General features: G+C 44.5%; 2 protein-coding genes across 2 annotated transcripts; both read left to right on the forward strand.

The window, feature by feature from the left end:
- The first annotated feature begins 5595 nt into the window (after positions 1 to 5595).
- LOC115131629 (protein capicua homolog) lies at positions 5596 to 37785 on the forward strand. The gene is given in 22 exon segments (XM_065020493.1): positions 5596 to 5774; positions 9384 to 11774; positions 11777 to 12869; positions 12872 to 13405; positions 17944 to 18075; positions 18592 to 18760; positions 19964 to 20063; positions 20534 to 20716; positions 22380 to 22512; positions 23001 to 23176; positions 23482 to 23620; positions 24187 to 24269; positions 24546 to 25449; positions 25778 to 25917; positions 26085 to 26245; positions 27615 to 28150; positions 29364 to 29587; positions 29767 to 29912; positions 33038 to 33189; positions 34387 to 34530; positions 34866 to 34991; positions 35192 to 37785. Coding segments are annotated over 21 exon segments (7668 nt in total). The 5' UTR covers positions 5596 to 5774; positions 9384 to 9668; the 3' UTR covers positions 35479 to 37785.
- A 1084-nt stretch (positions 37786 to 38869) lies between these two features.
- LOC115131630 (glycogen synthase kinase-3 beta-like) lies at positions 38870 to 59891 on the forward strand. Its single transcript, XM_029663481.2, has 10 exons — positions 38870 to 39281; positions 50937 to 51124; positions 51617 to 51700; positions 51901 to 52011; positions 52244 to 52374; positions 55144 to 55348; positions 55541 to 55636; positions 55748 to 55934; positions 56236 to 56307; positions 56786 to 59891. The coding sequence occupies exons 1-10, from the start codon at positions 39107 to 39109 to the stop codon at positions 56848 to 56850; spliced, it is 1314 nt and encodes a 437-aa protein (XP_029519341.1). The 5' UTR covers positions 38870 to 39106; the 3' UTR covers positions 56851 to 59891.
- Positions 59892 to 72089: the final 12198 nt, after the last annotated feature.

Genomic DNA, 72089 nt, shown 5'->3' on the forward strand with positions numbered 1-72089 from the left:
GAGTAGACCGTTTCTGTTCTGCTACCTTTTACAACTTGGTGAAAGAGTGCAACAGGAACACACTGAACCATGTTCAACTCTCCCGTGCTGGTCCAGCCAGTCTTCCAGAAGCTCTTCCTTCACACAGCCTGTCAGCCAGCTCTGTGGTGTCAGCGCAGTCCTAAATACAGTCGGATAAACACTCCAAACAGCCTACCCGACCTATCGGCAGCATCTGCATGGTCCTAAGGCACACCGTTGTCCTGTTTTGTATCACATTACAATGCTAAAACTGGGGAAGACAAAAATGCAATTTCAGAATGTGCTCGTCCCCAGTGAGAGTTGCGCCCCTTGCGTAGCCGTCTTTCCTCTGACTGTCACCTCATTAGAGCAGGGGGGGGGGGGGAGGGGGTGTGCTTCCCACAAAGGTTGATTGACAGGGCACTTTAAGCCACCCGCTGGGAGAGATGTTGCCTGGCCCTGGGGCGAGGGCTGAGGTCCAAGTCTTGAGAAGAGATGGAGGCTGGGCCCCAAAGAACAAGGCTAATTATCCTTCACTGTGTGTGTTGCCGTAGTACCGACTCTTTTATGCTCTCACTAACTCAACACAGACAGAGAATGTTGTGTGTCAGCTAGTGGGGATAGCAAATACATTAATGTTCTTTGTGATTTGATTTATTTGACAGAACTTCTCTGTCATTGAGGGAACTACAATGAACAAAAATATAAATGCAACCTATAAAGTGTTGGTCCCATGTTTCATGAACTGAAAAAACAAGAACCCAGAAATTTTCCATACGCACAAAAATATTATTTCTCAAAATGATTATGCACAAATTGGTTAACATCCCTGTTAGTGAGCATTTCTCATTTTCCAAGATAATACACCTGACAGATGTAGCATATCAAGAAGCTGATTAAACAGCATGATCATTACATAGGTGCACCTTGTGCTGGGATGATAAAAGGCCACTCTAAAATCTGCAGTTTTGTCACACAATGCGACAGATGTCTCAAGTTTTGAGGGAGCATGCAGACTGCAGGAATGTCCACCAGAACTGTTGCCAGAGAATTGAATGTTTCTTTCTCTACCATGATCTACCAATGTTGTTTTAGATAATTTGGCAGTACGTCCTACTGGCCTCAGAACCGCAGACCACGTGTAACCATGACAGCCCAGGACCTCCACATCTGGCTTCTTCACCTGCGGGATCGTCTGAGACCAGCCACCCGTGCAGGTGATGAAACTGGGTTTGCACAACCAAAGAATATTTCCAAAAACTGTCAGAAACCGTCTCAGGGAAAGCTCAACTCATCATGCTCACCAGGGTCCTGACCTGACTGCAGTTCGGCAACGAAATCGACTTTAGTGGGCAAATGCTCACCTTCGATGGCCACTGGAGAAGTGTGCTCTTCCCAGATGAATCCTGGTTTCAACTGTACTGGGCAGATGGCGTTGTGTGGGTTAGCGGTTTGCTGATGTCAATGTTGTGAACAGAGTTCCCCATGGTGGCGGTGGGGTTATGGTATGGGCAGGCATAAGCTACGGACCATGAACACAATTGCATGCGCAGAGATAGCATGACGAGATCCTGAAGCCCATTGTCGTGTCATTCATCCGCCGCCATCACCTCATGTTTCAGCATGATAATGCAAGGCCCCATGTCGCAAGGATCTGTACACATTTCCTGGAAGCTGAAAATGTCCCAATTCCTCCATGGCCTTCATACTCACCAGACATGTCAACCATTGAGGAAGTTTGGGATGCTCTGGATTTACGTGTTATACAGCGTGTTCCAGTTCCCGCCGATATCCAGCAACTTCGCACAGTCATTGAAGAGGAGGGACAACATCCCACAGACAACAATCAACAAATCAAATGTATTTATATAGCCCTTCTTACATCAGCTGATATCTCAAAGTGCTGTACAGAAAACCAGCCTAAAACCCCAAACAGCAAGCAATGCAGGTGTAGAAGCACAGTGGCTAGGAAGAAACCTAGAAAGGAACCAGGCTGATCAACTCTATGCGAAGGAGATGTCTCGCTTCATGAAGCAAACAATGGTCACACCAGATACTGACTGGTTTTCTGATCCACGCCCCTACCTATTTTGTTAAGGTATCTGTGACCAACGGATGCATATCTGTGTTCGCAGTCATGTGAAATCCATAGATTAGGGCCTAATTAATTTATTTCAATTGACTGATCTCTTTATATGAACTGTAACTCAGTATAATCTCTGAGATTGTTGCATGTTGCATTAACATTTTTGTTCAGTTTAGTTTTATTTCAGAACATTTATAAAACAAAACTACATAATGTATTGATAAGTAGTAGAAACAAATAGTTATTCATAGGTTATTACAGTGCAATTAACATTTTGTAGTAAATATGCGACTTCATGTGCTGTAAAATAACGTTCTACCAATAGAACCTTGGGCATTGTCTGCTTCATGCAGGTTTATAGGCTTCAGATGGTATCCATCTATAGAACTCCAGCCTATTGCATTATGGGTTACATAGTTGTCACGATCGTTGGAAGCATACTCGGACCAACGTGCAGCGTGATCTGGGTCCCACATCTTTTATTAGAAATAAGTGAACCACACAACAAAACAATGAAGACTAAACGAAACGTGACGACAATGGAGTGCTAACATGCAACTACACATAAACAATATCCCACCAAAACACAGGTGGAAAAACGCTACCTAAATATGATCCCCAATTAGAGACAACGATTACCAGCTGCCTCTAATTGGGAATCATACAAAATCACCAACATAGAAAACAAAACTAGAACCCCACATAGAAATAATAAACTAGACTAACCCCCCAGTCAGCCCTGACCTACTCCACCATAGAAAATAACGACTCTCTATGGTCAGGATGTGACAATAGTGTACATTTGTCCTTGCCTTTGTTTACATTGGTTTACATCACATATTGTTCTCTGCTAGTTTCGAAGCTACCTCCATTATAATCATTTTCTGAACATAAGTGGCTGGTTACATGGACCCAAGGTAAGCCAACTCTTGGAGTACAAAGTATGTTCAATGTACTGTTTCCAGTTAAAGTAATTTTAATCCAGGGTCCCTGTAACCAATTAAAGACAGACTGCATCAGGCCCCTTTTGTAAACAGGAACTCAGCAGAAACTCAAAGCCCAAGAGTTACTTTGTGTGCGTGTTTGTGCGAGAACATGCTTGTGTGTGTGTGTGTTTAGGGAAAGAGATTGGCCTGGACAGCATATGAGCCAGATCTCTGTAATTGGGATTCATTACCAATGTGTCATGAATGGGTGAGCTGCTTTTCTAGCCTGGTAAGACTCACCATTTGAACTCTGCTCACAGTAACAGTGTTGCATGTTAGTGCATGTTTACTGTATGGTATCTCTCTTCCGTGTCCATGCAGATAACCTCAGTGAGGCAGGGTCACAGTGGGATTCAACTTTCCCACAAAGCCATGCGTTTATGTAATGTGGATATAGGATTTCTGCTATCCTACATGAACTATTTGTCATGTTCCTAAAAGGGCTAAGAGATAAGAACAGGATTGCAGAATGAGGTGTAATGGGTTATGATGCAGTTATAATGCATTGTAAGACTTGTCATGAGCACCTATAGCCCTGTTGTAATGTCTTATAATCATCCCATAATGATTTTGACTAAATACTAGCCATTTTTAATTAGTTTAAATGTTGACAGAGATATGAAATAATATACTCCTTATTGTAAAGACATTAAAAATAGTTTATACCGAGTTAAAAACCATAAGGTCACAGGAAGGCCAAAAAGAGCATGAAGGACATCAACCACCCGAGCCACGACCTGTTCACCCCTCTATCATACAGAAGGCGACAGTACAGGTGCATCAAAGCTGGGACCAAGAGACTGAAAAACAGCTTCTATCTCAAAGGCCATCAAACTAGCCATTACTAGCCGGCTACCACCCAGTTACTCAACCCTGCACCTTAGTGGCTGCTGCCCTATGTACATAGACATGGAATCACTGGTCACTTTAATAATGTTGACATACTGCTTTAGTCATTTCATATGTATATACTGTATTCTACTGTATTTTAGTTCATGCCAATCTGACATTGCTCATCCTAATATTTATATATTCCTTAATTCCAATGACTAAATATGTGTATGTGACTAATACAATTGTATTTTATTTTATTATTCCTGCAGGCTTTAAATAAAATGTTACCGGATTACTCAACAAGCCCTTCCAAAAATGAGAAATTCTGTATGGTGTTTGCATCTCTCAAACTTTCTATGTCTATAATCATTGGTTTACGAAATAATTTCTCGAAGTTCCTTCTCTCATATTCTGTTGTCTTACATTTCTGATGATATGCGTCGATGGGGTAATGAATGCAGAGACTGCAGTGCTTTACCCATCAGGGTGTGGAACAGGCTTGCAAATCCGTGTGTCTGCATGCATGCATGCGTGTCTGTGTTTACTTCCACACGCAAAGGTTCCGTAACGCCCTAGCATGTTATAACTACATGGTACATGCGTGACAAACACACTGCAATGCCACAGAAAGCAGAACTATAGTGTTGACCAAGACCAGTCCGCTCACCATTTGTACATGCAGGCTGACGATGCACAGTGTGGTGCACTGCTACAAACCAATCCATACAAACAGGATACATGTCAACATTGTGAAATGTTTAACTGAGGATTGCCTATAGAGGAATATATATGGGTAATTCCCTTTAGGAACAGTAATCCTTAGGTTTAGTCAAATTTACTCTGGACCCTTCCTGTTTGGCTCAGCTGATGGCAACAAGCATGATGACCTCATCACAGTACTTGGTCATTGGCCTAGAGACCCTCTATCATTTGGCCAATCGTAGATTGATTTGGTGACGTTAGCTTTAAAGTCTATCAGGTTTGATAGGGAGGCGGGACAAAGCGCGGGCTGACGTCAACGATAAGTCTATATAGCGCAGTGGTTGGCTAGACTGGCTAATATACAGGACAAGAAAGAAATATTAAAAGTATACAACAGAAAAATAACAATAGATACAAATACTTATATTCGAAATAAATAACAGAAATGGACATTCATAATGTCTAGGTTTTCTATGTTACTTGCTTAAGCGCATCGATCAGCGCAAATAAACAGCTCTAAACTTTTTCTATCCCATGAACTTTATTTGCCTCCTCTTTTATACTCGCCATGTACATGTTAATCTACAGGTTAAATATAATTTTGTAACAGATGTCCTTACATTACCACAACTGCAAAAGCGAGCGTTAAAGAACATCAAATCCTAAATGACCATTTTTATAGGAGCATTACCGCCGCTGTCAGTGCCGCTGCATGTGTCTGTGGATTGGTGAGGCGTTATTTTTCTTCCATTCGACCGCCTACTCCCTGTCAGCAGACCTCCCCTAAAAGAGCTATTGGATGCCGCAGCCCTGTCCTAAACAGCTGTTTGGTGTTTTCCAACAGCACGATTCGACTAAACACGGTGTCAATCAAATTTAGACACTGCCATGTAGCTCATTGGATCCATGAAATCTACTGGCTACTGTACTCAAATGTGTCCTCTGATTGGCTACATGGACTAGTTGTCAAGGGTTTGGGCTTCATTCACCATTTTGCGACTGTAGTGTAGAATGTACCGAGCAGTAGTTTTACCTCCTTTAAGTTGCTTTACAGACGAAAGATAATATGACAGTCCGTTAATTGTCAACCCTGGATTTCCGACTTTTGGCCAACTATCAATTTTGTTACTGACTCGATAAATATCTGCATTGAAAATAATATTGTGGTGAGTAAAACCTACAAATCTTTCTTCTGCAGCACTGCAGTAGCCTGTTTTGCTTTATCGAGATGCTACGTTGTAGACGTTGTCTATAGTAAGCACCCTTTGTAACTACTAATGAAATATAATTTTCCTAGCTTGTAATACACTGCGGAGAGAAGCAAAGAGAGGATTGGATGCCACACTTCATTGAAAAGGGAGCGGTACGGGTGGATTGTCAGCCTAAAACTTTTCTCCCAGAAAATATTCAACGCCATAACTGTCGTTATAAGAGTGAGACTTCCTAGAAGTGTTTTTCTTCCGTTGCGATTGAAGGCAAAACCTTGAAGTCATCTGAATCACCAACATAGAGTTTTTAGCATTATTATCCCTCCATAGGCTACTATTCGTCATACAAAATGTATATTTCCATCTGTCCTTCGTCTGGGCTTGTGGGCCTCGTTTCTACGTTGTGTCCACAAATGTTACTTTTTATTGTAACTTAATTTACAATGTTGCAGTTTGCACTCGTCGGGAAATGTGTTACTAAGTTGCATCCAGTATCGTCAACATTTCACAGCAATTGTCACACGAATGAATTTACCACATAATTACTTTGGTTTCTGTCGCGCGATGTAATTACATATTGTTTGATTTAAGGACGCCTACTTACTGTCTGTTTGTAACACCCCGTTATACTTTGTTCCACAACACCATATATCGGAATAATGGGCCTTTACGTTTTTAATATCACGTGTAAATGTTGCAAGAAGAATATTTTTTTCTAAGCGGCCTTGTGTTGTTTGGCCTGCGTCACTGGACTTCCTGGCCCTGTTGTGTAGTAAACTGATAGTAATCGCAAAGCACTACGACCAATAAGAGTGCTTCACACATACACAGCACGGTACTATTCAGCAAAACTAACAGTGACCACATTCTTGCAATCGTTTGCATTTTACAGTACTTCAGTTTAGGGTTGTAGTTAAAAAATATAAAAAAGATATCTACATTCGGCCTAAGTCTACTTTAAGTACGTGACATGTGTACATTAGCCGGTAGTTGCACTATAGGTCCATATTCTCCACCAGTTATCATAGTTTTATAGTTATATATTTATGCATCGAAGCTGTCGAGGTGTAAATGGTTAAATTAACGTTGCTTTCTCGTCATTTCAATGAAATGATGTTGAACCAACGTGGAATAGCGGTTGAATTGACGTCTGTGCCCAAGGGGATGTTATGCTAACATGGATTTTCATAATGCTCTAATAGGACATTACAACAAGTTCTCCAATGGTGACAAATGGCAATGCTTGGGTTATACAGCGTTGATATGGCAACATTTATTGAACATTGAATCAACACGAGATTGAACATGAATGCAATATTGACAAATGGATAAGGCTCATACACTTAGAATGGAAATGCCATTGTGCCTTCTCTCGAAGTTATCATTATGACACACCCACATACTTGCTGGTGTGCATAATGCACTTTTGAATAAACAATGTGCACCCTTCCAACAAATTATTTTACGATGACAGTTCTTTGAATGCAATCTCAAGTCTCCTGAATATAATTTGCATAACACAGATACTGGGTTGTAACTGTGTGTATTATCAAACAGCAGTTTACATGTTGTGTGGTCACAACAACACAGGTCTGTAGTTTCTTATTACAAGTAGATGCCCTGGAGTTCTGTAGAGCTCCAAATGGCTGAACGTACATGACATTGTAACAACCTAATATTCAATAAATGTCATCATTTCTCCCAGCCATGTTGTATATGTCTCAAACATACCATGACATGTAGCATTCAATCCCATGTGATTAAAGAAAAACTGCTACTCTGCTAAATAATTTGGTCTAGACTTTGATGTTTTGTATTTGGTCGTGCACTATAAGATGATTAGGCTTTTTGTTGAATCACTTTGTGGTGTTGTCTGAAACTGAGGCCGATGGGAACTGTGTACTGGAAGAAACAACCCATGATGTAAGAAAGATAGGCCTACAACACTTGACGCTGCCTGTTTCAATGGAAAACCCAAACCAAAACTGTTGGTTTTCAGATAGTTTCTTTCATCCACATAGGTCAGCATTCCACAACATGGATGTTTTCCCTGGCAGTGGAAAATGCCTCTAAATGAGTGGTTGGTATGAAATCTAAGGAGAAAGAGAGGGCTAAAGAGACAGGGTAATAAAGTAGCAGGAAGTTAGGTAATGGTCCATGACAGGAAGTGTGGATTGTAGGGGCGGATTGGTTCGGCTATGAAATAGATAAAGGTCACCACCGAGAACGAGTGAGAGAGAGGGGAAAAGAACGCTTGAGTAAGAAAGAGAGAATGAGAGAAATGCGAGTGAACAAGAAGGAATTCCCCCACCTCCACTGCCTTAGCCAAGAAACCAGCGCGTGTGTGTGGGGGTGCAGACTCATTTGGAAGTGCTCGTCCAGACGCACTTCCAAATGTGCCTGCCGCTATTCTGCTATGCTATATTGTTATATTACTTTACACATTATATAAGATTGCTTCATTATGGTTTAATGTGTATTCACACAGTGTTAGGTGTATAATAATATATAATATAAGCTACATTATGTAATGTACGCATTGTACACTGAGTATACAAAACATTAGGAACACCTTCTTAATTTTGAGTTGCAACCCACTTTTGCCATCAGAACCGCCTCAATTCGTCTGGGCATGGACTCGACAAAGTGTCAAAAGCGTTCCACCGGGATGCTGGCCCATGTTGACTCCAATACTTCCCACAGTTGGCTGGATGTCCTTTGGGCGGTGGACCATTCTTGATACACAAGGGAAACCCAGCAGCGTTGCAGTTCATTACACACTCAAACCGGTGCGCCTGGCATCTACTACCATACCCTGTTCAAAGGCACTTATATTTTTTGTCTTGCCTGTTCACCCTCTGAATGGCACACATTAGACATCATTGTTTAAATTGTCTCAAGGCTTTTACAATCCTTCTTTAACCTAGTCTCCTCCCCTTAATATACTCAGATGATTTATTTATTTATTTTATTCAACCTTTATTTAATTAGACAAGTCAGTGAAGAACAAATTCTTATTTTACAATGATGGCCTACCGAGGTCAAACCCTCCCCTAACCCGGACAACGCTGGGCCAATTGTGCGCCGCTCTATGGGACTCCCAATCATGACCGGTTGTGATACAGCCCGGGATTTAACCAGGGTCTGTAGTGATGCCTCTAGCACTGAGATGCAGTGCCTTAGACCGCTGCGCCACTCGGGAGATCTGATTGAAGTGGATTTAACAAGTGACCAATAAGGGATCATAGCTTTCACCTGGATTCACCTGGTCAGTCTATGTAATGGAAATAGCAGGTTTTCCTAATGTTTGTAATAAAATAGTAATACCCATTACTTATTGTGTTGGGTGATATATCATTCAATAATGAATGTATTACCAAGGACAAAAAATACATGGTTTTATGGAATAGGCCTATATTTGAAATGATTTTTAAAAATTTGTCCTTTTTACTTTGACAGCAACTTCACCCCACCTCAGCCATTTTCTGGTGAATGGGCTTTTTATAATGTCACAATGCATTTATCACATGAATAATCCAGTCCTCTTTATGTTCTGCTGTGTTTCAGGATCTGGAATAAGGTGGAAAGAGCTGGAGACAGAAAGAGGAAAGGGCGGGATGAGAAAGAGAAGAGCTGGAAGAGCAGGGAAATAGAGGGAGGAGAGCAAGAGGGGCTGGAAGAGCAGGGAAATAGAGGGAGGAGAGCAAGAGGGGCTGGAAGAGCAGGGAAATAGAGGGAGGAGAGCAAGAGGGGCTGGAAGAGCAGGGAAATAGAGGGAGGCGAGAGGAACTGAGAATCTGGTCTCTGGAAAAGTAAGCCACTGTAAATCGTAAAGCAAACGCCAATGCAGAGATGAAGCCGATTAAAAAGCAAGGAAGGCGCTCGCCCCCGTCGACCCGGGCCAAAGGTGGGAAGAGACGGGGGGCGGTGGACAGTGGGGAGAAAAGAGAGTCGGACGAGAACAGAGACCAATCCCCTAAAAGTCAGACCCCACCCCAAACCTCATCTCACTCAGAGTCTTCTCAGGAAGAGTCGATGACACTTACGGCTAGGGCCACGCCAGAGAGGGAGGTCCACAGAGAGGGGCCCCAGCTCCCAGAGACAGCGGCCGCAGCAGCAGGGTCCCTCCCTGGGAAGTCAGAGGACTCCCGCCCGGGGAGTGTCAAGTCGCTGAGCGCCCACAGCACAGACAGCAGCAGCAGCGCCGCCAGTGCTGCCAACAGCCCCAACCCCTCGTCCAACCGCAAGACAGCCACCTTCAAGGCCCGCGTCCCCAAGAAGAAGTACACCTCTGAGCACTGTGCTGCTGCAGCTGCTGCCGCCAGCAACCACGGATACCATGGCAACCCCGGCACGCCCCCACTGAACAGCAGTAGTGCTCACTGTGGTAGTAACACCGGTAGTCAGTCGTCGGGCTTATCTTCGGGGCCCGGGTCGACGGCGAGTGAGGGCGGTTTGCTTACTGACATCAACAGTCAGACCAGGAGACCAGTGGAGGACTACATTACCACTATAGCTCCACCACAGGACAGGGACAACACACCTGGACCCCCTCCCACAGGGGACAGAGACAGGAGAGGCCTAGAGGGAGGCAGAGAAATCTCCCCCAGCCCTGTCCGCTGCTCCTCTACAGACACAGCCAGCGAACACGACCCTGACATGAGCGATCTACGCCGCCCCAACTTTCCCCACACCAACCCCAACACCGAAGCACACACACTGGACCTGGTGCAACGTAGCACCCCACGCACTCCGACCCCACAGAGCCTGTCGGACGCGCTAGCCGACGCCCTGGCAAAAGGTCTAAAGAACCAGCGGGTGCTAGCCAGGCAGGCTAGGAGGAGAACTGGAAAGTGGGAAGAGGAGAACGGAAGGGGAGTGGGGAGGGAGAGCATGGACTCGGTGTTCCGAGCGGGTGTGGTGCGGCGGGTGAGCGGCGAGCACGGCAGCCTGGAGGTGCAGCTGAACGGCGAGAAGGAGCTGTACCGCTACCCGTTTCGCGAGGGCCCCCAGGGGCCCGTGGACATCATCATGGACGCCCCGCCGCCCGGCTCCCAGGCCGTGCCCATCGGCACCCCTGTGTGCGTGCCCTTCGGAGGCAACGAGGACGGCGGCACCACAGAGGCCCAGTGCCAGTGGTACCGAGAGGGCCTGGTCACCCAGGTGGACTCCCACCCGGCTGTGTCCTACCCCTATAGAGTGTTGTTAGAGGACAGAGCGCCCCCAGGGGATGAGGAGGGGGATGGCAGGGTGGGCACTCCGACCGCTGTGTGGGTGTCCCGTCAGAGCCTCCGCCTGCTGGTGCCCCCCTGGGACCTGGACCTGGGACCCTCCGGAGGGGGGCGAGAGGAGGGCGATGCTGCCACCGAGAGGGGGAGAGTGAGGGAGAGAGAGAGAGAGGACAGGGACGAAATAGAAGTTGAGCCAGAGTTGTGTTTCCTTAGCCACGGGATGGGGCTCAGCGCAGCTGTGGCTGGGTCTGTGTTGGGGAGGCTTTCATACCCTGGAACGGCCCCCGCCTCCTCGTCTTCCTCCACTGTCAGCTCCCCCGTCACCCCTGCCTCGGTGCTGAGTCTGGTGCCCGGAAGAGACTGGGAGCGAGAGAAGGACCTGGTGGAGAGAGAGCGGGAGCTCCAGAGGAAACAAGAGAGAGATAACCGAGAGAGGGCCAAGCAGCATCACCACTTCATGCCCCTGACCCCAGAGGAGGACATAGAGGTGTCCCACTTCAGCATGGTGCCCATGGGGGCGGCGGAAGGTGCGGCCAAGGCCCTGGCGGTGTCCCAACACAGGCACATACTCTCCAAGCCACCCCCGGGCTACCTCAGCCCCCACTTGTCTGTGGTCCGGGGCCTCGGAGGCACCCCGCTGGTGGGCCCCCACTTGGCCCTCAACCCCCACCCCCCTGCCTCCCCCACAGTGCTAATGGGCCTGGAGTCAGGAGCCCTGTCAGCGGGGTGGCCATCATCGCCACCCCTCAGCTCCCTCTGCCCTCCTCGTCCTCCCGCGGCTCCCTGGATAAGCCACCCTCGTCAAACACCAACTCCCACGGTGCATCTGGAGGGGGTGGAGGCTCGGGTTCGGCGTCCTCGTCGCGCTCCCGCACCCCTCTCACGGTGGCCCAGCAGAAGTACAAGAAGGGCGACGTGGTGTGTACCCCCACGGGCATCCGCAAGAAGTTCAACGGCAAGCAGTGGAGGAGGCTGTGCTCCAGAGAGGGCTGCTCTAAGGAGTCCCAGAGAAGAGGCTACTGCTCGCGTCATCTCTCCATGAGAACTAAAGAGATGGAGGCCAGCGGAGGGGGCAGAGACCGTGGCGGGGCCAGCAGTACGGGCACCCTAACCCCGTCAGACCTGAGGCTGGGCGGCGGCCGGACCAGTTCGGAGTTCGACTGGGACAACACGTCGCGAGACAGCAGCGAAGCGAGCAGTAGGGGAGGGGATTCACGCCCCCGCATGGTCCTGCCCTCGTTCCTGCCCCAGGACCTATCACACTTCGACTTTGATGAGTGCGAGGCGGCCACCATGCTGGTGTCTCTGGGCAGCTCCCGCTCGGGCACGCCCTCCTTCTCTCCCATCTCCAACCAATCGCCCTTCTCGCCCACGCCGTCGCCCTCGCCATCCCCGCTCCTCAGCTTCCGCCCGGCCACCTTCAGCCCCATCACGGCCCCGCCTTCTCTCACCCCTCGCCGCCACCGCCATCTGAGCGGGACTAAGATGAGCACGCCGGGCTCGGAGCGCGAGCATCACCTGTCGGGCATCGTACCCACCTTCCACACCAACCTCACCTTCACCGTGCCCATGAGCCCCAGCAAGCGGAAACTGGATGCCCTTCCTCCGCCACTGCCCCTCCCCGACCAGCAACTAGGGGAGACTATAGGGCTCCGGCCAGCCGCCTTCAGGGTGCTTTCCCCTCAGAGCCAGCCCACCACCCCCTCCTCGCTCTCCTTCCCCCGGCCCCGGAGCGCCACTAGCCGACCCCCATCCTCTGCTGCCTCCACCCCTCCGCCCATGCTGGTGTCCCCCACCCCTCCCTCCCCACTGCCCCAGGACCCCAGCCCCGCCGCATCGTGCCCCTGCGAGACTCCCCCGTCATCGTGAGGAACCCCGACGTCCCCCTGGCCAAGTTTACCGAGGGACCCTTAGGGAGGAGGGGAGGAGGGGGCTGCTCCTCAAGAGACCACAGCCAGCCCTTGCATCTTGCCACCGGCCTCCAAGCACCCGTGCCCATCAACGGTGCCGTCACCAATGGAGCGGTCCTCATGCGAAACCCCGCCTCCACCCTGGTCCTTTTAACCTCCTCCCAGTCCTTGACCCCAGCCGTCACGGGATGCCCTGTCCACTCCAGCCCAGCCCCCAGTGGTGGCTCCGCCTCAATGTCCTCTACTGGCTCCGCCCTCTCTAGCTCTGGATCAGGCGGTAGGGAGTGGGAGAGGAAGTCTGGAGGGCATCAGGACGCCATTGGAGGGACACTGCCCCAGCCGGTAGCCTGCCACCCCTCGCCCACTGCCCTGCTGCCCCTCATCCTACCAGCCGAGTCCCCTCAACCTGCACCCCGCAAGGACATCATCATGGGACGGCCCGGGACAGGTAACACCACAATCATTATAGAGGTATATAGGAGTTAATATAAAGGGGTTTATAAACTGGGTGGTTCGTGCCCCGAATGCTGATTGGCTGACAGCTGTGGTATATCAGACCGTATACCACAGGTATGACAAAATATTTATTTCTACCTCTCTGATTACGTTGGTAACCTGTTTGTTTATATGTGGTATATGGCCAATATACCACGGCTAATGGCTGCATCCAGGCACTTTCGTTGTGCGAAAGAACAGCCCTTATCCGCGTTATATTAGCCATATAACACACCCCCTCGTGCCTTTTTGCTTAAGTATAGGATTTAGTATATAGGGGTTAGTATTAGAGGTCGACCGATTATGATTTTTCAACGCTGATACCGATTTATTGGAGGACCAAAAAAAGCCTATACCGATTAATCAGACAATTTATATATATATATACAATTTATACAATATACAATATACAGTGGGGCAAAAAAGTATTTAGTCAGCCACCAATTGTGCAAGTTCTCCCACTTAAAAAGATGAGAGAGGCCTGTAATTTTCATCATAGGTACACTTCAACTATGACAGACAAAATTAGAAAAAAAATCCAGAAAATTACATTGTAGGATTTTTAATGAATTTATTTGCAAATTATGATGGAAAATAAGTATTTGGTCAATAACAAAAGTTTATCTCAATACTTTGTTATATACCCTTTGTTGGCAATGACAGAGGTCAAACGTTTTCTGTAAGTCTTCACAAGGTTTTCACACACTGTTTCTGGTATTTTGGCCCATTCCTCAATGCAGATCTCCTCTAGAGCAGTGATGTTTTGGGGCTGTTGCTGGGCAACACGTACTTTCAACTCCCTCCAAAGATTTTCTATTGTGTTGACAAGTGATTATGTGAAGATTGATTGTTTTTTATAAGATAAGTTTAATGCTAGCTAGCAACTTTAGTATATAGAGGTGTATAGGGGTTAGTATATAGGGATTAGTATATAGGGGTCTATATGGGTTAGTATATAGAGGTGTATAGGGATTAGTATATAGAGGTTTATAGGGGTTAGTATATAGAGGTGTATAGGGGTTAGTATATAGAGGTGTATAGAGGTTAGTATATAGAGGTGTATAGGGGTTAGTATATAGAGGTGTATAGGGGTTAGTATATAGAGGTGTATAGGGGTTAGTATATAGAGGTGTATAGGGGTTAGTATATAGAGGTGTATAGGGGTTAGTATATAGAGGTGTATAGGGGTTAGTATATAGAGGTGTATAGGGGTTATTATATAGAGGTGTATAGGGGTTAGTATATAGAGGTGTATAGGGGTTAGTATATAGAGGTGTATAGGGGTTAGTATATAGAGGTGTATAGGGGTTAGTATATAGAGGTGTATAGGGTTAGTATATAGAGGTGTATAGGGGTTAGTATATAGAGGTGTATAGGGGTTAGTATATAGAGGTGTATAGGGGTTATTATATAGAGGTGTATAGGGGTTATTATATAGAGGTGTATAGGGGTTATTATATAGAGGTGTATAGGGGTTAGGGGTATATAGACATCATAGTAACATACATCAGTGATAAGGGAAATGGGGAGAGTTATTATTGGAGGGATGGTAGAAACAATTCACCACAGGTTGAATGTGACCACTCAGAATGGCTGTGTAATTACTGGCGTTTACCTTGCCGTCTACGGGGTTGTGTGGATCTAAACCATGCCAGGAAAATGCACCCCCACATCGTAACAGAGCCGCCAAGAACTCTCATTTACTCAAGTGTTTCCTTTATTTTGGCAGTTACCAATGTGTGAAAATGAGTGACTTCAGTGACAAGAAATGTACATTTGTACTTTTGCAACATGGCCGCAAGAATGCTCTGTCAGGCATTACGTAGTAGGCAGCTAAATATAATGTTGGCCTGTTATGTCTTTCAGAATGTGTGTGGTGTGTGGTTTGGTGTAGGGTGGGGTGGGAAGGGGGGATGTCAACGAGTGGGTGATACAGGGTGTTGGTCTGCGAGCAGTTTCAGTTAAACTCTTAAAAGGAACGTGTCTAGACATGCAAGGCTGCTGACAAATGCACACACACACACAGTCACCCAGTCTCTCACACACACACACACACACACACACACACACACACAGTCACACAGTCACACACACACTGCTCAATATAGCAGACAACACACAACCTCGGGCAAAGCACCAAGGGCAAGTCCAGTGTTTCTTTTTATCCCACTGAACTGAAAGAAGTAATCAAATTGCAGTGTTGTCATGGATACTTTGTCTCTCTATGGAATTAGTGCAGTTAAACTTAGAACTCTCTCTGCTTGTTGGATCGTGCTTCTCTCTGCTTTTCAATCAGTTATTCTCTATGGGGGCGAATCCTAACTTCCACTTCAAATGTTCACTTAGTCCCATTGAAGTCAATGGGAGATTAAGTGAACATGTAGATTAAATGGAAATTAGGATTCGCCCCTATGCTTCCGCTCCTAACTTTCGTCTAGAATATAAAACCCCATAGACACCAGTTAGTATTTTCAATGTAATACTCTCTCATTGAACAGACCCCAGAGTTCAGAGCTAACCCGTCTAGACCAGTAGTCTCAACGTGTGTGTATGAAATGACATGCTTTCCCCCGTGACCCTCCCGCGTGTCATGAGATTATCTGAGGAGGGCTTGCAAGTTAAAACCACTTCAAACACTTCTGAGAAGAAACCCCTCTCTCTTGTAAACACAACTCATTCATCCTTCCTCGTGCACAGTATTCTCACCTGACCGACATCGAGTCAAATGGAATGTTATTTGTCACGTGCTTCATAAACAACAGGTGTGGATTTAACAGTGAAATGTTTACTTACGGGTCCTTCCCAACAATGCAGAGGGAAAGAAAAGTAAAACACGTAGTAATGAGTAGTAATAAATATTCAAGGAGCAAACGATAACTTGGCTTTATACACAGGGTTTTATTTATTTTTTATTTAACCTTTATTTAACTAGGCAACTCAGTTAAGAACAAATTCGTATTTACAATGACGGCCTACCTGAGACGACAACATAGCAAAGCAGCTACACATGACAGCATAGCATGGTAGCAACACAACATAACAACCACATGGTAGCAACACAACATGGTAGCAGCATAAAAGGTGGTACAAACGTTATTGGGCACAGACAACAGCACAAAGGGAAAGAAGGTAGAGACAACAATACATCACGCGAATCAGCCACAACTGTCAGTGAGAGTGTCCATGACTGAGCCATTGAATGAAGAGATGGAGATAAAACTGTCCTGTTTGAGTGTTTGTTGCAGCCCGTTCCAGTCGCTAGCTGCAGCGAACTGAAAAGAGGAGCGACCCAGAGATGTCTGTGCTTTGTAGACATTTAACTAGGTACCAGTACCTAGTCGATGTGTAGGGGTACGATGTCATTGATGTAGATACTGTAGGTACATAGAACTAGGAATAAAGTGACCGATAATAATAGCAGCAACAGCATATGTGATGAGTCAGAAAAGTTGGTCCAAAAATGTATGTCAATGCAAAGAGTGCAGGTAGCTATTTGGTTAACTTTTTAACCAACTACTGTATTTAGCAGCCTTATGGCTTGGGGGTAGAATTCTTCGGGGTCCTGTTGGTTCCAGACTTGGTGCATTGGTACCGCTTGCCATGCAGTAGCAGAGAGAACAGTCTATGACTTGGGTGGCTGGAGTCTTTGATCATTTTCAGGGCCTTCCTCTGACACCGCCTGGTATAGAGGTCCTTGATGACAGAGAGCTCGGCCCCAGTGATGTACTGGGACGTACGCACTACCCTCTGTAGCATCTTGTGGTCGGATGCCAAGCAGTTGCCATACCAAGCGGTGATGCAACCAGTCAAGATGCTCTCAATGTAGATCTTTTTGAGGATCTGAGGGCCCATTCCAAATCTTTTCAGCGTCCTGAGGGGGAAGAGGCGTTGTCGTGCCCTATTCAGGACTGTGTTGGTGTGTGTGGACCATGATAGATCCTTAGTGGTGTGGACACTCAGGGGTCACTTGAAAATGTCAGGGGAACAATCTCAATGTGACTCAAAAATCGTAAAAGAAGTTGCAATGTGTGAAACCCCATATACTGTAAGTACAGTATATGTTGTTCTTGACCAACTAGGTTGTCATTGTAAAATATAATTTGTTCTCTATGTACTTGGAGAAATATCTTAATCAATTGAAGCATATTATATACTAACCAAGACCTATGTTCCTTTTCAAATAAGACCCTGTATATTAGTATTCCATTTGACTGCATGACTGTTAACCAGTGTGGATTCCGACATGGTGGGTCACTTCCCAATGGGGCTGAGATGGACATGACTAAAGACTGGGCTCTAACAGGAAATATTTTGTTTTTCTTAAGGGTCACAAGAGAATTCAAATGGCGGGGAATTCAGTGTGGACATGCCGTCATGGCACAAAGACAATTTGGGAACCACTGCAGTTAACCCTCACTATTTGAGTTTTTTATTTAAAATCACCAACTATTCATATTATTTTCCTTCCGAATCCGCCCTTTCCTCCCACAGTATGGACCAATGTGGAGCCCCGGTCAGTGCCAGTGTTTCCTTGGCATTCATTGGTCCCTTTCCTGGAGCCCAGCCAATCGAGTGCGGCTGCCCAGCCGACTGATGGCCAACAGCTTGTCAATCAGAGCAACGGTGAGGATTTGATCAACACTTATGTGTTGAAATAAATAGGCCTATTCTGACCAGGTTGCATACACAACTCATATGTGTTGTACTTACTTATATTGTAATGATATTTATGGGGAAAAGTGTACAGTATACCGCATTGCATCTTTCACTATTTGCTGCATCACTTCATAAATAAATAACTGTTGAATAACTGAACTAAAATAAATAACTCACAGTACAAATACAAAAAACTTTAATGTTGGTGACCTGCCTGTTTTTTGCAATTACATTGATATTTAATTACATGGATTACATTGAGTTTATTATTTAGTCCAAGAATCATAATTTCTCTCTGAAACCATTTTATCTACTTAATGTAAGGGATAATCAACAAGGAGCTATGTGTTCTCTGGGAATAATGCATGGTGCGGAAGGTAGGTGCCACGACACAGAGCAGAGTGATAATTACCAACCAGTCATAGATGAGGGATGAAAACCAACCAGGATCCACCAACTAACTCCCCTCTCTCTCTTGGTCAGAGCCTCGTTGTGGGGTGGCCCTAGTGAGTGACGGACGGATGGGCCCACCAGATGCAGGACCAGGGTCTCCATCCCGCCCACCGCCCTCCTCCAATGACAACAACCCCCAAGCTGAAAGAGCAGAAAGAGGCGGAGCCGACAGCGAGACGGAGAGCGATGCAGATGACCCGTACGTTTTTTCTAGGTTATTTAATGGTCGTTCAAAAGTGTGTCATCTGTTGTATTGCAGGTGACACACTACAAGTGGGATGTAAAAGGAAATAATGTTGTCTATAATATTTGAAAGCCCCCCTAGGGCTTTCTAGAATAGTCTTTCACAAAGGCTTGCGTTGCCTTAGGAACCAGGAAAGACCGGTTCTCTTTCAATTGCTCTAGCTTCATTGATTGTTGAATACATTTAGTTTGATGGAGAGACCTACATAGAGCAAATGTTATAGCTGTGTTTGTATACAGTAAGAATGTACCACTTTAAACCCCCAAATGGGCTTAGAAATTAAGTGATGAAGAAGGATAAAGCTTTTTGCCCCACTCAACAATTCAAATCAAATCAAATTGTATTTGTCACATACACATGGTTAGCAGATGTTAATGCTAGTGTATCGAAATGCTTGTGCTTCTAGTTCCGACAATGCAGTAATAACCAACGAGTAATCTAACCTAACAATTCCACAACTACTACCTTATACACACAAGTGTAAAGGGATAAAGAATATGTACATAAAGATATATGAATGAGTGATGGTACAGAGCGGCATAGGCAAGATGCAGTAGATGGTATCGAGTACAGTATATACATATGAGATGAGTCATGTAGGGTATGTAAACATTATATTACGTGGCATTGTGGCCATATTCACATTAAGTTTCTGATTGGCAGGCCATATTCACATTAAGTTTCTGATTGGCAGGCCATATTCACATTAAGTTTCTGATTGGCAGGCCATATTCACATTATGTTTCTGATTGGCAGGCCATATTCACATTAAGTTTCTGATTGGCAGGCCATATTCACATTAAGTTTCTGATTGGCAGGCCATATTCACATTAAGTTTCTGATTGGCAGGCCATATTCACATTATGTTTCTGATTGGCAGGCCATATTCACATTAAGTTTCTGATTGGCAGGCCATATTCACATTAAGTTTCTGATTGGCAGGCCATATTCACATGACGTTTCTGATTGGCAGGCCATATTCAAATTTGTTTCTGATTGGCAGGCCATATTCACATTGAGTTTCTGATTGGTAGACCATATTCACATTACATTTCTGATTGGCAGGCCATATTCACATTAAGTATCTGATTGGCAGGCCATATTCCCATTGAGTTTCTGATTGGCAGACCATATTCACATTACATTTCTGATTGGCAGGTTCTTTCCGGGTGTAGCAAATGATCCTGCCCCGTCTACAGGCACTATGAAGAGGCGGACTCAGTCCCTCAGTGCTCTTCCAAAAGATGGAGACAGAAAGGTGAGCTCTCTGCTTGACTGTCTCTGGTTTTTATTTTATTAGCTCTGTCTCTCAGTCCAATATCTCTCACTCACATACAGTATGTGTCCCTCTCTCTGTGTGCCATTAGCTCAAACTTGAAATTGCCGTTATCTACAGATCAAGGATCAGATTACATGACCCCCAATGTCAATCTTACCATTAGGGGGATAAAGAATATCTGACCCTGTATCAGTGGTTAGGGTCAAATTCGAACTACTCCTTGTGGCTCATTGCTTCCATGTACCCTCTTACCTCTCTCTCTATAGATATTACAAAAGCAATGCAATTCATTTGTTAGTCGTCCTGCAAACGATTATTGCGATGCAAACAATTATCGCAAACACTGATCAAGGACGAGGCTGCTGGTATGGTTACTGATCCTTCCTTATTATTATTTTCTCTCTCTCTCTCTCTCTCTCTCTCTCTCTCTCTCTCTCTCTCTGTCTTAGAGGGAAAAGGACCACATTCGGCGGCCAATGAACGCGTTCATGATCTTTAGCAAGCGTCACCGGGCGCTCGTGCACCAGAGGCACCCCAACCAGGACAACCGCACGGTCAGCAAGATCCTGGGCGAGTGGTGGTACGCCCTGGGGCCACAAGAGAAGCAGAAGTACCACGACCTCGCCTTCCAGGTACATACCAATGATGTACAGTGCATTCAGAAAGTATTCAGACCCCTTGACTTTTTCCACATTTTGTTACGTTACAGCCTTATTCTAAATTTTAAAAATCCTCATCAATCTACACACAATACCCCATAATGACGAAGCAAAATCAGGTTTTTAGAAACTTTTACAAATGTATTAAAAATAAAAACAGATATATCACATGTACATATTCAGACCCTTTACTCAGTACTTTGTTGAAGCACCTCTGGAAGCAATTACAGCCTTGAGTCTTCTTGGGTATGACGCTACAAGCTTGGCACACCTGTATTTGGGGAGTTTCTCCCATTCCTCTCTGCAGATCCTCTCAAGCTCTGTCAGGTTGGATGGGGAGTGTCACTGCACAGCTATTTTCAGGTCTCTCCAGAGATGTTAGATCTGGTTCAAGTCCAGTCTCTGGCTGGGCCACTCAAGGACATTCAGAGACTTGTCCTGAAGCCACTCCTGCATTGTCTTGGCTGTGTGCTTAATGGAAGCCACTGTGTTCCTGGGGACCTTCAATGCTGCTGAAATGTTTTGGTACCCTTCCCCAGTCTGTGCTTCGACACAATCCTGTCTCGGATCTCTACGGACAATTCCTTCGACCTCATGGTTAGTTTTTTCCTCTGACATGCGCTGTCAACTGTGGGACCTTATATAGACAGGTGTGTGCCTTTCCAAATCATGTCCAATCAATTGAATTTACCACAGATGGACTCCAATCAAGTTGTAGAAACATCAAGGATGATCAATGGAAACAGGATGCACCTGAGCTCAAATTTCGAGTCTCATAGCAAAGGGTCGGGATTCTTATAAGGTATTTCTGTTTTTAATTTTTTATAAGTTTGCAAACATTTCTATAAACCTGTTTTCGCTTTGCCATTATGGGGTATTGCTGAGGATTTTTATTTATTTAATCTATTTTAGAATAAGGCTGTAACATAACAAAATGTGGAAAAAGTCAAGGGGTCTGAATACTTTCCAAGGCACTGTATATAAACCCTTTATGACTGACAGGGGGCGCTGTATTGAAGCCACTGCGCAGTCATCTTGGTTTCTCCTCCAGTGTAAAAAGGATTTTGGAAGCTATAGAAATGCATTTATTAATGTCTACATTCATTTTTTGCATGTTTATTATATTACAGACACCCTAATGCTTACTTTTAAATTATATTATGTTAGCTAAATATAACATTTTTACATTTTTTTATTATTTTTTGAATTGTCATTTTTTAAAAGAGAGTTCTAATGTTACTGTCCCCACCACAGCAAAAAATATACTTATATAAATGTAGTTTTGTTCTTGAAACTGTATAATTCCATTCATTCCTATGGAGGACTGCTCCTACTGGGGGAGTGCCAATATGGCCGACCGGTGGCTTCAAAGCCTCTCAATGGCCAATACATAGCATCAGCAATCCAGGGTTTATGCACATCATTGGTACATAGACCATACGGCACAAACTGATCTGGGAATAATGATTATGTTAATATCAAAAGATTATGCTGTTTATTGTGCCTTTCAATACACCCAAGGACTGAACCGGGGAATAGGATATTCGGTTTTCTTTATGTCCTTCCTTCTATCCTTTTCATGTTATGACTCCTTTTGACTGACTCCATTCTCCCTCCCTCCATTCCTCCCTCCCAGGTGAAGGAGGCTCACTTCAGGGCCCACCCAGACTGGAAGTGGTGCAACAAGGACAGGAGGAAGTCTATCTCTGAGGGCCGAGGGACCCCGGGGGCCAAAGAGGCACGCGAGAGGAGCATGTCGGAGAGCGCAGGTCAGTGTGTGTGTGTGTGTGTGTGTGTGTGTCTTTTCACCATAGGTATGTGCGCATTTGTGTATGTTTATTTATCATCTTAAGGTCTTACACTTTACTTACAGGAACATGTGCATAGTAGTGAGAGAAGACTGTAATGAAAAGTGTTACCTACTTATTGGTATGTGTCTGTGCTCCACTCCTCTGAGGGTGCGTGTGGGTGGGTTTGTTTTTCCCTGTGCTTGTACAAGCTATTTTGAATCATCTTGGTTGTGTGTAATTGTGTGATTGTGTGCTTGTATGAGTGCGTTTACTCTTTTTAAATGTCTTGCGTGCATTGTACGCTATTGGCCTGTTTCCCGGACACTGGACGAAATGCCAAGCTCAATTGAGAATCTCCATTGAAAGTGCTTTTTAGTCCAGCACTACGTTTAATGTGTGTCCGGAAAACCAGCCTTGTTTAATGTGTATGTGGTTTTACTAAGACTCTTTCTCCCCCTCCTCCATAGAGCCCGAGTCAGTGTCTCAGGGCATGGAGTTGAAGGGTACGGCAGGCCCGGGCTGGCCTGGGGGTTCTGAGCATCATGTGGGGGACTACAGTGGCCAGCTCCCTCGCACCCGTGCCTTCTCCTATAGTGCAGTACACAGCCTGGAGAGGAGGGAGCGGGCCAGAGATGTGGAGAAGGTACAGGACTGATATAGTTAGTGGCATCCCGTTTTCTTCTGTTCGACCTGTTTTGTGCGCCATTTTCCACTGCTTATCCTTTTTGTTTAGTCTTTTCTTCATCTTTTTTTCCATCTTTCTTCTCTCTCTGTTTTAGTAGTAGTTCTACACTAACAGACTGCATTACAGTATATCTCAAAGCACTTAGCATAGTAAGAATGGAACTCACCCACTTTTACTACCAATGTATGGCGCCCACACCCAGGTGATGCATGGCGGCCAATGGGGCCGTGGAGCTAACTTCTGGCTCTGCATTTCTCACCCAGTTGTGCCTAGAAGAGACCGGCTCGTTCCACAGCCACCCCCCTACTCTCTCCCTGGCACAGTGTGGGGCCAGCGAGGACGTGACCAGCGACGAGGAGCGCATGGTTATCTGTGAGGAAGAGGGGGACGATGATGTCATGGGTGAGGTCACAGTCATATTTAGGGGGTGTTAGTAAATTGGCTCTGGAGTGCCATAGTGAGTAGATAGCTAGAGTGAATTTACAAATGCACCCTTAGTGTGGCTACCATAGAATTAGGGATTAGAATTTTAAAAATAAATGTAGGAAATTCATCACCTACATGTATGCCTCTACTGCCATTCATTCCAATTAGACTGGTTTGGATTTCTCCCTGACCAAAATGGCTGCCATTATCATCCCTTTCTGGAACTTTGAGGGTTAATGACATAGCTCCTCTAGTAATTTAATAGGATCTCTATGACATCCACTGTCGCATTCATAGAAATAGAATAGATTCCCTGTTTCTACGGTTTTAATACTGTTCCTGTTCTATGGCACCTCAATGTCTTGCACATGTAGTCTGTAGATGTTTTACAACAGGAACAATCTCACAGATAACTAATTTCCCCCTAGCTGGGATGTAGGTTGTCTGTCTCATATTTGTCCATTTTTAATGGCACGCACCCTCTTGTTTCATTACTGTCTTGTCACATCTGATTGGACCTATTGCTTCCTCTTTATGTCCAGAGGACTCGTGCCCTGAAGGATCCATAGACCTCAAGTGTAAAGAGAGAGTGACTGACAGTGACGAGGATGAGCCGGATGGACAGGTACTCTACACGTTTAGCCGTATAGCCTCTTTAGCCTTTTGGACTGTAGGTGCAATTAACTAGGTACAATTTAGATTTCATGGGTAATGGAGCTGCCAAATGAAGTAGCATTGTCCTACTGAACAGATATCTAGTAGATTCGATTCCTACTGTTTCTTCTCACCCATGCTAAGGTGGTGTGAGTCTGATCAAGTTTAAATTCTACATTGGTGCAGTAAGAGAGTTAATTCAGGAGGAACCTTAGTTAACATTTCTCTTTGATCTCTCCCCCTCCAGCAAGCCTTCCAGCCAGTGGTCCGTTCCTCTCTCCCCTCCTCCACCAACCCCTCCCACGCTGACTCCCACTCCGACTCTACCAAGGGGGACACAAGGGGGAGCGCCGGAGAGAGCTCTGAGAGGAAGAGAAAACGAGGGATGGAGGGAGGAGAAGAGGGAAGTGGAGAATCAAAAAGAGGAAGGGGTGGAGGGGGGCACGTTCCTTCTAATTCCATCCCTGGATCGGCGCCCATCACCTCGACCCCTGCTCTGGGTTATGGACTCACCCAGGTGCTCGGTGCAGTCCGGATGGCCCCCACCGTGGTGACCAACATGGTATGCCCCATTACCAGCATGCCCATCCCCATCGCCAGCAAGCCAATGGAAGGCTCCATTGCCCTCAGTGCCCTGCCTGGGGAGAAGAAAGCCATGCTTCTGATTGGAGGACTGGGAGCAGGAGGCGGGCCTTTCACAGCAGGGGGTGGGTACTTGTCCTCGTCCTCTTCAAATCCCGTGAGTGTGGGGCCGGGGGGGCTGCAGGTCACCAGTCTAGTGCTGGACGGTGCTTTCCCCAACCAGTCTATACAGCTTATAGCCCCGCCTCAGCCTCTCTTAAGCTCCACCCACAGCACCCTACCTTTCCCCCTCCCCCTGCTGCAGCCCCAGTTCCTTCCTGCCGGTTCTCTCACCCCCCCTGGCGGTGCCAACCCTGGCCTCACCCAGGTGCAGTATATCCTGCCCACCCTGTCATCTGTCAGCGCCAACCCCAAGACCCCCTCCCCCCAGCTAACCCAGCAGCCAACCGGCGTACGCACGCTGCCCTCCACTCCGCCCACACATGTCTCCCTGGCCAATGGAATACATTCGGGGGCAGGAGTGGAAATAAGATATGCCACAGTGGGAGGGGTCAGCCCTGGAGAAAGAGGTGAGAGAGAGGAGAGATTGGTCGACAGGGATGGAAAAGGGGAGGATACTTTGTTATATACAAGGGGATATGTTTACGACCATCCAAAATTCACAAGTCTTAAGTTTTATTTTTTGGGGGGAAGTTAGTTGAATGCTCCTTCAAGCCCCAAATAAGTGCAACCCTCTGTTTAGTCTAGCACTTTAATGTTACCTGTCAGTGAGAGATTCATCACCTTATGGTTGTCACCTTATGGTTGTCATCATCATGTCAACACAGTGTTACCTAAACCAACATATCTCGCTCTCCCTCTCTTGCTCTCTCTCTCTTTCTCTCTCTCTCTCACCAGTCCAAGCCCAGTCTCCAGTCTTGCAGAGCAAGATGTTGGTTCCCATGGCAACAGTGAGAACTGGCTCTACTCCTCCTCAGCCCAGCTGCCTGGTGGCTCCTCCCCTTCCTGTGCAAAATGGTGCTCTACCAGGAAGCAAGGTAGCGATTATTACACACAAGCATTACATACAATATAACAGCAACTCTCCGAATAAATGTGTTGTTACTGCGGGAATAATGACACACAACCCATGCTCCAAGCAGCTGATGCATGGGGACCACTAGCCTCTTGGCTGACCTGTTGATGTGTGTGTTATCCTGCACAGATTATCCAGATCGCCCCCATGCCGATGGTCCAGACAAATGTCCACTCTGCTGGAGCAGTGCTTCCTGGGAGTCCCTTCCCTGTATCCATGGCAACAGCCACTGTGATGACTTCGGGCATCACACCCCCTCAGACCGTGTTGCTAACCTCGCCTCCAACAAGGTACTCACTTTAACCTACGAGAAACGTCTGATTATGCAGTATATTATACTGAACAAAAATATACATAAGCGCAAAGTAAAGTGTTGGTCCCATGTTTCATGAGCTGAAATAAAAGATTCAATACATTTTCCATATGCACAAAAAGCTTATTTTTCTCACATTTTGTGCACAAATTTGTTAACATCCCTGTTAGTGAGCATTTCTCCTTTGCCAAGATAATCGATCCAGCTGACAGGTGTGGCAAATCAAGAAGCTGATTAAACAGCATGATCATTACGCAGGTGCACCTTGTGCCGGGGACAATAAAAGGCCACTCTAAAATGTGCAGTTTTGTCATACAACACAATGCCACAGATGTCTCAAGTTTTGAGGGAGCGTGCAGTCGGCATGCTGACTTCAGGAATGTTCACCAGAGCTGTTTCCATAGATTTTAATGTTCCTTTCTCTACCATAACCTGACTCCAACGTCGTTTTAGAGAATTTAGCAGTATGTCCGACCGGCCTCACAACCGCAGACCACATGTATGGCGTCGTGTGGGTGAGTGGTTTGCTGATGTCAACATTGTGAATAGAGTTCCCCATGGTGGCAGTAGGGTTTTGTTATGGACAGGCATAAGCTACGGACAACGAACACAATTTCATTTTATAGATGGCAATTTGAATGCACAGCGATACAGTGACGAGATCCTGAGGCCCATTGTTGTGCCATTCATCCGCCGCCATCACCTCATATTTCAGCATGATAATGCACGGTCCCATTTCGCAAGGATCTGGGCACAATTCCTGGAAGCTGAAAATGTCCCAATTCTTCCATGGCCTGCATACTGAGAAGACAGCTCACCCATTGCTCTGGATCCACGTAAAACACAGCGTGTTCCAGTTCCCTCCAGTATCCAGCAACTTCTCACAGCCATTGAAGAGGAGTGGCACAACATTCCACAGGCCACAGTCAACAGCATGATCAACTCTATGCAAAGGAGATGTGTTGCACAGCATGAGGCAAATGGTGGTCACACCAGATACTGACTGGTTTTCTGATCCACGCCCCTACCTTTTTTTTAAGGTATTTGTGACCAACAGATGCATATCTGTATTCCCAGTCATGTGAAATCCATAGATTAATGAATTTACTTCAATTGACTGATTTCTTCAAATGAACTGTAACTCAGTCAAATCTTTGAAATTGTTGCATGTAGCGTTTTATTTTTGTTCAGTGTATATGTCCCACTATTACTTTCACGTGGTTTTAATGACAAGAGAACCTCTGCAGACTTTTAGTTTATTGTGTCTGTGCCTTTGTCAATTGACCTTCATCAGAACAATGTGTACATAGCTGACCCTTCTGCTTTTTGGCTCTCCTTTACTCTAGGATCACTTATGTCCAATCAGGCACCGGAGGGGTCTCCACGGCAACAGGCCAGGCCCCTCCCTCTTCAGGCCCCGCCTACCTGCCATCGTCCCTGACTACCCTGGGCTTCACCGCCATCGCCCCGGCTGGCCAAGCCCTTGTGCACCCTCTCGTAGCGGGCCAACCACCCTGGCTAGCCCCAGCCCTTTCCCCTGGAGCCCCGGGGACTGGACGTCAACTCCTCACCGCCATTTACCCGGACCAGAACGTCACCCTGGCACCAGATGGGGTTTCCATGACCTCTGTGCCCCCCAATTTGGCTCAAGAAGTGTCCGGCCAATCATCACGCTCAGCTGTCGGCGTCCAGGGTTCAAAGGACGTGACCCTGTCACATGAAGAGGGAATGCCACACCTGACTGCAGAGATGGAGCACAAGCCACAGGTGGAGGGCCAGGCCCAAAGGAAGACCAAGACACATATAAAGAAAGAGAGCATAAAGAAAGAAAAGATGACAGAGGATGTCGAGGCACATAGCAAACCCGGTGCTAACTCAATGGGTACGTCAACACTGTAGTCCGCCTGCCCTCACCCTCACTCTCACTCTGTACCCTTTCCCCTCCTCCTCTCTTACCTCCATCTCTCCTCTCCTCACTTCTCTGCTTAATGCCTCTTCTGCTATAGTTGCCTCTTTTATAACTAGCTATGCTACTATATAGACTATATATACAAAAGTATGTGGACACCGCTTCAAAATAGTGGATTTGGCCTTTTCACATTTCTGCCGTTAGAGCTGTCCCTGTCATCTGTAAGTGCTGTTATTGTGAAGTGGAAATGTCTAGGAGCAACAACGGTTCAACCGCGAAGTGATAGGCCACACAAGCCCACAGAACGCACACACTCACTACTGAGTTCCAAACTGCCTCTTGATGCAACGTAAGAACAAGAACTGTTTGTCGGGACCTTCATGAAGTGGGTTTCCATGGTTGAGCAGCCGCACACAAGCATAAGATCACCATGCGCAATGCTATGCGTCAGCTTGAGTGGTGTAAAGCTCGCTGCCATTGGACTCTGGAGCAGTGGAAATGCGTTCTCTGGTGTGATGAATCACCCTTCACCATCGGGCAGTCCGACAGACGAATCTTGGTTTGGCGGATGTCAGGAGAACGCTACTTGCCCCAATGCATAGTGCAAACTGTAAAGTTTGGCAGAAGAGGAATAATGGTCTGGAATAATGGTTTTTCATGTTTCAGGCTCCTTAGTTCCAGTGAAGGGAGATCTTAATACTACAGTATACAATGACATTCTAGACGATTCTTTGCTTCCAATTTTGTGGCAACAGTTTGGGAAAGGCCCTTTCCTGTTTCAGCATGATAATTCCCAGTGTACAAAGCAAGGTCCACACAGAAATGGTTTGTCGAGATCAGTGTGGAAGAACTTGACTGGCCTGCACAGAGCCCTGACCTCAACCCCATCAAACACATTTGGAATGAATTGGGACGCCCACTGCGAGCCAGGCCTAATTGCCCAACATCAGTGCCCGACCACACTAATGCTCTTGTGGCTGAATGAAAGCAAGTCCCCACAGCAATGTTCCAACATCTAGTGGAAAGTCTTCCCAGAAGAGTGGAGGCTGTTATAGCAGCAAAGTGGGAACCAACTCCATATTACTGTTCATTATTTTGGAATGAGATGTTCAACTAGCTGGTGCTTTTGGTCATGTAGTGTATTTTTACTAGGAATCATGAGCCACTGTCGTGTCTTTCCCTGCAGTGAGTGAAGAAAATGGTGGTCGAGCCAGCCACGTGAAAGAAGAGAACACGGACGATGCCAGAGATTATGCCAAAGAGAAACAGACAGACGTGGATGGAGAGAGGGAGAGGTGGATAAAGATGGAATGTGGGACACCTGAACCAGAGAGGTCCAGGGAGACATATGATTGGCCCCATGAGGGCCACAACAAAGGGGACAGTGGCAACGAGGGCCACAGCAAAGGGGTAAGAGACAACTCTATAGATATTACAAAAGCAATGCAATTCATTTGTTAGTCGTCCTGCAAACGATTATTGCGATGCAAACAATTATCGCAAACACTGATCAAGGACGAGGCTGCTGGTATGGTTACTGATCCTTCCTTATTATTATTTTCTCTCTCTCTCTCTCTCTCTCTCTCCAGGCTGGACCGAGGGAACCTCCCCACCGTCCCACAGGACAGGACACTCCTCCGCCTGCCCCACAGACTGACAGGGACGCACCCCCCTCAGCCAAGAAGACCAAATTCCGCCCTCCGCCACTCAGAAAGCCCTCCGACTCCATTGACAAGTGAGTGGCAGGGATTGGGGGAGGGAGCAATGGGAGGAAATGAAAACGTTACCATAGTTGACAGTAAACGTGTTTTGACAGTTGACAGTTATGACCAATTGGAGAAGATTATGTAGCCAGGGAATCAGTTGGTTGGAGCTTGTTGCTTACATCAGTAACGTTGAGGGTTCGATCCAGACCCGGCGCCAGGATAAAGTGACTAAGGGGGCAGTTGTAATCGGCGAGAGGGCTACATTTCTGGGGGGGGGGGGTTCTTGCATTGGAATTGTATTGAATTCTGCTTATATCACACTACACCACAATAAACATAACGTTCACATGCAGAGGCTCCGAGATCATTGAGTGCTTTAGAAGTGACAGGTTGGAAATCAAACCTCTCTCTGCTGCGCTGTATCAGCGTAAAATAGGGGCTTTCTAGCAGTCGTAAGGACAAATATTCAGGAGGCAGGCAGGTAGAGGTGCAAATGAGTGTTGGATTTATTTACACAGTGCGGGTGTTTTGAAAGATGACGGTGGTATTTACAAATATATATATATATATATATATATATATATATACAAAAATAATCTCATCAGGCAAAACCTGTCTTAACCAATAAAGCATTGGTGGGGTCTACCAGGCTCAAATACAACCTCCCCTTGAGTTACCATAACGTGAACTAACTAGAACATTCCCAAATGGCCACTTAAATACATTTGGTCAGTCCTATTCTCGGCACGCAGGCCAGGTATGTCCACCACAGGTCAAGTTGTAGAAACATTTTAAGGATGATCAATGGAAACAGGATGCACCTGAGCTCAATTTCAAGTCTCATTGCAAAGGGTCTGAATAATTATGTAAATACGGTATATCTGTTTAAAAATGTTAAATACATTTGCAAACATTACTAGAAACCTGTTTTCGCTTCATCATTATGGGGGTATTGTGTGTAGATTGATGAGGACAGAACGTCATTGAATCCATTTTTAGAATAAGGCTGTAACGTAAAAGGTCAATAGTCTGAATACTTTCAGAATGGGCTGTATGCACGCTAAAGCGCGCACGTTCACACGACATTAAACATGACGGAGAAACCGGACTCATGCTCTCCAAAACAAAGACAATGAAGAAATTGACAGTAAACTGGTAAATGCAATTAAATAAACCAAAAGTTCTTTATCACAAGTGTTGTGTAGTTTGTGAGCTCTCCAAACAACGTTTCCTTTTGGAGAATGAGAATGGTATGAATATATATTATATTGAATGAATTATCAGCATTTCCGTAACCAAACATTCTAAATTAATGGGGGAATATGTAGACATTAATAATAACTTCACTGATAAATATACACTGAGTGTACAAAACATTAAGAACACCTGCTCTTTCTGTGACATAGACTGACCAGGTAAATCCAGGTGAAAGCTATGATCCCTTATTGATGTCACTTGTTAAATCCACGTGAATCAGTGTAGATGAAGGGGAGGAGACAGGTTAAAGAAAGATTTTTAAGCCTTGAGACAATTGAGACATGGATTGTGTATGTGTGCCATTCAGAGGGTGAACGGGCAAGACAAAAAAGTCCTTTGAGCGGGGTATTTAAGTGCCTTTGAACAGGGTATTTAAGTGTCGTTGAACGGGGTATTTAAGTGTCGTTGAACGGGGTATTTAAGTGTCGTTGAACAGGGTATTTAAGTGTCGTTGAAGGGGTATTTAAGTGTCGTTGAACGGGGTATTTAAGTGTCGTTGAACGGGGTATTTAGGTGTCGTTGAACGGGGTATTTAAGTGTCGTTGAACGGGGTATTTAAGTGTCGTCGAACGGGGTATTTAAGTGTCGTTGAATGGGGTATTTAAGTGTCGTTGAACGGGGTATTTAAGTGTCGTTGAACAGGGTATTTAAGTGTTGTTGAACGGGGTATTTAAGTGTCGTTGAACGGGGTATTTAAGTGCCTTTGAACAGGGTATTTAAGTGTCGTTGAACGGGTATTTAAGTGTCGTTGAACGGGGTATTTAAGTGCCTTTGAGCGGGGTATTTAAGTGTTGTTGTCCAATTTGTAAGTCGCTCTGGATAAGAGCGTCTGCTAAATGACTTAAATGTAATGTAATGTCGTTGAACGGGGTATTTAAGTGCCTTTGAGCGGGGTATTTAAGTGTCGTTGAACGGGGTAGTAGGTGCCTGGCGCAACCCTACTGGGTTTTTCACTCTCAACTGTCTCCCGTGTGTATCAATGGTCCACCACCCAGAGGACATCCAGCCAACTTGACACAACTATAGGAAGCATTGGAGTCAACACGGGCCAGCATCCCTGTGGAACGCTTTCGACACCTTGTAGAGTCCATGCCCTGACGAATTGAGGCTGTCCTGAGGGCAGAAGGAGTGGTGCAGCTCAATATCAGGAAGGTCTTCCTAAAATGTTGTACACTCTTGTGTATATTTCACAGGGCATTGCTAAACATTGACAAACAGTTGACACAATAAAACAAATAGTGTGGCAGAATTGGCGCGAGTCAGTGTGCAATAGTGGAGAGGGACGTGGCTGTAGCACCTCTTCGTAACACACCCCTCTCCTTAATCTGGTCTCAACATATTTGATGATGCTGGAGACACCTTCCTCATTCATAAGCAGTAACCTCATAAACATTGTCAGGACGTAACAGTGGTCATTCTCCCTGCAACTGAAATCATTACCGTTCAGTATTTCTATCCACCCACATTAAAGGCACACACTACCCAAACTAATGGACATGTGACCCCCCCCCTTAGGAACAGCAGAGGAGCCAGGAGACATTTCAGCATTTAATATGGCACCCGACCGGTAAACTTGACCCCGTCTTGTATAAATCAAAATCAAATATTACAGGCGTATCACTTTATTCACTTAGCCTACCAGAGATGAGAAGCGTTTTTTTCACGCTTTTTATGGAAACCCAGAGGAGTCACACCTGACTGCCTCAGTGGCTTTACATAGCCCCCCTACACACACCGCGGCGCGCTCTGTCCATTGTGCTGATACCTTTCAGAAAAACTGAGGAGGCACACCTTTGAAGTGAGGGGGCTAAGCCCTTTTTAGCTCCCTCGTGGAGTCGGGTACGGTTCGATCCCAAAATGGGTCTTATAAAATCTAACTATATTTCAACTCTACCAGGGTCCTGTCGGGGTCCTATTTCGAGGAGCGCTTTGCCGAGCTGCCAGAGTTCAGACCAGAAGAGGTGCTGCCCTCTCCCACCCTCCAGAGTCTGGCCACTTCCCCCCGAGCCATACTGGGCAGCTACCGGAAGAAGAGGAGGAACTCCACAGGTGAGAGAGAGACAGAGAGATAGCATTAAAAATGAAAAATGTGTTTACAAATGTAGCCTGTCCTCTATACAAATTGAATCTCTAACATTATTAATATGATATACTTTATTGTCCCCAAGTGGAAATTTGACTTGGACAATAGAGTGCAGCCTTTTCCACATTCATACAGAAATACATAGAATCAATTGAGAATAACACCCCGTCATACACCGCCCTCCCCACCCACACAAAAGGTTAATAAGCTCATGTCAGGCAAGGCTGTGACTAGATGGCAGTTCCACCTAGTCACAGAAACCCATAGACTTCCAGTCATTGCGCTAACGCCAGTTAGCATTGGCTCACGAAACTACCTCCAACTTCCTTCATACTGGACACCAGAGGCATAAAAATGGCATCCACGAGTTCATCTGACTCTAGGGAAGTAGATAAAGGGCCTCTGCGCCAAAATTCCCGAATTATCCCTTTAAGGCCTACAGGCCAGGTCCAGTCCGTCATTGCCATCTCCCACGTCTGCCTCGGGGACAAGTGAATATGTATATCTGTTCAGCCTGCATATAGGCACCATATAACGCCTCGTAGATGGCATCAGCTGGAACTCTGTTCAGTGAATGTGTGGGGTCCGATATGACCTTTCTGGCCTGTCTGATTATGGTCTCCTGGAAAATGTCCTGAAGAGAGGAGGGAAGTGTCATACCAATAATCTTCCCTGCTGTCTTGGTCAGTCTCAAGATTTGGGCTTGGAGGTTTAAGTTTAAGCCATATCTTGAAACAAGCATGACTAGGGAGAGATACATATTCAAAAGAAAATGTATTAAGAATCTAGCACAGCCACTAAAATGAATTTGAACGGATTTCTTTCCTCCATCAAAACCAGAAATACATTATAATATTATTCTTAAAAACGCCTTCTCTTCATTCTATATCTGCCTCCTCTTTCTTCACTCACTCACCACCACCTCCTTTTCCTCTGTATCTTCTTCCTCCTCCTCCCCTTCTTCTGTATCATCCTCTTCTCTTCCTCTCCCCTTTTCTTCCTCTCCTCTTTTGTTCCTCCTCCTCTTCTCTTCCTCTCCCCTTCTCTTCCTCCGCCCCTTCATCTTCTCTTCCTCCTCCTCCTCTCTTCCTCTTCTTCTCTTCCTCTCCCCTTTTCTTCCTCTCTTCTCTTCCTCCTCTACTTCTCTTCCTCCTCCCCTTCAGACCTGGACTCGTCTGCAGAGGACCCCAGCTCTCCCAGGAGGAAGACTGCAGCTCGGAGCCGTCTCTCCAGTTGCAGCTCGGAGCCCAACACACCCAAGAGCGACGTCAAGTGTGAGGGGGACATCTTCACCTTTGACAGAGCTGGTAAATAGTGTGGAGTGTACGACAGTCTGTCATAGGTTATGGCTTGTGTCCTAAATGGCACCCTATTCCCTACATAGTGCACTACTTTTGGTAGACCCCAATAGCTTTTTCCTTAGTTACTCCCTTCCTCCTTGCATTCTTTTCTCAAACATTACTTTCAAATTTTTCGTTACCTCCTCTTTTCTCCATTCTTCCATTCTCTCACTTCTCTCAATCACCCTTCTCTCCTCTCACTCCCTCTTCATGTTACTCACTCCTCTCATCTCTCTCTCTCATCCCTCACTTCTCTCAATCACCATATTTTCCCCTCTCTTCTCTCATGTATCCCTCTCTAGTTGCTGAGTCTGAGGATGTCTTGGGGGAGATGGACAGAGTGCCGTACTCCTCTCTCCGGAGGACTCTGGACCAGCGCAGGGCTCTTGTCATGCAGCTCTTCCAGGAACACGGGTTCTTCCCTTCAGGTAGCCACCCGGCACCATCTGCTTCTCTCATTGACTGATGTAGCAGAATTGTTTACGCTCATTGGTCACTTTGTATACTGGCTTTGCGGTTGAGCAAGACCAGATTACAACCAACTAGTCTCTGATACAACCACGCGAATGCTGCACTGCAATTCTTTCCTTCAGAGGGCTCATCTGCTTTCCCTCCTCTCCTCCTCTAGCCCAGGCCACTGCAGCCTTCCAGGCGCGCTACTCAGACACCTTTCCCTCCAAGGGGTGTCTGCAGCTGAAGATCAGGGAAGTGAGGCAGAAGATCATGCAGACAGCCACACCTGGAACCCCTGGAATCTCTGAGCCCGGCGGGTCAACAACAGGGGTCCCGGGGTCAACAGACTCCACCTCCGCCGCCTACGGCTCCTCAAGTACTAACACTCGAGATGGTACAGGGATGGAGCCCGGAGAAAGAGGGAGGAGTCCCGAGGAGCCCAGGAGTTTGGGTAAATTGTAGGAATGGAAAGAAAGAGGGATGGAAAGAAGGAGAAAAACAAGAGAATGGAGTAGATGGAGAGAAAGTGACAAAAGAGAGAGAGAGTGTTGTTGTGACGCACTGCATGTCCTTGTACATGTAGTAACAGGGCTTCAGTATCTCGTCGGCACAGTTCTGTACTGGCCGTACTCTCAGCATATTTGTAGTTTGATAGAGAACATTCTGTGGTACACACAATTCTTTCTGTCTCTCTCGCACATACACGCGCACCCCACCAACGCAGACTGTTACTCTTGGGTGGCAGTCACAAGCACTGTCACACAAAAGATGACCATACACAACGGCACGTTGTAACAATTTGTGAGGATGCAGTTTGCCATTGACTTGACTTCCCTCCACTCCTCAGCACAGTGGTTGGGATGTATCCAAATGTAACCTCCACTGAAATTCCCCTCTATGCTGCAACAACAGACAGCACTGAAATGGACTCACACACACATTCTATCAGTCTACTCAACATTCGCCTGACCAAGCCATTGGCCTGCACAGTTTTTAGCGATTGAAGAAAGTGAGTCAAGCATGGATACCATTGGCTCCCGATAAAGGGAGGCGGGACTCAGTGTGACAATTGACCCAATCCCTGGCCCAATCAGTTATCACTGTCACAGACAGGTTGAGTTCCTATTGGCTGGAGAGGATGTTGTATATTGGGGTTTCCCCCCCTTGTGGACGCCATTATGAGATATGAAATATGTAAAGATTGAAGGGTGATGCGTGACAAAGCAACAAACTCAACAATGGTTGGCTGTAACAGAGCACAGAGAAAGGCTGAACCAGACGATGGTCCATTCATTGGTCAACTCGAGTGGAGGCTGCGGATTCCACCAAGGACACCGGAAGCAGATGATGTGACATGGCTCACTTGGCTCCCAAGTGACAGTTCACAAGCAAAAGTAGATATTGAATCAACTTCTAGTAGTCACACAGTGGATATGTTGTTTTATCTTTTATTGTTGCAGTGGAAATGACACGTTTTATGTGGCCTGTTTTCTCTCGTGGCTCTTATTGGTGTTTCTCCAGCATAAACTTATATAAAAGGGGTTTTGAAACAGCCCACGCGAGCCCTCTTTTAAATTTTACTTTGGGCCATTTCCCCTCTCCCATGACTTCTCAGTAGACACATAGAGGAGGGGGCAAGCAGTTTGTTTTTAAACGTTGAAATCAGGTGTTTGCACAATGTGTGGTCTTGTGACTGCAACTTAAATCAGGAAAGTATTGTTTTTAGAGATTGTTTCATAGAAATAACCTTGTTGTTATCAATCCCCCTCTTCCATTTCTAGTCCCTTTCCTTCCCCCCTTGCTTCCTCTCCCTGCCCCTCTATCCAAGTGTTGTTAGAAAGTGCCCTTAAGCACTGGTCCAGGGTCAGTTCTGTTATGTAGCTCAGGATGGCTCTGGTTAGGGTTTAGTTCAGGGAAAGCAGATCCTAGACCAGCCCTGTAAGAGCATTCTCTGGAGCCCTCTCTCTTCCCTCTCTGCCACTTTATTTTTTCCTTATTAAATGGTGCAATACAATATTTGGAATGGGTGGGTTATATGGGTCGGTGCCATAGATATTTGCAGTACAGTCAGAAGACCCATTCTAATAACAATGGCATAAGAAGAATGATCTGAGATTACTATATTTGAAGAGATAGAACGTAGCTAACTAACTAAAGTCAAAGAAATTCAAATAGCACTTTTTGCCTCTTCACTTGTTTTGGGAAGAGTTGGGGTAGTTATGGATATACCTTTATTTCTCTGTATACAGTTGGATGTGTGAAAAAAATATATATATATTTCCATATGTGCATATAGATGATGTGTGTGTTTGCGCACATGCATGTATGGAATCAGCCACACCCGGATTCCTTCACATACCATACAATAAGACATTATCAATCATATGTTCTTCACGTATTCTAGAGGCAGTATTTTTACAGTCACAAGGACTATTATATGACATCTTGATTTGTTATATTAATGACATAGTCCAAGATCAAAGACATAGAATTTATCAAAGATTTGTTGAATCTTGCAAAGGTGAGGCCTGAAATGATTCCATGAACATGCATGTGCGCACGCAAACACACAGACATACATACACACACATGTATGCGTGTACACTGTATGATTGTGCTTAAAATAAACTGTCCATACTTTGGAGAAGGAATTTTAGAATGAGAGAGATGAGTGTTAGCTCATAAACAGGCATGTTGACCATGTGCAATATTTCTAAACAAAACACAAAAAAAACTAAATATTGAAAATATTAAAGACCTAACACAATATCCTTTGTCTTTGTTCTGAGTCAGATTAGTGAATGTGAGTGTGCTGGTATAATGGAATCCATCTCTGTACAACTGACCCAAGATTCCAACGGAATTACCCCTGTAAGGTCTGTAATAACAAAGAACTACTTTATGCTATGTGGATGTGGACACCCCCATGTTTTGCCTAAAGGTGTGAGCCAATACTGATAATTGAAAGTATGACTAGAAGAGAATCTGAATTCAGTGAACGTCAACCAGTGACTCCCCAACACAGTCGACTATGGTTGCTTCCACAAAGTGAAATCACCAGTATTTTGAGATTCCCTTTGTTAATTGATTTTCCATACACAAGTAGACATCTCACACCTGTGCCGTCAGTCATCTTAAAGTGGGATTACCCGGAATTAACTGCAATTACAATGGTAAGACCCTTCCTGCCAAGGCAGGTGGCGATATGAACTCATAATCTCACGATTGTTAATCCAAAACTACAGTTGGTGTACCAGACCATTCAGATACCTGGGTGACACTTTTTGCATCATCCATTAATTGACACCAGGCACTACATTTGAGTCACTTGCCACCTCTGACAACATTGTTGTGAATTGTGTGCATTCCTCGGGAACCAGACACCTGGGTTCGAGGCCCGGTCAGGAACCGCCCTGGATTTGCTACAATGGTGTCAGAAGTGGGAGACAACTGCTGTGAGGCCACCAGAGGCATGTGAAGGGGCTTGAAAGAAAGATTAAGGATTATTTGTAGGTGTGTGCTATACCGAACCCTTTGGATGTCCCTATCCCATTGAAACCCCAACCTTAACCCCATTAAAATGTAAAATGGTTAAGTTTAGGTTATAGGTTTGGGTCAGGGTTTAGGGTGCGGACGTCCCAAGGATTCCAGATTGCACTCGCCATTATCTTTATGTGGAATTCTTACTTTCTCTCCTCTAATCTAAAACATTATTGGATTTGTAGTTTTCATGTCTGTTCTCCCTTTTGTTTACACATCATTATTACAGTCACGGTGGAAATCCCAGACGGAGCGCCACCTCTGGTGAAACGCAACGTTATTTTAGTAGTGTAGTTCTATAGGTATTTTCAAAGACACGGGAAGCAGCAGCCACGTCGAACTTCATTTCCCAGGAGGAAATGTAATCTGTCAGTTGTATACGATCTACGAGCTCAGACAGGCAGTGCAAGGGACGACTCATCTGAACGGTGTCAATTCTGTCTGTCTTTCAATGATTATTGCATTTGCAGTCAAAACAGGCAACATTTAAACTCACTTGGCTATAAATAGTGAATCCCTAGCCCCCCGCCCGCTACCCTTGCACAGAGATATGAGCGGCAGCGGGCGGCCCAGAACTAGCTCGTTTGCTGAGCCACAAGGTGTTCCCGGAGCCACTGCAGCATCCACTGGATCAGCCGCTGCCGTGGGGAGCAGCACGGGAAAGACCGGGGTCCCGCAGGCCTCGGGGAGCAGTTCGTCTGGATGCTCGAATTTAAAGCTGTCCAGTAAGTTTATTATGTATTTTATGAAAAATATTGTCTTAGATGATTAAAAGACACGCATTGCAGTCCAGTGTCCAATGTTGTAGCTAGTGTGGGCAGTTCTGCACGTTAGTTTGAAAAAGCAAGTTAGCTAGCTAGCCAGCCTTCAGTAGCTATCGTTGGCTAAACGGCTAACGTGCCAGTTAGCAAACTAGTTAACTTGTTAACCAACGCCAAAAATCAAGACATTCGCGTTAGTTAGCTAACCTTATTTAGCTTTGTTAACTCGGCAGCTGTCTGTGTTAGTTATGTTAGCTAGTTAATGACATCGAGGTACCGTAACTAGCTAGTTAGTTAAATATATAAAGAAAGCTTAAGCAACGCAAACAACCTTAACTACGTGTGCTAAGACATGCTAGCTAACTTGTAACTAGAGCAGATAGCTAGCGTCTAATATAGGTTTTAGGTGAGTAGTTACTAGCTAGTTTAAAAAGGGGATTCGATCTAGTTTCGCTAGTAAGCTATCTAGCTAGCTAACGTTAGTTACACACCGTTTGTACATGTTAACAAGCAAACGAGTTAGCGATAGGTAAAGATAAATAGTTCCTTGAACTAGCTAACGCGTTAACTGGCACAACAAACTACAGGCTAGCGTTAGCTGTCAGTTGGTACTATACGCTAGGTAGCCTAATTATTTGTTCATAACGGTCGACTAAGCTACTTGTAGCCAGATAACTAGCTTTGCGTTTCCAACACAGATTTATGTTAAGAGCACCCTTATCTATTGTTCAAATTAAGTCAATAGTGGATACTTATCTATCCAGTAGCCCAGACAAGTAACCAGTCTTGAAAGAGCCCTCTCTCTATACATTGGCCGTTAATTAACAGGTGATACAGAACTTGATATAAAGTGACGAAACATGTAACCGAGCCAGCTGTTTTAATGTTAGCTAGCTAATCATTCTCAAAGTAGACTAGTAGATGACAAGCTGAAATACTTGCTCACATAGCACATCAACAACTTCCATGCATAGTTTGCAAATGTTTTTGTTTCATAGAACATGGTTACAATTTCTCCCTTGTAGTGCGAATTGGATGGCTTTATCCGCCATGATGGTCCATGTTAGTCATGTAGAGTATATTATGTTGGCCGACTTTTCCCGGACCTTTTTCCCATATAACTAAAAATCCCGAAGCTTCTGCGTATGTGCAGATCACGTTCTGCTCGTGTTACTTTTATCCCTACTTCACAAAACACATTTTTGTGGTCCCCTTCACATTTCTCACTGTCAATCGTGAATGGTGATTTTCAGGTTTTACTGGTGATATACATGTAGATCTTCTTGAGTTATAATGTTGCTTCGAAGTAGCCAACAGTGTTATTTTTAATGATTTGCAGTGAGTGTATTTTAGGCCAGATAGTGTTATTGTTTTAGCGTTTCAGCTCATCTTTATCTTGTTCTCATACAGTGCATTCAGAAAGTATTCAGACCCTTTCACTTTTTCCACATCCTCATCAATCAACACACAATACCACATAATAACAAAGCAAAAACAGGTTTTTAGAAATTTGCAAATTAATTAAAAATTAAACAGAAATACCTTATTTACATAAGAATTCAGACCCTTTGCTATGAGACTTGAAATTGAGCTCAGGTGCATCCTGTTTCCATCGATCGTCCTTGACATGTTTCTATAACTTGATTGTTTGGACAGGATTTGGAAAGGTGCACACCTGTCGATATAAGGTTCCACCTTTGACATTGCATGTCAGAGCAAAAATCAAGCCATGAGGTCGAAGGAATTGTCTGTAGAGCTCTGAGACAGGATTGTGTCGAGGCACGTAACTGGCGAAGGGTACCAAAACATTTCTGCAGCATTGAAGATCCCCAAGAACACAGTGGCGTCCATCATTCTTAAATGCAAGACGTTTGGATCCACGAAGACTTAGCGCTGGCCACCCGGCAAAACTGAGCGATCGGGGGAGAAGAGCCTTGGTCAGGGAGTTAACTGCTGGTTACTGTATTGACAGGTGCGTTTGACATTTTATAGATTTCGATGCAACCTACTTTCAATGCCTATTATTAGTAGGCTACCTTGCATCCATTCCAAGATTGCTGCACCACTCGGGAGCCCAAATGGAAAGAAACATTTGATGTGCTCATGCAGCCTACATGACATTTTCTTTACTGTAGTAAACTGTAATGAATAACAATTGCTTTTTGAATTTATCGATGATAAATGTCTTGTGGTTTAATTTATTCCACCATCACCATTTTGTTCCCTATAGAGTGTGTATGAAAGGCTGCCTCTCTCAAGCTGTTCTCATTGTATGTATGACCTCTCTCCCACACAGTGCACACGTGAGTACCTTCTACTCAGGCTCCTGGTGCCAGAACCAGTTCATAGTTATTGTAAAGAACTAATGGTGCTTTGAGGACGACTGGGAACTCGGGGGAGGGAATAAGGTGAAGGCATGACATCAGTGTTCTTCTGGTCAGAAAGATGCCTGAGTTTCCGACTTAGAATTCTGAGTTGGATGACCGTTCAAAACTATTTTTCCAAGTCAGAGCATCTTTTTCTTCCCCCCTGGAGTTCCCAGTTGTTTTGAATGCTTGGAAGTCGGCGATTTCAGAGTTCCCAGTTGTTTTGAATGTGGCATAAGTTATTGGCACTCCTGACTGATAAATGAATGGTTCCTTTCGTGTGCGTTATTGAACAGTAAGTTGCGTTGCATGTCCCTGTTTATTGTATTTTTGCCTGTACATTTCTTAGGGAGCACACCATATTTCCCCTTAGAGTTTAGATGTCTCTAATACCGTCTGTCAGAAGCAAAGTGTGTTTAATTAGGTAAATAGCCATGTTGAAACCTACCTTAAACTAGAGTATATTTACTCCTGTTACTCTAGTTGATTAGAGTATTGTGATAACTGATAGAAAATGCAATTAAGTAAACATTGTTTATTTGTGGAACACTGAAATCTTATCACATGACATGGCACAGGCCAACACGAGTGTTGGATGGTTTGAGGAATCCAAGGTCCAGTCTTGTTTTTGTTTTTTTTAAGTATAAAGGTCTTTATTATGTGTAGACCACAGAAAACACATGTTTCAGCGTAGAGCCTTGATCGGTGTGTAAGTTATGGAGAATAATTCAACTCTTAGGTGTGGTCTCATGGGTGAGGTTATCCCAGGTCACTACTTGGGGGGGTAGCTTATGGGTTATAATCACATCAATGGAGAAAAACAATCAAAGATGGTCATTGTACAGAATAACTTCTGAACACATTTGAAATAAGGTGGCAGAAGGGCAGGACAAAGGACAGGCTCCAAGCAAGGTGGGAGGGGGTGGCCTCATACAGTCAGGTAGAGGGCCCCCTCAGGCAGTTGAGAGGGAAGATAAGAAATGTGGGGTTAGCTGCAATTGTGTAGGCTATAGCCTAGCTGGGGCTTAGTAGCTTCTAATGTACAAAACGATTACATGGTGAGAATTATGAATCTTGAGGTCAAAGCATTTTGGTGAAATGAAATGGCATATTTGGAAGGTTGTGGTGAAATCAATTCTGGGCTGATTGATCTAGACTTTGAAATCCTACTACATTGCAGCAGGAGTTTTCAGTGTAAACAAGACACCTTGTTAGTGCAATTCATCCTCCACCGTGGCAGTCTGTTGTTGTTGAATAGTGTGCGCTATATGGACAGCTGGGCTATAGAATTGCAGTGACGAGCATCGACCCAGCTAATAATACTGCCGCGAGCTAGCTGCTATGAGAGAGCAAATCTTTCTCTTTCTGTTTGATTTGAAATGAATGTGAGCATGAAAACAGCATCGGTTATTTAGCTATAATCTTTCAGTAATCTAGCTACAGGTGGGCTGTGGACCTTACCTCTCTTTCCACTAACTGGCTAGCACGTCTTCACGCTCTCTTCCCACATCGATCAGAGTACATCGATCAGAGTTGCTCGTTGCTGTATTGGCCTCTGGTGCGCAACTGCAGCCAGCAGTTCGGGGTGTTAGTCCATGTGGGCATCTCCTAAAGTACAATTGGCGGAATAAACTAAAGGGAAAAAAATAGTAACACAATAACGAGGCTATATACAGTACAGAATCAATGTGCAGTGGTACGGGTAAGTCGGGGTAATATGTAGGGGTAAAGTGTCCATGCATAGATAATAAAGAGTAGCAGCAGAGTATGTGAAGGAATATGTGTGTTATGGTGGGTCATTGTAGTGTGCGTGTGGTTAGAGTCCAGTGAGTTTACATCAACCCTGTGCAAGAGAGTCAGCGCAAACATTTCTAATAAAATGAGGGGGTCAGCATGTCGGGTGTGTTGTTGCCTACCCTCACTACCTGGGGGTGGCCCGTCAGGAAGTCCAGGATCCAGTTACAGAGGGAGGTGTTCAGTGACAGGGTTAACTTAGTAATTAGCTTGGAGGGCACTATGGTGTTGAATGCTGAGCTGTAGTCAATAAACAGCTTTCTCACACAGTTGTTCCTTTTGTCCAGGTGGGAAAGGTCAGGGTGGAGTGCAATAAAGATTGTCATGGACCAATGAGTTTCTGGGATGAAGGTGAAAGCATTTCATGGCTACAGATGTGAATGCTATGGGGTGGTAGGCATTTAGGCAGGTTACCTTGTCGTTCTTGGGCACAGAGACTATGGTGGTCTGCTTGAAATATGTGGGTATTACAGACTGGGTCGGGGCTAGGTTAAAAGTGTCAGTCAAGACACTTGCCAGCTGGTCAGTACATGCTCTGAGTACGCATCCTGGTAATCCGTCTGGCCCTCGGCCTTGTGAATGTTAACCTGTTTTAAAGGTTTTACATCTGCTATGGAGAATGATCACACAGTCATCCAGGAACAGCTGGTGCTCTCATTCATGGTTCAGTGTTGCGTGCATAGAAATGAGAATAGAAGGCATTTAGCTCATCTGGTAGGCTCGTGCCACTGGGCAGCTCGTGGCTGGGTTTCCCCTTGTGTAATTCGTGATAGTTTGCAAGACCTGCCACATCCGACAAGCGGCGGAGCCAGTGTAGTAGGATTGGATATTAGTGCTGTATTGACGCTTTGCCTGTTTGATGGTTTGTCTGAGGGTGTTGCAGGATTTCTTAAAACGTCCGAATTAGTGTCCTGCTACTTGAAATCATCAGCTTTCACCTTTAGCTCAGTGCAGATGTTGCCTGTAATTCATGGCTTCTGGTTGGGAAATGTGCGTCCGGTCACTGGAGACAACCTCGTCGATACACTTATAAATTAAGCTGGCCTCCCAAGTGGAGCAGTGGTCTAAGGCATTGCATTGCAGTTGCCTGCTGTGCCACTAGAGATCCTGGGTCGAGTCCAGGCTCTGTCGCAGCCAGCCACGACCATGAGACCCATAGGGCGGCCCAGCGTCGCCGGGTTAGGGGAGTGTTTGGCCGACATTGATGTCCTTGTCCATTGCGCTCTAGTGACCCCTGTGGCGAGCCGGGCGCTTGCACGCTGACACGGTTGCCAGGTGTACTGTTTCCTCTGACACATTGGTGTGGCTGGATTCCCGGTTAAGTGGGCATTGTGTCAAGAAGCAGTGCGTCTTGGTTGGGTCGTGTTTCGGAGGACGCTGGCTCTCGACCTTCGCCTCTCCCGAGTCTGTACGGGATTTGCAGCGATGAGACAGGACTGTATTTTTTTGCGCACGTGACATGCTGGTAGGAATTTGATAAAACTGATTTACATTTTACCTCATTCAGCAGTGCCGCCTCTGGTTGACCATTTTCTTGTTTGCTTATGGCCTTATACAGCTCGTTGAGTGCGGTCTTAGTGCCAGCTTCGGTTTGTGGTGGTAAGTAGACAACTACAAAGAATATTGATAAACTCTCTTGATAAATAATGTGGTCTACAGCATATCATGAGGCACTCTAACTTAAGCGAGCAAAACCTAGAGACTTCCCTAATATTAGAGATCGCACCAGCTGTTGACAGACCCACCACACCCCGATCTTTACCGTAGGATGCTGTTCTGTCTTGCCGGTGCATGGAATGTCCTTGTTCAGCCACGACTCTGTGAAACAGAATATTAGTTTTTAATATCCCGTTGATAGGATGGTCTCGAACGGAGCTCATCCAGTTTATTATCCAGTGATTTCACCTTCGCCAGTAGAACGGAGGGTAAAGGCGGATTATCCACTCACCGACGCTGTCTCGCCAGGCATCTGGCGCTTCGACTTCTGTAAAGGCATCTCCTCTTCATACAAATGTCTGAAATTTGGGCCTGGTCATCCCCTCCGGCGCCATTCTATCCCATTGATTTCCGCCCTCGCCGTCGTTAACAGAACTGCGGGAAAACAGTCCCCGACAGGCGCGGACGTAGGACACTGTTTACCGGTGCACTGCTAGCTACCGTTGTTGACCCCCATTAACGCTACCTACTGTACTTTTTTGTCGAGCAGTGGAAAATGTATACAAAAAATGTATGACACACGAGACACCTGTCTGATTCACTCCTGTCCCAGTGGACTAATCCATTGCAGAGGCACACCAGTAGTACATTTAGCCTACCATTTAATTCCCATAATTTCTAATCTACAATGTTTGTTTGGTTACTGGAATTTCTGTTAATGCATTCAATATATTGTTAGTTACCGTTGTCATAGGAGTGGACACATTGTTTGCAGAGCGCACAACCTAGGCTACACTTGTGAGAAGTTATTTTATTCCATTTACGAGTTGTCAATTTATTCCTCGTCTTTTGTTTGAAGCGCTCCTGTCAGTCTTGAGTAAGAACACGCACCTGATTACGCATAGAAGTAGTCCTAGGCTACCTGACCTGTGCACAAATGGAGGCCTGTAAATGTACCCATTTGGGGATCTGATACTATTTCTGATTGTAGCCTGTTTGAAACATCATTCCAGCTCTCTCCCTTTCGGGGAAAAAAAAAGATAATAGGCCTACCTGATTACTTCTTATCCCTTGGGCAAATAACTTACAGCTGTGTCTGTCCTGAGCTCACTGGCACCTGGGAAATTGAGGGCCCAGAATATTTTATACAATGTTGCAAGTTTGCTAGCATGAGCTTTGGGCCAAGTTATACAATGTTTCAAGTTCCTTACAGACAGGCCATGTGTAGCCAATTCAACCTGCAGGCTGCAATGTTTTTATTTGTTGGCTTTATTTAGGATTTTTTTTTTTTTTTACATTGGCAATAGGAATAGAAGTTACTTTTTAGATCATTTTGATTTAACCACATGACATTGGTTTTGAGTTATGAAGACTTTATTATAAATGAAATGCAACTGTTCCATGACAATGTGCATATGAAAATCACAACTGGTACGGAGCTCAGTAGAAATGGAATGATAACTTGGCACTCCAAATGGAAAGGGTTGCCGACCGCTGCTGGCGTAGCCTATTACCGGCAACTTCAGGAGTGTAACGGCAGATTGGCAGAATCTGCTAAAGGCAGTGGGAGCAAGAGTGTCAGTAAGTCTAGTGTCGTCCCCCCCCATCTTGTTAGGCTATATTGATGTCTGGCTCCCTCTTTAGTAATATGTCTTAATTTTTAATGACTGTACTTAGTGTCAGACAAGCTCCGTAGCCTACAAAGTTGATTTTATTCAAACAGACACCTTATCTGTATATGGAAAAATACACGTTTTAAAATATTTACCTATTGAAGTTTTTGCAATTTAAGGCGTTGGAACATGTTTGGTAATCGTATTAGGTTATTAAAAGGACCCTTCAAAAATCGTTTCAGCTACTTTAAGAGTGTAGCATAGCCAACCTGTGTATTTTGCCTAGCGGCGAGCGCCCGCTTTTGAGTTTTTGCCACATGAGAGAAAGGCTGTGTCTTTGTCTTATAGTAACTTCTTACTCGGTGCTTGACTTGATGAAAGAAGTGCAGGAGCGGTCATTTTCCTAGTCTGTCCATTAGACTATGTTCACAAATAACGTTATGCTATAGACTTCCTGATTTTACTGTTAAGGGTTCAAAAACATTTACCATTTTCTTCTCCATGACTTAACCAAATTGTCATGACTATTATTATAGCCTACATGGAAAAGTCAGCTTTGACACAAAGGCTGCTGTGCCTGGTCCCATGTAGGCCTACCATCTCCTGCCGTTGTGCCCTTGATCCAGGCACTTAACCCCCACAAAGTAGAACTGCACTGTCAGTCACACCTCCATGTGGAGAACTCCTGGGTGTGTAGGCTTGGCTTTTGTTCTGGCCCTGAAACACCCAGGTCTGCTTATCAAGGTCCTGTTGAGCTGTTGTTTAGGCTACAAAGTGAACAAAAAGGAGGATGTTTGCCACCCTTGATATAAAATATTGCAACATTATAACCAAATAGTTTTTGTCTTTATGAAAGTATTCCCTCATTCAATGAATCAGGGGTCAAATGGATAAGGTAGGCTACTTCAAAGCAAGGTATCTAACTAGACATGTTTTATATAAGGCTAAAATATGAATGCATCAGGCGAGATCTATGCACAGCAAGTTATTTGTCATTTAGGCTATTAGAATATTTTGAAAGTTGTTGCAATTACATGGCTGCTGTTTAATAGAGGAGAATCTCAGCATTCCAACGTTGAAAATCTATTTAGGCTATTGCCAGTGGGAAGGCGACAACGACATTAATGCGTAGTTTAGCTATAGTTAACTAGCGAGAAATGCTACAAGTTTTGAATTTGCTGTCTAGTTAGTTTGTCATTATTTTATACCTGCTACTGAAATGTCACGCTCTCTCTCCTCTGGCAACAGCCCACTAGCTCACACACACAATTACGGGTCATTCCGATGATTGCTGGTTATGTAGATTAGGTGATTGATAATATGTATGTGTGCCTTCATTAATTACATACAACTGATGAAACAAACTTCCGTGACTTTTCATGACCTTAAACTCTAATAAAACCCCTAATTTGACGATTTGGAACAGCCATCACGCGCATTCAGGCTGGCACATTTTCAATCTGCGCAATCTTGAACTGCCTACTGTTACGCACAGATTCCGACTGGTGGCAAATAAACATGAACAAAGCGGAATCAGGAAATGTATGCCCTCACTCGATTGCTATTCAATGCAGATCCCGCCGCATTTCCGCTTTGATCAACCATTTTTGACTGTGTGTTAACTTGGTCCAGAATAGATGGGCTACTTTGTTTTCCCAAAATTCCGCAAAAATTAGAGGTGCCAGTACGGCGCTCCAAACAGCTCCGGCCCAAGTAAAGCAATGGTTATACGATACTATTATATTAAGTTCTGTTATGTAGAATACTATCATTGTGATCTTGCGGACATTGATTCAGCTTGGATTTATCTTTGTTAAACGACCATTCGCCAGAGTAGCCTGTTCGCTACGAATAGAGCAGAGACGGTTCGTAAAAGTAGAGAATAAACGCATGCGCAGAAGCTTCGAGATCTTTAGTACAAGGGGGAAAAGGATCTGCATCCATTCCGTATTATGTTTGATGATATAAATTTGACCTCAAACCTCATGGTGTAAGTCAATCTTGGTGAAACATTGAGCAAAAATGTGGACAGCAGCTTGCAATTGCTTGCTCATTTCACCTGGGATATGAACATTGACTTGTTATTTTACCTGAAATGCATAAAGTCCTTTTCTGAATTTTTACCCATTTTGAGTCACACAATCGTGTGTTCTCTTCTCTGACATTTAATCCACCGATTTTAAAAGGGGAAACTAATAGTTTCTAGTAGTCCTTCTGAGGAATTTCGTATGTCGGTTGGCAACCAACTTTAAGGTGCATTACCACCACCAAATGGACTAGTGTTCATCTTTCAATCACCCACAAGGGTATATGGTCTTAAAAAAACAATTAGGAGATGGGAGAGGCGGGATTTGCAGCTCATCACGCATCAAAAAATAGAATCAAGTTCTATTTTAGCGCCTGGCTACACAGACGCAAGGAGTTTAGATGATATGTATGTGTACATTTTTTTTGCAACGCAAGCGGTGTGGTCAGCATGTTAAGAGCAGGGTCATTCTCAGTGCAAAGGTCTCCAGTTCAATTCCAGCCATCTGGCCCTGTTCTGTCCTCCATACAGGGAATGAACCTTCACATGAAGGTATGGCTGCCTCAGAGAACTCTCTGATCCAGGCCACCAAACACTTGTTTGTGTTCAAGTGTAATGGATGAGCTCGAGGATGGGCCTATTGGGTAATCGCAAGTCTTGTGTTCCTTAGGTCAAAAGATGGTCAAAGGAGCACATAGCCCTGGAATAGTGATATTGGATTTTACAGTAAAGCGTGCATTTGTCTTGTCTTCCGACAAGGCAGGCGGTTACTATAGTGGTTAAACAACCACGAGGTAGTTAATAACTCGAGCCCTGGATTCTGTTCAGTAGGACATTGGCGCAACAATTTTTGCAACGCCAAACAATCTTATTGGACAAGTCTAGATAGTATTTTCTCCTTAACATGACCCTGTAGGGCTATTTCCTATGCTGAGCAATTATTTTCTCTGCCTGCTGCCTGTTTTGGAACTGTAAAGGCCTATTATCACTTGAGCTCTTGTTTGCGTCACAATGTGAAACTAGGTCACTAATGTTAGCCCATACATTCATTCAAAAGAGCATCACAGTTCCTGATACAGTAACTGTAGGAATGAACCATATACAGTGCATTCAAAGTATTCAGACCCCATGACTTGCACATTTGTGTTACGTTAAAGCCTTGTTCTAAAATGTATTCAATTATAATTCTCATCAAACACACAATACTCCATAATGACAAAGCAAAACTGTTTTTATAAATGTTTGCAGATTTTATTTTAAAAAGTATTCGGACCCCTTAACTTTTTCCACATTTTGTTATGGCCTTATTCTAAAATGGATTAAATAGTCCCCCCCCCCCCCCCCATCAATCTACACACAATACCCCGATAATGACAAAGCAAAAACAGGCTAGCAGAAGTTTTTGCATATTTAAATAAAAACGGAAATATCACATTTTACATAAGTATTCAGACCCTTTACACTGTACTTTGACGCACTTTTTGGCAGCGATTACAGCCTTGTCTTTTTGGGTATGACGATACAAAATTGGCACACCTGTATTTGGTGACCTTCTCTGCAGATCCTCTCAAGCAATGTCCGGTTGGATGGGTTGTGTCGCTGCGCAGTTATTGTCTGGTTTCTCCAGAGATGTTTGTTCGGGTTCAAGTTTGGGCTCTGGTTGGGCCACTCAAGGACATTCAGAGACTTGCCCTGAAGCCACTCCTGTCTTGTCTTGGCTGTGTGTGTAGCGTCATTGTTCTTTTGGAAGGTGAACCTTTGCTCAAGTCTGAGGTCCCGAGCACTCTGGAGCAGGTTTTCATCAAGGAGCTCTAATGTACTTTGCTCTGTTCCTCTCCCCCTGATCCTGACAAGTTTCCCAGTCCCTGCTGCTGAAAAACATCCCCCACAGCATGATGCTGCCACCAGCATGCTTCACCGTATGGCTATAATGTAACAATGTGAAAAAAAGTCAAGGGGTCTGAATACTTTCAGAATGCGCTATATTAACATCAATGTCCTTGTTCATTGACACACCATAGTAAAACATCTTTTCTTATTGTTCAGATAATAGGCATACCTTCCCGTTTTCAGTTTCGTACCTAATGAACACAACACTGATCACCTCCATTTCGAATCTGAAAAGACAACTATGTCGTTAACGCAACTTGTCGTTGTTTCCCAGGGGACAGTGGGAAGGTGACTACAGTGGTGGCCACATCTGGGCAGGGTCCCGACCGTCCACAGGAGGTGTCCTACACGGACATCAAGGTGATCGGGAATGGCTCCTTCGGTGTGGTGTACCAGGCGCGCCTCATCGACAGCCAGGAGATGGTGGCCATTAAAAAGGTGCTGCAGGATAAGAGGTTCAAGGTATGGAGGCCATTCTCTTGAAGACATGCAGGCTTCGTGTCACCCAGAGTCATATTTGTTTTTTTCCCCCCAAGCTATAGCACATAATAATTTATGGAAAGCTGTTTTTTAATGGACCGTAATGCTGAGTTTTCTTTGGGGTTTTTTGCTGTCTAAAATTGTTATCACTTACATTTGTTATCACTAATTTGTTTAACATAATAGTGATATGAATATCCATTTTTGGATTGGTCTTGTAAATTCCCACTAATGTTATGAGTAGCTACTTGTTTGTCTGAATACAGGGACACCGCTTTGTAATTTTACAAGGAACATTTCCATATTAATTTGTGGGAGAAAATTGGTATTGTAGCCTACTTTTTTTTTTTTTTAGGTAACAGAAATGTACTTGAACAAACGCGTATCACGCGCGTACTAAAGATGAATGTGCTTACAGGTCAATCAGAAACCCTTGACGTTTCCCACTATTCTTTGTTTAACGTTCCTATGTAGAACCGAGAGCTACAGATCATGCGAAAGTTGGACCACTGCAATATCGTGAGGCTACGCTACTTCTTCTACTCTAGTGGTGAAAAGGTAGGTTGCCATCCATTGTTTTTGGCACACTGAGCACCTGAACTGTCTGTTTCCTCTTCAAATGAGTCATTTGTCCCACTACAAAGTTTGTTACATTTTGTAAAGTGCTTTTTCATTGTACAAGAATAATCTGAGGACGTATGGAGTTATGATTTAGTGTAGTCATATAGTCATTTTTAGTTCTCTTCCCCCTATTACAGAAGGATGAGGTGTATCTCAACCTGGTGCTGGACTTTGTCCCGGAGACCGTGTACAGGGTGGCCCGGCATTTCAACAAGGCCAAAAGCATCATTCCGATCATTTACGTCAAGGTAAACTCTCTCGCCTTCTTTTTCACTTGCTCTCTTTCATTGTCCCACTTTTGCTTGCCGCAGCGTCTGTTCATTGGACTTTGATTGTCCAGTATAGTTCATAATTGAATGACTTATCTTCTTTTTTGTTTACTCTCCCAGACAGGCTTGGCATTGACACAGAATGACTCCCTCTTATTGATTTGTTTATAGTTCTAATTGGTCTCTGTTCGGACATTTTGTCTCTTCTCAGGTGTACATGTACCAGCTGTTTCGCAGCCTGGCCTATATCCATTCCCAGGGTGTCTGCCACCGAGACATCAAACCCCAGAACCTGTTGGTGGACCCTGAAACGGCCATCCTAAAGCTCTGTGACTTTGGGAGGTAAGCTGGTCAGATATTTCCCTCCACACAGTGTGTTAACATGCTATTGATCCAATATGACTGACGGGTACCTAGTATTGAAGTACACTTGGGTCTTATGTGTTCTGGTTGAATAAATGGGCTCAACCAGACAGAATGTGAAATGGATCTATGCCCTCCCTTGAATGGGGCTATGCAACACTGATCCAGTTGTCCTTAGTTACAGTTACCTACTCACACCCTTTTCATGTATATTTTCCCCATAGTACATCCAGTTCTATTACTATGCAGACAGATGCAGGGCTGCTTTCTATTAAACAAAGTACACACTGTGCTTCTTAATTGTAAATCAATAATTAGAAATCTCCACTGAGATATTAACTTCGGTATAAAAAAAATAGAACTACACTGAGACGTGGGAGACCCACCCCTCTTTCATTGGTTTAACTCGTGCTGTATACCTTAGTTTCCGCTAAACACCAAAGGGTAGTGTGGTCAGGTGGTCTCAAGGAGGCACCAAAGAGCCGTGTCTATTCCCATACCACATGGTTAGACCTGCATGGCTCTACTGCTAAGCATCTAATGATTTTCTTACCAGTAACAACTGTTGCAGTGGTTAGAGATGGAAGTATTGTAAGAACACAGTCTTGGCATAACCTAGACTCCGCTTAGGAGACTGTATTAGCTTCAACTAGATTTATTTTAGAATACTCTGGTTAACCACAAAGATTGAGAGACAAAGATGAGATGTGTGTGTATATATATATATATATATATCAACCTTAAAAATCGAAATGAAAATTATTCAAATCTATAAGTAAAAATTCTACCAGAGCTCCCTTAAATTGTGGGGAAAAGGCCGCACTTGATCGTTACACTTGAACCACTCCCATGGTGAAAGGAGATGTTACCGGCCGCATTAAATATGGTGAAAACTATGTGTGGGGAGGCACAAACTTCCATCAATACCTTTGTCAGATAACTCTGTGAAACTAAGAATTGATGCTATAGCTAGCAATCAAGAGGAAACTGAGGAAACTCCCTACCTTATGCTCTCCAAATGGACGTTAGCTGTGAGGGCCGAGATGCATTGACCTTCGTTCGCTACATGTAGGGAGATGCTTTTCACGAGGACATGTTGTTTTGAGCATGAAACCGCACAGGGGCTGTTCAGTGTGCTGCGTGGCTATACTGACACAAAACCAATTCCATGGGATCGAAGGTGGGCATTTCCACAGATGGGGCTCCATCTATCACAGGACAGCGGGCAGGCCTCTGCACTCTAGTTATGAATGTCTCCCTCTGCCATATGGACGCATTGTATCATACACCGGTTGAGGTATGTTCCTTGTCAATCATTTGCTTATTGGTGAAATCAGAAATCAGACAATATCTTTAAGTAAATCAATCAAAAACCTTTTAATGCAATTACAGACAGAAGTTGACCATGGCAACAGCACGCATGTTTCCAAGTAAGTTCTGCAAAATAGGAAAGGGTCCAAGTTGCTTTAATATGCTTGCAGTCAACCCCTAGTGATGTTAACTGCCTACGTCAACACCTTCTACTCATGAGACCAAGCCCATGCATATACAGTTATACAAACTTGCAGGAGAGACAATAGTTCCATTGTTTTCTAAGGGCTCCGCAGTAATCTTCCACTCTCCAAGTTGCTTTATAGTGGTATGTCTGACTAGTTTAATCTCTTTCACTCCCCTGCAGGGTTCTGTGTCTATGAATCTCTTTTAGCCTTGAGGCGCTTTCTCACAGACACCCTGTTTTGACTGCAATAACTCACATCTCTCAGACCGTTTCTTATAAGAAGCAGAGACTAGAAATGAACTGTGGAACAATATTAAACATTATAATGAATCTATGTATTGCTAATCTGTGGTCCAGGACTCTGTAATGGGGGAGGGGTCTTATACCCCTTCCCCTTCTATTAATTAAACATAATCAATTATTATAATACATCAAACATTTGGTGCAGCCCCTATCATGACCCCAAGGTGACCCCATCACATCCACTGAGCAATAATGGATACATGAGAGCAACTGGCAGCAAAAAAATCTGAGCGCAGAACCTGGAGATATTCAGCAGGTAACTTGAATTGTAAACTACATGGAGATACGGGATCAGAGCATGACTGTTCTATTTCACTTTGAGGCTTGGTGGTTATCGAGTGTTGGAATTATAATTTTTTTTGAGTTGCGAGGGGAACTGTTGTCATTCGCAATGGATGTAAATACAGACTTTGACTTTCTGTGTAAGAAAAGGTGTCTCCTTACCTATGTAACAGACACTTTTATTTGAAAAAGAACGAACTGAACGCAGGCATGCAGGGGAAATACCCCCCAAAAATCTACAGACTAGTGTCCGAATCAGCGAAATCCGTTTGACTGTGATCCTGGATCAGTTGACATGCCAGTAAGTGAAATGGAACAGCTGATTGAGCTGTCATGTGACCGAATGCTGCAGACCACGCATTCACTGACTGAGACGCTCCGACGCAACATGCGTCAAGCACACCCATCTCATTAGTGCCGGTGAGATAAGAGAAATTGTCAGACTCATTGGCAATTTGTCATAATCCCACATTACAAATATATATGATGGTGAGTTGAGAATACAATCAGAAATACTGTTTGAATGTTTTGCAATTGACTACCATAGCCCCAATTTAATTGTTGGGGTCACAAAAGTTTTCAGATATCAGAATGGGGTCGTGGGCCCAAAAAGTTTCAACCCCTGGTCTAACCTTTAACCTCTGCGGGTTGACCCCTGCCTGCAGTGCTAAGCAGCTGATTCGTGGGGAGCCCAACGTGTCGTACATCTGTTCGCGGTACTACCGCGCCCCAGAGCTCATCTTCGGCGCCACCGACTACACGGCCAACATCGACATCTGGTCGGCGGGCTGCGTGCTGGCTGAACTGCTGCTGGGACAGCCCATCTTCCCCGGGGACAGCGGAGTGGACCAGCTAGTAGAGATCATCAAGGTGAGTAAATAGGAAAAGGGTGTGTTTTTGTTTATGATTTACACTACAGGGACAAAATACCTGACATTCTGATTACATATTAGCATTTGGCTTGTGTGTGTGTGTGTGGGGGGTTGGATCAGTGCTGTGGAGAGAAACCAAATGATACCCATTGTACACTACTAACTGTATACTTGTATGTCTGCTACTCAGGTTTTGGGAACTCCAACACGTGAACAGATCCGTGAAATGAACCCCAATTACACAGAGTTCAAATTCCCCCAGATCAAAGCGCATCCCTGGACTAAGGTAAATGGTTATTGTGTGTGTGTAAACATTATTCTATTTTTGGCTTTCAACTAATGTCTTATTTTGAATGCAACTTTCATGTTGTCTGTGTCCTTGTACCACCTCTTACAGGTGTTTAAGCCTCGCTCCCCTCCGGAGGCCGTCGCCCTGTGCTCGCGCCTACTGGAATACACCCCGGTCACGCGCTTTTCGCCCCTGGAGGCCTGCGCTCACTCCTTCTTCGACGAGTTGCGCCAGCCCAACGCCCGGCTGCCCAGCGGCCGAGAGCTGCCCCTTCTCTTCAACTTCAGCACCACCGGTCAGTACACCTTGTTGAACCCTGACTTTCTGTGACCTGAAAGGGGTTGACTCGATTTAAATTCAGGGAATCAATTCAAGAATGTAAATGGAACTGACCCCAACTTTGTTTTGTAACCTATGCATATATCCTAAAAGTAGGTGCAGAATATCTACAATATGAAGTTTAGAATATATTTGTTTCAATATGTGTTGTAGTATGTGTTGTAAGACTTTGACCTAATTTTGAAATGCGATTACCTTGGTCTTACCACAGTCTTCTAAAACTAATGCTATTTCCCATCTCTTGTCTCTCCTTCCAGAACTGTCAATCCAGCCCCAGCTGAACTCCACCCTCATTCCTCCTCATGCCCGCGCACAGACTGCTTCCTCTGGTATGAGCCCCGCCCCGTCTCCAAGCATAGGCATTGGCTACGCATTTCACTTCAGTAGATAGAGTAGCTGTCAATCATACATTCCCATATCTGCACCTGGTGTTATGAAGCAGTGATTGGCTTGCAGACATTCTAGGTTAGGTGGAGCTCTAAGCTGCATCCAAATGGATAGTAAGATGAATGCTGCTTTTACAAATGGCAAAAAGAATGTAATGTTTCTGGTCAAAGTAACCTTTCTGTAGAAGACAGCAGCCAAAGGGGCACCAGTCTGAGAGACACATGTTGGTCCCTTTCTGCATTGAGAACCCCACCTTTCTGCATTGAGAACCCCACCTTTCTGCATTGAGAACTTTTGTAGTCTAAAGGAGGTCCTCCAACTGGAAACCTGGGACAGCAAAAGCAATGTATTATATCCTCTAAATATACCTAACACTATCTCTCTACCACTTCCCTTCCTCTTTCCCCTATCCCTTTGTAGATGGCTCTGGGTTAGACGGCTCTTCTCAGCACAGCTCTGTACCCGGATCACTAAACAGCACCTGAAATGTCCCTGCAAACCCTCGGTCTGCCAGCCCGACGCACGCACACACACACACACACACACACACACACTGTATTGCTTCTTTCTTCCTCGCTGCTTGTTATTTTTCCCCATTGGTTACAAACATACCTTTTTTTGTATTGTACATACATTGAACAAACCATTCATAGCCGGAAGAGGAGATCATTAGCTAACAAGGTAGTTTTGTTACATGAAATTGAAACTCGATCAGCACTACAGGCTAAGAGTTGGAGACACAAACACACTTTCTCATGTACTGACACCTTAAGTGTTATCCCACTCCCTCGCTGCATCTCCTTTGGCCCTCTTTCTCTCCGGCTGTTTATAACACTCATGTCCCTGCTGTTGGGGGTGACATTTAAAGCTCCAGTGGGTGGGACAGGTCCTCTTTATAATACTTTTTAATTTTTTTAAATCTAGGTATTTTTTTTCTTTTTATTCTGTTTTATTTATTTGACTGAGAACTTCATGACGAGTTCCTGCCACCACCACACACAAAGTGAACAGGAGTTTGTCTCTAGAAGCCAATTGAGGCGTTTCCCCAGTTAGTCTACGATGCGACCAAATGATTCGAATGGGATAAAATGGTGTTGGTTGCAAGATGGAGAGATGAAGAGGCTGTGTTTGTTTTATACTTTTAAATGATATTTAAAAAGAGATTAAATGACAGCTGCTTTTTTCTTTTACTTGTAAATGTATTTATTTTTTAATTTGCTTCGGAAAAGGCACTGAGTTTTTACATTGAAACGGGAGTATAATTGGTAGCCGTACTTGCTCGCAATTTCCCATGTGTGTTGAGGACCTAAAGGAAAAGTTTTGACAGAGGGTGGTGGAGTTAGAGAGATCCAGGATTCACATCTATGTAGCAGCATCTCTCCCACTGACAATCCCAAACTGAGCCTACTTTTACTGTCCGTGGGAAGACGATCAAGGTGCTATCGATGATTAACACTGCTGTGGTAGTCAATTGTCACCTTCCTATTGGCTTCAATAAATGGCATACCATCAATTATATTTGGTGCTTGTTATCCATTCATAGCAGGAACTTTTCAGAACTCCTGATTTGAAAGAGGGAGCTTTCTGAAAGTATATACAAACCCGTGCTGTGTTTTGAGATGTTAATTTCAAATTTGCAGTGAAGAAAGTGGACTTTTCGCAGCACACTTGTAAGAATCTTTGTCAGTGTGGCACCCATCTAGATTGTAGAGGACGAAGGGATTATCAACTATGGGGGTTCAGCCATATGGACATACATATATACTATATAGAGTAGTTAACTCCAGTTTGGACTTTGACACAGACCATGATCCCAGTTCCTTATAATAAATTCTCTGAAATGGGAGTCAAGGTGGGTCTGTGTGAAGACATACTCTGTTACTGGTGTAGAAGGGCAGATAGCTAGTTCATAGTAGTCCTATAGGCTTGTACTTTGCTATGTGCTTGTGGGAGTTCATGATAAATTGAAGGGTGGGGGGAATAGCAGAGTATTTGTGTGTTCATGTGAAGAATTGTACCTGCCAATTCAAACCGCACCGTTTTTAAAAAGCCAGTGTTGTAGGTTTAGTTCAGTTCTCAGTAATGACCACTTGAATGCTTTCTAGTGCAGGCGCGTTATGCTATTGTACAACCTCTGCCACCCCCTTGTATGAACAACCCTCATGTGCTGACATTGATTTAAATAACTCATTTTCCCTCCCTTTATCTCTTTGAAGCCATCTGCTTCCTAGCCCAGAATCCCAACTGATTTGCTTGAAATGTAGCATATCGTTTTGGATTCCATTTGCTTCTCTCCCTAACCCATGCCCCCCCCTCATCTTATTGCACATCTGTAAATATCACCCACTTTTTTTTTTCTTCCATTTTCCTCGTTATTTGTATTAGCGTTTATTTTCCATTACCTGTTGAAGCCGTCCGTAACTGACTGGTCTCATTTCCATTCAAAAGTCTGTAAATACAATTTGTTTTCGATGTCCTGATTTAAGATGTAAATACCCCCCTACAAAAAAAAATCTCCCTATTTGTTGTCTCTCTCTCCATCTCTCTGGTTGTGCACCCCATCAACATACCATTGTACTGTATCTCGCTGCTTTATTTATTGCTCACTTGGTGTTCTCTCATGTAGGGAGAGGTTGAGGCACCTAACTTTTGTGGGCATTATGTCAAATGTACTGTACTTGGCACCCACACATTGGTATGTTAAAGCAAGTTACTTTTTTGAATGGGGAAAAGGTGTTTGGTTGGACATATCAAGATTTAATCACTCTCTGGTACGATTCCAACTAAATAATTTCCAGTTTCACATATGTACTGAACTATGACAGGGAAATTTGAGTGTGGGCTGTTTTGAGTTTACCAGACAACCATTCCGGCCAATGACTTGCCCCCCCATTCATTACAATGGGTACCTAAAAAAAGATTTCAAGTGTGTGAAAGTGTCATGTTGGGTGCAGAGGAGCCATAATACCTTCTTTTTTTTTACCCAGTGTAATGTGAAGGGTAAACCTGAGGGCCATGATGGCGACAAGGTCGTTTGATGCAGCCAGCCTCCCGCCCTTGACAATGCCTGAGCCCATCACGGACAATTCTGACCTCTGCTGCTTTTAAAATGGCAGCCATAGACAAAATTCAGTGACTGCAGTACGACGAGCCATTTACCCCCCTCCCTTCTGTGTGTGCTTCCGTGAGCGTGTGTGGAAGTGTGTGTTTTATGTACCTGCCTAGCTGCTGGTTTCATAACTAAATCTTAGCAGTATCAGGCTACTAGTGTTTATCCTATAAGTACCATGTTGCGTGTGTATCAACATGTGTATGTATAGCAACCCAAGTGAGGTCACTTTTACTGTTCTGTGACGTGGATCAGTCATTTTTCATTCCAATCCTGTTTCAATTGCGTCATCCTGGCCAGGAGAACTGGTGTGTGTTTTTGGGATGAGGGAGGAGAGTGAAGGAGGGAGAGAACCAAACTGTCTGTATGAAATGATCTCATTTAAATAAAGTGTAAAATAGGTCTGAAAAAATCTAATCTGACTTTCTGGTTTGTGCGTGGTATTTTTCTGCATTTTAATTATACTTTTTAATTATTCAAAATTGATTTAAATGATGGGGAAAGCCTGTGGTGAAATGGAGTGCCATAGTAATGTCAGGGGACTTTGTTTTAGAGGGAATGTGGCGATCAGTTGGACATTGCTTTCTGAGGAATAATTAGATGACTCAGTCTTATCTGTTCATCAACAGAACATATTGAGACTCAAAACAGCAATTTTGATGATACAGCAGTAGGAATACAAGGATATAACATTCTAGAAAATACAGGAATGTCAATGGGGAGACATATTTTTGTAAAGCTCCGAGGATCTCATGACAAATGAAGTAGAAGTGCTGTGATTGCAGGTTCACCTGCTTCATCTGAAGCCTCTTCTTTTAGGGTGCTGCTATAGGCCACCAAGCGCAAACTGTCAGTATCTGGAGAATGTGTGTGGTGTTAGTATCCGAGACCTTATCTAACGGACGTATTTTCTCGGTGACCTGAACATTGACTGGTTGTACTCAAGATGAAGCTTTTTACTGTGTGTGAGACTAATATGACCCAGGTTATCTCTCAACCAACTAGTGTAAACCAATAGTGTTGGATCTGTGCCATCCACTTGTATTGATCAGATCGTCACTAATGCGGCATAGCTTCGCTCCAAAGCAATGTCAGTTCCCATTGGCTGTATTGACCATAACATTGTGGCAATAACAAGGAATGCCAAAGGCGGGGCCTAAAGGTATTTAATAAGCTATCATACACGTTTTCTCAGGTCTCTTTTATTGAAGATGTAAAACATTTATGTTGGTCTGATGTGTATAAGGAGGGGAAACCAGATGCAGTACTCTGAGTCTGTAAAAGTATTCTTGACAATTGTTGACAAACATGCACCTGTTAAACTAACTGAACTGTTAGAGCCACCTGGATGAGGAATGGAAAATTGTATTGTTCAGAAATTGGCGGCAAACCAGTCAGGCTGCTCAGCTGGTTGGTTGACAAACTATCAATTGAGAACTTTTGTGACTAAACTTAACTGTGTAATGTCATTTCACTTCTGTTTGTCCAGTTTCTGAATAGTCATTTGAAATTATTGGCTACATCAGTGTTTCCCAACCCTAGTTCTTAAGAACCCCCAACAGTACACATATTTATTGTAATCCTGGACAAACACACCTGATTCAACTAATCAAGCCCTCAATGAGTTGAATGAGTTGTTTGTCAACGAAACTGTGTACTGTTGGGGGTACTCGAGGACAAACAGAAGTGAAATGACAACATTACACAGTGAACCATCATATTTGCATATTAAAGATCTAATAATGATAAGGCACCAGGTATAGACAGCCTAGATGGAAAACTGTTGAGAATGGTAGCAGACTGTATTGCCACGCCTATTTGCCATGTCTTTAACCTAAGCCTAAAGGAGTGTGTCCATAGGCATGGAAGGAAGCTAAAGTAATTCCACATCCTAAAAATAGTAAAGAACCCTTTGCTGGCTCGTACAGCCACCCAATTAGTTTGCTGCCTGTTCTTACTAAACTGATGGAGAAAATTGTTTGTCAAAGAACCAAGTAAACTACTGACTTGCAAGTATGGAAGGGGACTCAACCTGTACTGCACTGGCTCAGATGACTGATGGTTGGCTAAAAGAAATGGATAATAAGATGATAGTTGGGAGCTGTATTGTTAGATATCAGTGCAGCCTTTGATATTATCAATTTGTTGTTGAATACTTGAGTCCAATAGAACTCAAGTATTCAATGGAAGCTTCTCTAACATGTACAGTGCGGTATCCCTCAGGGCAGTACTCTTGGGCCGTTACTCTATTTTTACAAATTATTTGCCACTTGTCTTACAAGAAGCTAAAATGACTGTATGCTGATGGCACACATTATACATCAGGGATGGTGCCTCGTCTTGAGCTCCTACAAAACATTACAAGTTTCTACTTTTTCTAGTGTTTTTCCTAGTGATTTTCTCAAATGTTTGTTTTGTGCAAACTTCATACACCCGGGCAGAACTATTGGAATATGATGATTGAACTTGCCAATGTTCAATCATTAGTGAATAAACTTGACAAACTCAGATCGTGGTTCTCCTTCCAGGGGGACATCTGATTTTGTAACATACTCTGTTTTTCTGAGACCTGGCTTTCCTCTGACATCCAAATGAATGATATACAACCAGCGGGTTTTACACATCGAGCAGATAGGAGAGGGCTATCTCTGGCAAGAACAAAGGCGGAAGGCTCTGTTTTATGACCAATGGGGGAAATGCACAGGAACTTGCGAGCTTTTGCTCTCCCGACTTGGAATATTTGGTCATCAAATGTCGCCATTTTTATCTTCCGAAAGAGTTGGCAGGGATTATGGTTATGTCTTTCTACATCCCACCCCAAGCAGACACCAAAAATGCTTAATTGGACCCTGAACAAACTAGAGACTGCGTACCCGGAGGCGTTTAACAAAACTAATTTATTGAATTGCTATGAACACATTGACTGTCCAACTCGCAGAGATTCTATGCTGGACCACTGCTACATGCCTTTTCGACACGGTAGAAGGCCATTTCCCATCCTCCTTTTGGCAAATCTGACCATGACTCCATTTTGCTCCACCCCGCCTACAAACAAAGACTCGGAAGTTCCGGTGGTCAGGTCTGTACAGCGCTGGTCTGACCAATCAGAATCCATGCTCAAAGACTGTTTTGATCACGTGGACTGGAATATGTTCCGGGTCGCCTCTAGCGATAACATTAATGAATATGCTAACTCAGCCACATGATTCATCAAAAAATGCATAGATGTGATTCTGATGGTGAATTTCAAAACTTAGCTGAATCTAAAACTGTGGATTGATGGCAGCCTTGTCAGGAAACTGAAAGAAAGGGATGCTGCTTATAAACACGGCAAGGTGACCAAGGACAATTGTATGGTTAAACAGTAAAAATATGACCTATGCAGATTGATCAAGATGGCGAGACACATGTATAGGGTCAAAGTGGAGGAGCAATTCAGCGGGTCGGGCTTCTAACGATCACGGATTACAAAAAGAAAGCCAGTCACTTCGCGGACACCAACGCCACCCTACTGGACAAGCTTTGAGTGAAACGACTCAGATGCCGAGGAGAGCCTCTGAGGACAACGAGGGCTACTTGCTTAACCCTCACTACCCTCCCTAGCCACACCCTCAGTGCATGTGCAGACCAGCTAGCTGTTGTGTTGACGGACATTTTCAATCTCTAGCACAGGTCGTTATCCCCCACCTGCTTCAAGATGTCAACTATCATCCCTGTGCACAAGGAAGGTAAAGTAACTGAACTGAATGACTACCGGCCCGTAGCACTCAGTCATCATGAAGTGCTTTGAGAGGGTAGTCCACATCACATCCTTCCTCCCGATACACTCAACCCTCTCTGCCTACAGCCCGACAGATCCACGGACAACGCAATCGCCATTGCACTGCACACTGCCCTCACCCATCTGGACAAGAGGAATGCATATGTGAGGATACTGTTCGACTACAGCTCGAACTTCAATACCTTTTAGTGCCCTCTAAGCGTAGCACAAAGCTCACAGACCTGGGACTGAACTCCTCCCTATGCAACTGGGTCCTGGACTTCCTGAGGGGCCAGGTGGTGAAGGTAGGCAACATTACCTCCTCCACATTGATCCTCAACACGGGGGCCCCACAAGGGTGCGTCCTTTACTCCCTGTATACCAACGACTGTGTGGCCTCACACAGTTCAAACTGGAAAGGACCATAAAGCTCATCACCGTGCACTTTCACCACCATGTGAAGTTCATTGTAACTTATTTAATCTGTACTCTAATAAACTGCATGGTTTCCTGAGTCGTAGTGTGAGGACCACACAACATATCCTTGCGTGACTCCAAGTTTAGTTCGTGCTCAGCCCCCTCCTGTACTCCCTGTTCACCCATGACTGCGTGGCCATGCACACCTCCAACACATTCATCAAGTTTGCTGACGACGCGACAGGAACAGACCTGATTACCAATAACGAGGAGACGGCCAACAGGAAGGAGGTAGGCATTCTGACGGTGTGGTGCCAGGTAAACAACCTCTCTCTCAACTTCAGCAAAACAAGGGAGTTGATTGTGGACTTAAGGAGGAACCAGGCTGGGCACGCCCCCGTCTTGGAGATTGCGTAAACATATGAAGTTCTGTGGCGTAAACATATGAAATTGTATTTGTCACATGCACTGAATACAACTGGTGGAGACTTTACCGTGAAATGCTTGCTTATAAGCAACAATAGTTTATTTTTTATTTTTATAGTAACGCGGGGAATCAAATTAAATACACAATAATGGCGCTATATACAGGGAGTACCAGTTCCAAATCAATGTGCAGATGTACAAGGTATTTGATGTAGTTATGTACATGAAGGCAGGGTAAAGTGACTAGGCATCAGGATAGATAATAATAATAAGAGTAAAATAAAGAACAGAGTAGCAACAGCAAATTATGTGTAAAAGTGTGTGTAAAGCAGGGGCGCAACTTTGGTTTTAGAAATGGGCGGGACATAACTTGGAAGGGGGGTTGGGGGTCCTCCCTTTTTTGGGGGGCATCTAAAGCTAATTTCCTGCATTTCTACACAATCTAACATGACCCATGGCCCTTCTAGCTGTCTCTATTTGGAACATCAAAAAGTAAGCAAAAATGCCCACTGTCATTAAGCTAGTTAAGATCGTTATTAAATGTTTAAGTGATTGATAAGAGTGAACTAGATCAATGATAATTCAATAATCAATATTGGGTCGCACCTTTAACCAATAGCCTAACAAATGAAGTAATAAGTCTTAACTTTTGATTGTCTTTAAGACATATTAAATTGCAACCATTCCGAGCCGCCTGCACGCCACAACCCCCACCAGTCTATTCAGTAACTCAACTCTCTCCCCAACACAACTGCCTTCCCATCTTTTTTTTGGTCTCAAGGGAAGGTTTGGAAAACAAACGTTTTATAAAAACACATACACCTACACATTAACACACATAAACAGTACGTCCTCCATATAATTCATATCATAGGCCTACTGTAGAGTTATTTTTACTTGCACACAATATAGCTGGATCACCCCGTTCTGTCCCGAAGAGTCCACAGCCCTGCGGTGCCCCAACCCAACACACCCCACTCAGCTTGAGAATCTTAGTGAATCATTCATTATTTGTTTCAGGTGTTGGGCCAAGGCCAGAGTGACAACCAACTGTACGGCAGATTGCCTAAATAGGTATCTCCCCTGAAGTGGGCATGTTTTCAATACAGTCTCCTTTTGTTGTACTGTATTCCATATAAGGCATCCAGGCCTTATAACGGTTGCACAGTATACCCTTGATCTTGTAATAAATCATATCTAGTGATACATAACTTGACATTTCTGCCATCTATTGTGGGAGGATAACCAACCTTCCAATTAACGTCAATGCATTTCTTAGCCGCTATAAATTCTAGGTTACGCAGTTTCTTCTGATAAGTCTCCAGTATCAACATTTCCAAGCAAACAAAAACAGGGAGAAGGGAGAATCTGTGGACATGCTGAGATAAAATAACACTCTTTGCCAGAATTCAGCCAGCCTTCACAAGATCATAACATATGCAAATATGTTCCCTTTTGTGTTTTACACATCCAGCAGAGGAATTACAATTCTGAGGGCATGTTATTCAGTTTCACTGGCATATAGTTTGTTCTATAGATGGTCTTAAACTGCAGTAATTTATGTCTGAATTATATGAACATGACAGAGCATTCTAACACATGCTACATGATCACAAGTATGTGGACACCTGCTTGTCAAATATCTCATTCAAAATCATGGCCAATAATATGGAGTTGTTCCCCTCTTTGCTGCTATAACAGCCTCTACTCTTCTGTGAAGACTTTCTACTAGACCTTGGAACATTGCTGTGAAGACTTGGTACCATTCAGCCGCAAGAGCATTGGTGAGGTCGAGCACGAGATGTTGGGCGATTAGGCTCGCTTTGTGCACCTGGGCATTGTCATGCTGAAACAGGAAAGGGCATTCCCCAAACTGTTGCCACAAAGTTGGAAGCACAGAATTGTCTAGAATGTCATTGTATGCTGTAGCGTTAAGATTTCCCTTCACGGGAACTAAGGGGCCTAGCCCGAATCATGAAAAACAGCCCCAGACCATTATTCCTCTTCCACCAAACTTTACAGTTGGCACTATGCATTCGGGCTGGAAGCGTTCTCGTGACATCCACTAAACACAGATTCATCCGTCGGACTGCCAGATGGTGAAGCAGGATTCATCACTCCAGAGAACACATTTCCACTGCTCCAGAGTCTAATGGCGGCGAGCTTTACACCACTCCAGCCGAAGCTTGGCATTGCGCATGGTGATCTTATGCTTGTGTGCGGCTGCTCGGCCATGGAAACCCATTTCATGAAGCTCCCGACGAACAGTTCTTGTGCTGACGTTAATTCCAGAGGCAGTTTGGAACACGGTAGTGAGTGTTGCAACAGAGGACAGATGATTTTTATGCGCTACGCACTTCAGCACTTGGCAGTCCTGTTCTGTGAACTTGTGTGGCCTACCACTTCGTGTCTGAGTTGTTGTTGAACCTAGACGTTTCCATTTTCAATAACAGCACTTACAGTTAACCAGTGCAGCTCTAGCAGGGCAGAAATTTGATTAACTGACTTGTTGGAAAGGTGTCATGCTATGACGGTGCAATGTTGAAAGTCACTGAGCTCTTCAGTAAGGCCATTCTACTGCCAATGTTTGTCTATGGAGATTGCATGGCGGTGTGCTCGATTTTTATACACCTGTCAGCAACGGGTGTGGCTGATATAGCCAAATCCATTAATTTGAAGGTGTGTCCACATACTTTTGTATACATAGTCTGTGTCCATTCATTATCATCAATAGTGTCTCCCAGGTCTGTTTTGTGTCATTGGGAAAAGCCTCTAATAACTCTTGATACAGTTTGGTAATCAACTTTAGAGGTTTGTCATACTGCCTTAAAATAAGTTCAATCTTGGACGTTTCTTGCGTGTCCAGTGTTTGCTTCACAGTAGAGAATAAAGTGTTGTATCTGCAAAAGTTCACTTCTGCGCTGTCACAGACTGTTTTTCCCTGGCTGCCTGACCCTGCAGGGACACCTGTCACCACCTGATCCTGCTAAGACATGATGACCATAATGTTGTGTACTGACTGAGCACCATGACAGTGAAGCCTGTAGTGCTGTTTAAAACGTAGGTAAGTAGGAAATTAACTAGGGAAACTGACAGATCAATAACGTTACATTGCTATACTGACTAATACACATACAGTGGGGCAAAAAAGTATTTAGTCAGCCACCAATTGTGCAAGTTCTCCCACTAAAAAAGATGAGGCCTGTAATGTATCATAGGTACACTTCAACTATGACAGACAAAATGAGAAAAAAAAATCCAGAAAATCACATTGTAGGATTTTTTTATGAATTTATTTGCAAATTATGGTGGAAAATAAGTATTTGGTCACCTACAAACAAGCAAGATTTCTTTTGGCTAGCTCTAGGTAATGGTACAGTGGTACATCATCAAACTGAATTATGTTGAAATGGGAGGGAAAATGTTACGAGAATTTAATTATCAATGTTCATAAACTTAAATTAATCTACTCGGTCTGCAACCCAGAGTTTGTAAGGTTCTGGTTTAAATGAAACAGACAGAGTCCCAGTTTACAATAGTCAAAATGTTTATTCACGAGAGCGCTCTAAAATCAAAAATGCAAACACAATCTTTATAACACACAAACAAGTTCAAATCTTAAACTACGCCTTGCTCAGACAGTTGGTGTTTTCCCACTACACAGATACATTGTTTCTTTAATCTGCAACATGTTTCATAATTTTCTGCAAGCCTAACTGTTTCTCCCCTCCACGGGTGGAGACAGAATGTCCTGTAAGGAACACAGTAGTACAACTTGTACAACTTGTCTGCTCCTCTTATCATTTGTTTTCCACTTGTACCCTGCTTACATACTAAAAAGGAACAAAAGTCCTTGTTCTAATTCTGACTAAAACTGCACACATCATCAGATTATAGTTATATGATTTTAATAAATTTCATACAATTATATGGTTTCAGGGTGGAATAATTTTAGTCATTATCTTAACATTACCTTAAATATATAAATCATATGAATTTATATTATATCAGAAACAACGTCTACAAAACATTTCCATACACACAACAGCTGTTAGATACTGCGACCTGACAGATAGCTAGCTAGAGCTGAACTGGCTGTGGTAGCTACTAGCTAGCTAACTAACTGCTAGTAGTTCATTCACTTCATTCAAGAGGGGATGAAAACATTAGCTAACAGTAACTGTCAAACAGAAGTTTCCTTGCCAGCTAGATCAGTCAACTAAAGAGTAGCCAGTTTCTGCTCTGCTTGTTTTTACAACTCAGAGACATATCGCAACACAAACAGCAGCTGCCTCTAGATCTCTCCCGTGCTGTTCCTATACGCCAGCCTTTCAGAAGCTTTCCCTTCACACAGCCTGTCCACACACCACTTCGTGTGGTCCGAAATCCAGCCGGATGAAACCGGAAAACAGCCTTCCTGACTGCTGTGAGGCATCCGCATGGTCCCAAAGCACAGCTGTGCCGCGTTTTGTGTCACCTCTTACAAAAAAAGATTGCCGTTTTGAAACTGCAGTAGCTACAGTCAAAGTCGGAAGTTTACACACACCTTAGCCAAATACATATAAACTCAGTTTTTCACAATTCCTGACATTTAATCCTAGTAAGAATTCCCTGTCTTAGGTCAGTTAGGATCACCACTAAATTTTAAGAATGTAAAATGTCTAAAAAAAAATGTCTATGAATAATAGTAGAGAGAATAATTTATTTCAGCTTTTATTTCTTTCATCACATTCCCAGTGGGTCAGAAGTTTACATGCACTCAATTAGTATTTGATAGCATTGCCTTTAAATTGTTTAACTTAGGTCAAACGTTTAGGGTAGCCTTCCACAAGCTTCCCACAATACGATGGGTGAATTTTGGCCCATTCCTCCTGACAGAGCTGGTGTAACTGAGTCAGGTTTGTAGGCCTCCATGCTCGCACATGCTTTTTCAGTTCTGCCCACAAATTTTCTATGGGATTGAAGTCAGGGCTTTGACCACTCCAATACCTTGACTTTGTTGTCCTTAAGCCATTTTGCCACAACTTTGGAAGTATGCTTGGGGTCATTGTCCATTTGGAAGACCCATTTGCGACCAAGCTTTAACTTCCTGACTGATATCTTGAGAAGTTCCTTCAATATATCCATATAGTTTCCCTCCCTCATAATGCCACCTATTTTGTGAAGTTCACCAGTCCCTCCTGCAGCAAAGCACCCCCACACCATGATGCTGCCACCCCGTGCTTCATGTTTGGGATGTTGTTCTTCGGCTTGCAAGCCTCCCCCTTTTTCCTCCAAACATAACAATGGTCATTATGGCCAAACAGTTCTATTTTTGTTTCATCAGACCAGAGGACATTTCTCCAAAACGTACGATCTTTGTCCCCATTTGCAGTTGCAAACTGTAGTCTGGCTTTTTTATGGTGGTTTTGGTGCAGTGGCTTCTTCCTTACTGACATAGCCTTTCAGGTTATGTCGATATAGGACTCGTTTTACTGTGGATATAGATACTTTTGTACCGGTTTCCTCCCGCATCTTCACAGGGTCCTTTGCTGTTGTTCTGGGATTGATTTGCACTTTTTGAACCAAAGTACGTTCATCTCTAGGAGACAGGACGCGTCTCCTTCCTGAGCTGAATGACGGCTGCGTGGTCCCATGGTGTTTATACTTACATACTATTGTTTGTACAGATGAACGTGGTACCTTCAGGTGTTTGGAAATTGCACCCAAGGATGAAGCAGACTTGTGGAGGTCTACAATTTTTTTCTGAGGTCTTGGCTGATTTCTTTTGATTTTCCCATGATGTCAAGCAAAGAGGCACTGAGTTTGAAGGTAGGCCTTGAAATACATCCACAGGTACACCTCCAATTGACTCAAATTATGTCAATTAGCCTATCAGAATATAATGTGTGTAATTATAATCAAGAATTAGAACAAAGACTGTCTTCCTTGGTAGAAACGAATTAAGTTATCGTCAGACTGGCTAGAATGCTGTCTTCCTTACGGGACATCTTATCTCTACACAGGGAGAGGATAGACCTTGGGCTAGTAGTAAATTATTTAACATGTGGTGGACGATGTGGGAAGGCTTCTGAACTATACTGCCATTGTGTGGAGGAAGGACAGTTTAAAACCTATGACGTCATTTTTAGTTTATAACCTGTTGTAAATTGTACCATGATCAGTACTCTCGAGATTAAACACTATTGATTGATTTTGAGACTGGCCTCTGTCCATTTTATGCAAATAAATATCTTACAAATTCTTAGGAATGGGCAGTGTTCTAATTTAATTGGTTAATAAACATATAGGAATCAAATTCCTTTAACAAAATTCAACTGTTGTATTTTGCATTTACATTTACATTTAAGTCATTTAGCAGACGCTCTTATCCAGAGCGACTTACAAATTGGTGCGTTCACCTTAAGACATCCAGTGGAACAGCCACTTTACAATAGTGCATCTAAATCTTTTAAGGGGGGGGGTGAGAAGGATTACTTTATCCTATCCTAGGTATTCCTGAAAGAGGTGGGGTTTCAGGTGTCTCCGGAAGGGTGATTGACTCCGCTGTCCTGGCGTCGTGAGGGAGTTTGTTCCACCATTGGGGGGCCAGAGCAGCGAACAGTTTTGACTGGGCTGCGCAGGAACTGTACTTCCTCAGTGGTAGGGAGGCGAGCAGGCCAGAGGTGGATGAACGCAGTGCCCTTGTTTGGGTGTAGGGCCTGATCAGAGCCTGGAGGTACTGAGGTGCCGTTCCCCTCACAGCTCCGTAGGCAAGCACCATGGTCTTGTAGCGGATGCGAGCTTCAACTGGAAGCCAGTGGAGAGAGCGGAGGAGCGGGGTGACGTGAGAGAACTTGGGAAGGTTGAACACCAGACGGGCTGCGGCGTTCTGGATGAGTTGTAGGGGTTTAATGGCACAGGCAGGGAGCCCAGCCAACAGCGAGTTGCAGTAATCCAGACGGGAGATGACAAGTGCCTGGATTAGGACCTGCGCTGCTTCCTGTGTGAGGCAGGGTCGTACTCTGCGGATGTTGTAGAGCATGAACCTACAAGAACGTGCCACCGCCTTGATGTTAGTTGAGAACGACAGGGTGTTGTCCAGGATCACGCCAAGGTTCTTAGCGCTCTGGGAGGAGGACACAATGGAGTTGTCAACCGTGATGGCGAGATCATGGAATGGGCAGTCCTTCCCCGGGAGGAAGAGCAGCTCCGTCTTGCCGAGGTTCAGCTTGAGGTGGTGATCCGTCATCCACACTGATATGTCTGCCAGACATGCAGAGATGCGATTCGCCACCTGGTCATCAGAAGGGGGAAAGGAGAAGATTAATTGTGTGTCGTCTGCATAGCAATGATAGGAGAGACCATGTGAGGTTATGACAGAGCCAAGTGACTTGGTGTATAGCGAGAATAGGAGAGGGCCTAGAACAGAGCCCTGGGGGACGCCAGTGGTGAGAGCGCGTGGTGAGGAGACAGATTCTCGCCACGCCACCTGGTAGGAGCGACCTGTCAGGTAGGACGCAATCCAAGCGTGGGCCGCGCCGGAGATGCCCAACTCGGAGAGGGTGGAGAGGAGGATCTGATGGTTCACAGTATCGAAGGCAGCCGATAGGTCTAGAAGGATGAGAGCAGAGGAGAGAGAGTTAGCTTTAGCAGTGCGGAGGGCCTCCGTGATACAGAGAAGAGCAGTCTCAGTTGAATGACTAGTCTTGAAACCTGACTGATTTGGATCAAGAAGGTCATTCTGAGAGAGATAGCGGGAGAGCTGGCCAAGGACGGCACGTTCAAGAGTTTTGGAGAGAAAAGAAAGAAGGGATACTGGTCTGTAGTTGTTGACATCGGAGGGATCGAGTGTAGGTTTTTTCAGAAGGGGTGCAACTCTCGCTCTCTTGAAGACAGAAGGGACGTAGCCAGCGGTCAGGGATGAGTTGATGAGCGAGGTGAGGTAAGGGAGAAGGTCTCCGGAAATGGTCTGGAGAAGAGAGGAGGGAATAGGGTCAAGCGGGCAGGTTGTTGGGCGGCCGGCCGTCACA

The sequence above is a fragment of the Oncorhynchus nerka genome, linkage group LG7 (assembly GCF_034236695.1).
Source record: "Oncorhynchus nerka isolate Pitt River linkage group LG7, Oner_Uvic_2.0, whole genome shotgun sequence".
NCBI lineage: Eukaryota > Metazoa > Chordata > Actinopteri > Salmoniformes > Salmonidae > Oncorhynchus > Oncorhynchus nerka.

What these genes read in the sequence shown, in the direction of transcription:
- LOC115131630 (XM_029663481.2), top strand. Translation starts at nt 39,107, where the DNA reads ATGAGCGGCAGCGGGCGGCCCAGAACTAGCTCGTTTGCTGAGCCACAA. An exon ending in TCTACTCTAGTGGTGAAAAG is followed by an intron (nt 51,701 to 51,900) that starts GTAGGTTGCCAT and finishes CCCCTATTACAG; the next exon opens with AAGGATGAGGTGTATCTCAA. An exon ending in TTCCGATCATTTACGTCAAG is followed by an intron (nt 52,012 to 52,243) that starts GTAAACTCTCTC and finishes GTCTCTTCTCAG; the next exon opens with GTGTACATGTACCAGCTGTT.